Source organism: Polypterus senegalus, chromosome 6 (genome assembly GCF_016835505.1).
Source record: "Polypterus senegalus isolate Bchr_013 chromosome 6, ASM1683550v1, whole genome shotgun sequence".
NCBI lineage: Eukaryota > Metazoa > Chordata > Cladistia > Polypteriformes > Polypteridae > Polypterus > Polypterus senegalus.
Window position 1 is genome coordinate 88,378,377 of NC_053159.1, and position 72,089 is coordinate 88,450,465.

Sequence of the window (72,089 nt, forward strand, 5' to 3'; positions counted from 1 at the left end):
TTTCTCTTAAGTAAATTGTTAAGTTTAAAATGTCGATCGCGGTTATTTCTGTTGATTAATTCATGCTTTCATTCATTACAGCTAATACTGTTATCAAGTGGTCGCTATTTTTGCCTGTTGTATACAATCTATCTAGCGTCTTTATCTCCACTCTCACTGCACGCTTGTCTGTCTCTCTACTACGCAGTGCTCTGTCTGTGTGTTATGGATCTTAAATATAACAGTTATAAGGACAAAAGGAAAAAAAAGTAACACTTTCTCTCTAGCGGGGAATCGAACTTGAGTCTTGGTAAGCATGCTGCACTCTGAGAGGAAAATCTCAGCACTACGCCACAGAAGCTGTTGTGAGGTTTCTCAACCTTTTGTAAAAGTGTTTATTTGATCTTTGGAAATCAGGCTTCACGCATTCTATAGTTTATGCCTACTTTTAGTAACTTTTATTACTAAAATATGACAAAGGTTCTGTTTTAACAATGTGTTTACACAGATTACTGTAGAAACGGAATACACGTGAAATTCATGTGTTCCAAATAATGATCTATCATTTCCACTCTAAAACTCCAGCAGTTGAGTCACTCCCAAATAATCAAAAAAGGCATGAGCTGGGAGAACTTAGTGAACGTTCTGTGACGGTGGGGGATGGAATACCCGGCTGCTTGCTGCTCATCTTAATCTGCACATTTAGAAGACAAAGGACGCTGGCGGAGAAAAGTGAACGGTTTTAAGGTGGGTCGGATCTACGAGTTTTTTCGTAGACTCTGGTAATTCTAGTGTTAAAGAAATCATCAACAGATGAACAATTGGGATAAGACTGTTTTGAATTTTGGAATCCTAGTGTAAAAGATTAAAAAGATTAAGTGTAAAAGATTAGTGCGATTAAACATTACAAACAATTTTACACTAAAATACTCTCATTGGTTACAAATAGGTAAATAAAAAAAATCTCCCTTCTCTCTGGAAGGATTGACATATCTTATCAGTAGTCTTGTTGCTTATTTTTTCTTATTATTTATTCATACACATGAACTTGTGCCAAATCTCTCCTCTCTATATTTCAGATAAAGTTGCTTTTGGTTTATGTGGCTTCCAATTTTCAGTAAAATACTTCATTTTTATCACAAGGTTGAAAGTTTTGTGTGTGTATCATAGGATAGAAGTCATACAGTATACAGTATATGTTAATCCAGCATTTGTGCCTTTAAAGCAATACAGTATAAAGCAGATTTGCAGCTATCTATTAATTATTGAGTATTTCAAGGTGTTATTACTCCCAGCCTCTGGACAAGTGATTTGCTTGCAAGGTCAAATTTCATAGCTGAATCCAGACAACTAATTTATAAGACTATTAATTAACTGTGTGTTTATCTCTGCATTATTTTTTTGCAAATAATGACTTAAATGAAAAAGTAATTTTATCTTCCTCTACATTATTGCTTTAGCAAATGTAAAAAACATCTTTTGAAGTTGTCTTAAAGCTTTTCACATTATAGCAGCCATAACACAGTTTAATGTTCCGATGCCTCATCTTACTAAATGGACGAGGCCAGGCTTTCATTTCAGCTGAGAGCTCACAAGGGCTTAACTCTGGGGAAATGCCGCTAACTGATGTTTTTACAAAAGCTGTGCTCTGGGAACTAAATGGTTTTTCCATACTGCCCTTTCTGCTCATAGCTCAAGATCCCAGTTATGCCTCAAGTTAAGAGCAGGTCCCTGTAGTTATTTTGCACTTGAAAATGTTCTAATGTAGAGATTTTTTTTTTACTTCACCAATCCAGTCAATAATGGCATCTTATAGTTACCAGGATCTCACATGATTTTTTTTAATTACTAAGTGTATATAGTGGGTGTTTGTCAATGTTGACAAAAGAAAATACACTCACTGGCCATTTTATTAGGTACACAATGCTAGTACCGGGCTGGAGCCCCTTTTACCTTCAGAACTGCCCTAATTCATTGTGGTCTAGATTCGACAAGGTGCTGGAAACATTCCTGAGGGATTTTAGTTAATATTGACATAATAGCATCACGCAGTTGCTACAGATTTGTAGGCTGCCCATCCATGATGCAACTCTCCTGTTCCACCACATCCCAAAAGAACTCTCTTGGATTGAGATCTGGTGACTCTGGAGGCCACTTGAGTGCAGTGAACTCATTGTCATGTTCAGGAAACCAGTTTGAGATGATTTGAGCTTTGTGGCATGACACATTATCCTGATAGAAGTAGCTACCAGAAGATGGATACACTGCAGTCATAAAGGAATAGACATGGTGAGCAACAAGACTCAGGATGTGACATTTAAATAATTCTCAGTTGGTACTAAGGGGCCAAAAGTGTGTCAAGCAAATATCCCTAACACCCTTAAACCACCACCACTTGTCTGAACCATTGATGGGTCTATGCTTTCATGTTGTTGACCCAAATTTTGACCCTACAATCTGAATGTCTCAGCAGAAATCAAGGCTCATCAGACCAGGCAATATTTTTCCAATCTTCTGTTGTCCAATTTTGGTGAGCCCATGTGAATTTTAGCCTCAGTTGCCTGTTTTTAACTGACAGGAGTGGCACCTGCTGTGGTCTCCTGCTGCTGTAGCCCATCTTCTCCAAGGTACGACTTGGCTCTTCTGCATACCTCAGTTGTAACGAGTTTTATCACCTTGAACCAGTCTGCCCATTCTTCCCTAACCTCTGGCATCAACAAGGCATTGTCACCTATAGAACTGCCACTCACTGGATATTTTCCCTTTTTTGGACCATTCTCTGTAAACTCTAGCGATGGTTGTAAGTGAAAATCACAGCAGATCAGCAGTTCTGAAATACTTACACCAGCCCAAAGTCACTTAAATCAACTTTTTTTCACATTCTGATGCTCGGTTTGAACTTCAACAGGTCATCTTCACATTGTCTACATGCCCAAATGCATTGAGTTGCTGCCTTGTGACTGGCTGATTAGACATTTGCGTTAACAGGCAGCTGAACAGGTGTACCTAATAAAGTGATCGGTGAGTGTATTTTCCCAGTTTAACTTTCTTTTTATCTTTTAGTAATAAAATAATTTAATAATACAGTACAAAACATTTTTTTCTAATGAATGTTGTAACTTTATGTAATGCTTACATGGCCTCTTAAAGTTTGATTGATTTTTTTAACACTTTAGAAATCTAATATAAATGCTTAGCAGTTAAAGTATATTTTGAAACCATACTATATAAACATGCTATAATTCCCATAGTTCCAGTTTTACACGCAAAATAGATAAATAACATTCTTAAAAACACTAGCAAATGCTAACTAGATTAACCTTTCTCAGTGTTTTGAGTGGTATGAATGTGGTGTGCTTCACCAAGTGTTAGGAAAACGGGATTCATGTAATCAAGGAAATCTTTCAAAGAATCTCAGCACAGCTTGTTGTACAGAAAATACAGGTTTTATCTGTCAATTGATGTCTTTTCATTATAACTCAACACCTGTCATGTGTATTGAAGGTACTATTATAATGCCAAAAAATACTAAACTCCATTTGCATTCCCATTCTACGCAACATAAGTCAAATGCAATAGTTCCCTTTGGCACAGCCCTGCAAAAAAAAATACAGTGCATGGAAACTGCCTCTGAGCAGACTGACTTCAACAGACACCATACTACAAAGCACAGAATTCATTATACATGCAATTTTGTTCCTTTTTTTTTAACAGACTGCATTACACAGATGCTTTTAGGCATCCGTCCTTCATCAGTGTGTCACAAACTGATTTTTCTTATATTACTTGATTTAGAATTCTAATCTAAGGCAATCAAGCAGATGATAAATGTGAATTGTTAAATAGAGGCAGCTGAATTGTAAATTGGTTTGACTGCCTACGTGCTATTTGCATTTGTGGCTTTTGGTTTTAAAGTGTGATCTTACTTAAGGGCGTACAGGGATTTTATTTTATGTTAATAGTTCCTTTTTACTGTAGCTCTTATCTTGACAGGCTAAGATATAATCACAGGGAATAATAAACACTATAATAACATACTTTAAACAAACTTACTGCAGGATGTGAAATCCTTTATTGAAAAACAAATTCTGCTGGCAAATATGACTTTTTCTGATGAATTTCATTGTCTAGGACCACAACTATAATTTGTGTAATAACAAAGAAGAAAGAAATTTATAAGTTATTGATTAAAACACTCAATGCTAGAGTCTAAAATGTTAAGAGCTAGACATTGCACAATTCCATGAAGATAGTCATGTTCACTTTAATAGGTATTCTAAAGTACTCAGAAGTAGTATCATTCAGCTTTAAATCTTTTGGGACTCATTTAATCTTCTTATGGCTTATGAAAAACGCTGAACATCTTTTAATAGGGAATTTTAGATACTGCCAATCTGTACCAAATACAGTACATTGTATGCTGCAAGCCTGATATATGTTACACTTGCTGATTACATACAGTATTTTTTGTGGTAGAGATCTATTCATAAATAAATCTTGATTGACCAAAAATTAGGCAGTTAGCATTTTTCAAGGAGCACATGTTATATCAGTTGCATTGCAAGGATTGTTATACAAACAAACACAGAAGCAAACTGAAACTGTGCAGAATACACAGCACCAGTGTGCCCATGTCAAGGTTTAGCTGACCAGCCACAACTTTGATGTGTGCTGACGACTTATCACTAATCATAAAAAGCTAATTCTACGATTGCTGAGTCTCTGCATAACATGTTAATGATTCTGATATATTATTTGAACAGCTGGTCAAATGGGAGCTGTAATTTGAAGCAAGGAGATCAAACAATGGCAAGAAGGTATATTTCTATATTTATATCATCAAAATAAGCAAGCTATAGGTCTAATACAAAGGCAGGCAAAATCACAAAGAGAATAAAAATACCATACAAAAATTCTGAAATACAGAATCTTAGCAAAAATCTGTTTTATAAAGAGACAGGTCTTTAGTTCAACTTAAAAGGAAAGTGGGTTAAATAATAGCGAATACAATGTGGAGCCATTGCCATTACTTTGAAAGTATATATGTGAGGATGAGAAGGAGGAGGATGGCAGAATGTGCTGATAGCACATTGCTGCACCCACCACATGACAAACCACCTGGATTGGTCCCCGAGTGCAGCAGGTGACACCTCAACACCACGCTGGAACACTGTGTCTTTTACAGAAGCTAGAGTGCCAATCCTGCCACCAACTCCAAACTTTTCCTTGTAAGTTGGTGGACTTTCTTGCAGGGCTGGATGCAAACTAATGTCATATCCAGGATTAAGTAATTGCAGGTTAAGGCCCTTGCTGATTCAAACCTTCCAAATTGCCCACATAGATCCCTAGCCTCAAAGCCACCACTCCACCCTACATTTTAGATAGATTTGTAAATGATGAAAAGATAAATAAGATTGTCAAGAGACACTATTAGCTTTTAGAGGTGACAAGAGCTAAAAATGATTTGGAAGGCAGGTTGAAACCTGCAGATACCTTCATAAATGCATAGTAGCTGTATACACTGGTGAAAGTTATTAAATATAAATGATTTCTTCAGTATAAAACCAAGTTGACTTTCCACTATATAGAATGTCTAAATGGCATAATTTATAACATGATGGCACATATCATGGAAACATTACAGAATATATTATTAACATGTCTGACAAGGTTAGCTAGAAAGGCCTCAATTGGTAACTAGGTGGGAGAAAAATAGTGGAAATGAACCGTATTGACAGTGAACAAACAGCAAAGGCTCAGTGATAATGTTCTACAATAAATCAGGAAAAGAAAGGCTGCATGTAATATTTAACTGAGAATTTCTACCATTCTAGATACATTTAGACAGCGAGGACGGGATATTAAACTATTGTGACAATGGGGCTAGGAAGAGAATTATAGAACTGACAGAGTTCATGAAAATGACAGTATCAACTTTGAATGCAGCATCACAAGCAAGAACAGCAATAAAACAAGAACCAGGAGAACACAGGGTTTGTGATTTCACAGAGAATATGGGGATAGTTAGATGAATACAGATGAAAAAAGTATGGTTAGTGATTGAAAGATGTCTGTACCTAAGTATCTAAACTGATTGGATGTAGGTATTTTAGCAGGAATGCTATGATGCTACATTTATGGTTTAGATAGAATAAAAATGACTATTCCCATTAATCTTATACCAAGACTTTTTTTTCAAACTTGTGAAACAATCATAGGACGTGTGAGATGTCTGCCGAAGCACTGCTCAAATTTTATATTACATCCTAACACAGCTAAAATATAGCTAATTTCTTGAGACAGTGGAAGAGATAGTGGATATTTTGAAGAGATTCCCTTGTAATAGGGAAAGGATATGACATACAGTGCTGTTAAATTTATTTGCCCTTTCCTGACCTCCTCTATTATTGCACTGAATGCTGTCAGATCTTCGCCGAAAATTTAATATTAGGTAAAGGGCACCTGAGTGAACAAATAAAACTTTTTTTAACTTATTTCATTTATTCAATGAAGTTTTCCTGCAACATTGGTGCTGTGACAGAAAGTAATTGCAGCCAATAAAATCAACTCAGCCCTTCTCACAACACACTTCACTTTCAGAATCAAGATAGGAACAAAAGACTTAACAAGCACAAAATTCCACAATCAAAGGAAGAACAAATATGTTGATGTCTATCAGCCTTAGAAGGGCTACAACACCATTTCTATTCCCCCTGGACTCCAAATCACAGTGAAAGTCATAACTCCAAGTAGAAAATATTTGGAATACTACAGCAATTACTGGCTCAATTACCAAAATTACTTCATGGGTACAGCAATAAAATCATCCAGAAGGTCACAAAAATCCTAAAAAAAGAACTACAAGCTTTTTTTTCTCCTCAAAAAAGATCAGGATTTATGACTACACAGTCAGAAAAACACTGGGCATAAATGAGATTCATTGGAAGCAGCGAGCTGGACACCATTGCTAACCCGGACAAACTTTATTGCTCATCTTTCAATTGCCTGACCCGAATAAACTCTAATCCTTTTAGAAGAACATTCTATGGAGAGAAAAGTGGAACTTTTTGGAAGGCACCTGTCCTATGTCTGATATTAAGTACACACAGCTATCTAAAGTAAAGTGAAACAAAATTCATGAGGAGAATGTCCTGTCATCTAACTGAGCTGAAGCTGAAGATTATGTGGTTGATGCAGTAAGTAAACAATTCAAAATACAAAAGCAAGTGGACATAAAATGGCTGAAAAGAAGCAAAATTAAAGCTTTTAACTTAACTTAATCAAAGTCTAGTCAAAGTGCCAGACTCTGAAATGAGCAGTTCATGCCTTAAAACCTGTCAGTCGTTCGTAATTAAATACGTTCTGCAAAGTGAAGCGGGTAAAAATTTCTCCAGAGTAATGTGGAAAATTCTAAATTTATTTGGAAATGAGTACAGAATTCATTGCATTTTAGTAAAGATGTTTTGAATATCAATTTACAAAGGGACATTTAGGCACAATATAAATTAGTCATGTTACTTTTATGATCCGATAGGGACTTTAAAGTTAATTTAGAATTAGAAACAAAAAAATAAGGACTGGATAATACAGAGGTTTCCTAGACTGCAATGTTTGTTGCGAGAAAAAAAATAGTATTTGTTTGTGGATGGGTTAATGGCATGATACCAGTTGATTTAATTCAAATCACGAAGAAAATGCTTCACATTGGGAACATGAACAGTCACATTTACTGGGTGGGAGGAGGAGTGAGCAGTCAAGGTTAGGATCTATAATAAAATTAACTTCCATGCCTAAGCAAATCACATAATTGCAAAACTGCACAAAACCTTCTCTTAGGTTATTGAGGAAATGAAGGGTCAAGCAGAGTTAGAAAATACATTAACACAAATGTGGTCCTCCTATCGTATAGCTCAGTGAAGCGGCCCTTATCAACATCACTCAAAGCGATAATATTAATTGGCAAATTGCAATGTCATAAAAATCACCATAGGTTTTTTTGTCATAGTGGAAGAACTCACCACAGTATGATAATGTTAATTAGTAAGCATAATAATATCTTACACCCTAAGATGTGTGTCAGTGGTAATCACACGTTCAAGTAGGGGTGTACAGTGACACCAAGAACTTAAACTATTCATGTTCTAAGAAGTAATGGTGAGATTAACCGCTTACAGAATTAAAAAATCATAAAGAATAAAAAATAAACAGCTGATCAGCACCAGCACATGTGTACTAAAAGTTTAAGATGCAGCCCACCCAACCTGACAAAACAATCCCTTGCACACAATAAACCTGAACATACACACAAAAAACCCCCACATAAACAGCAATACAATTATTTCTACTTATTTAAAAGCAAGATTTAAAGCAAAGACTCTTTCATTATCAACAAACAAAGTAAATTTGTCATGTCACGCATACTCATCTTTGGATCTCCTCAAAGGCTCCATTAAGGTATGAAATGACCTGCTGTATAATAAGAGGGCACGGCCACTAACCCTATCCTCTCCTTTTCTCCCCACAGTGCTGACAATCTGCCTAGTTAGGCAGATCTGTTTCCTTCTGTTCCCATGAGGATAAAGCCATCGGACTCTCAGAAGGAGGCATCATTCACAAGAGGAGTGTACCACTAGTTGGACCTCAAAATGACAGGCTTTATTTTATTTATGCCGAAAAATAGGGCAGAATGACATCTGGGTGGATTGCAACTCTTGACACAATGACCAATTCCATTATTTTGCTCCATGGGGAAATCAAACAGTTGAATTAAGGAGACACCCTCACTCCACCGACAGAAGGAGAAACTGGGAGCCACCATCTCTACTGTCACCTGGGTCATTGACCCTAAACAGGGCCTAACCATGCTGATTGCCAACGATATTATGACTGACTCAGGACTTGTAGTCTGCGAGCGTCCGTACCATCTCCCAGAAGCGAAGAAGACAGAGGTAGAGTTGGAAATGCATCAGATGTTGGATCTGGGAGTAATTGCAGCAGGCACAGGCCTTTGTCCAGTCCAATTGTACTACTCTTGACACCTGATGGAAGTTGATGGTTTTGTAAAGACTTTTGCCAGCTCAGCCAAGTCTACCAATTCAATGCTTATCCCATGGCCTGAGCAGACAACCTCCTGAAGTGTCTCGGTACCTATCCACCCTCAACATGAGGAAGGGGTATTGGCAGTTTGTCTCTCTCATTCTTTCCTAGGGCACAAAGAGGAAACGGAAACAGTAGCAGAAAATGGCCAACAGTGAGATGACTCACATTGCCGTCGCTGTAGAACTCCTGGCTCTCGACAAACAGATCCAGAAACTCCTGTCCAGACGAAGTTACCTTAGGAATTTGAAGGCTCAACTGCTTAAAACACCACCTTCGCCATCTGAAATCGATGTTACACGCCAGATTTCAGTAACATCAACTCCACATTGTGCCCTCACCACCAAGAATAAGTAAGGTTCACCTCTGCGCTTCATTGGAGCGACAACGCCACCAATGAAGACCTCGCCGTATTTCAGCAATGCAGGTGGGGGTTCAAGGCTAGGACACCTCCATCAGCATAGGTGAGCATCTCGACCCAGAACCGGTTCGACCCTCTCCGCGTCCCCAGTTTGCCATGAAGCCCAGGTGATGTAATCGTAATGGGTGATTCGATTGTAAGAAATCTCAATATCACATGCCCTAATCGGAAATCTTTTGTTTCTTGTTTTCCCGGTGCTTGTGTCCGAGATGTGATGAGACGTGCGCCGACATTCTACAAGAAGCACAAGAACAGAGCTCTGGGTTCCATTATTTTTCACGCCGGCGTAAACAACGTGAGGCACCGACAGTCGTAAATTCTCAAGGCAGACTTCACAGCACTAATTAAAGACACGAAGGAGAGAACCCCGTCGGCAAAGATCTTCATCTTGGGTCCACTACCTCTCGTTAGACGATCAAACAAATTCTACAGTCGTCTGCTGGGATTAAACAACTGGCTGAGAGGCTTCTGCGAGAATCAACACATCGGGTTCATCAACACCTGGGACCTCTTCTGGGTAAGGCCACGTTTCTTCAAGCGGGATGGCCTGCATCCAAACAGATTCGGCGCCCAGGTCCTCTCCGAAAACATCGCTAAGGTAATTCATATCTCTTGACTGTCTATTTCTACTCTAAACCCCTTCCATAATGCTAATGCTTTGTAAGGACATGATAATTGCTTAACAAAGTCTTCCGTGAAAGTGCACAACATTAATACTCTAATAACCAATCTTAATGCACATAAAAAATCTAAGCAGTGTGGTATAAACACTAATAATTTAATTACAATTACTACTTTAGATGAATAACGTATTAAAACTATAAAAACAGATTATAGATTAAATAAAAAATACACACAGAGTGGCAACTTTGTTCCAAACACCAATAACACACATAGAATTCATTCAGTTCTGCTCCTCCAAAACATTAAATATGGCACTATTAAATGCTAGAGCAGGGGTCTGCAACCTTTAAGACATAAAGAGCCACTTGGACCCGTTTTCGAAAAAGAAAAAAACTTGGAGCCTCAAAACCATTATGCAACGCGTACATGCATGTATTATTTAATCGAGCGTTTATTTACATTTAAACTTCTACTTTTATTCATATTTAAAATGCGAAAAAACTTGGCGAAATCACAATAAACAACCACGCACCAACTCTGCAACTTGTTTACAAGTTAGTATGGCAAGTTACATATCAAAATGCTCGGCAGCTCATTGGCTGTAAGTTTTGAGTGTCAGTCACAGTGTCCAATCAAACTGGTAGATTCTACCAGAGTTCAGCGCTATACGTCACTCTCAAAGCTTTCTGTGACACTGGTTGGCTATACGAGGTGCCAGTCAACCCCAGACCCGTCGTAATTGGCCAACTTAGGTGTCTTTCGGAAGCTAACACTTCCGTGTTTCATGCGGTAGCATGGTTATCGCCGACAGAAACAAATTACGTCTAATATGAGCAATATAAGTGAAAAAAAATTACGTAGGTGGTCTCAAGTTATGAAACGTTTTCTGGAGTTTTTGTCCCTTTGAGAATATATCGTGCGTTTTGGACCTAAATCGTTTTACTGGATTATATTCGCTGGAGCCTTACGGACACAATGGGATCAATACTGCTCGGAAATATTGATGTTTGACTTGCAGGGGGTCTTCAAAGGTAGGCACAGTCAACTCTTAAAAGTATGTACTTCTCTGTAAAAAGGCTTTAGTGTCAGTGCTGTGGTTGTTGTGTGTCAAAATAGTTTATATCATCGGAAAGACGAGACTTTGAAGTTTCATTTGATGGGTAGGGTGTCGAGATGCATGGCAGACGGGCATGCACACATTACTGTAACGTTTTAAAACGCTGTTATGTCCGGGACTGCTTGCGTGTGCGTTAAGAGAAAAGAAAAGAGGGAAAAAAAAGTGTGACTTACCTCCTGAGAGCGAATCACGCGCCTTCCTTCAGTCCGGTCCTCCTCTTTATGGCAGGCTCGGCAGCGCAGCGGCAGTCTGGCGGCGCGATGACGCCTGCACCGGTCTGGCGGCCTCTCTGATAGGCTGCCAGCCAGCGGCAACACACCGTCATCCTCGCGGTGAGCAGCCTGACAGGTAAGGCGGCGCCTCCCATTCTTCAGGAGCGCGCCGCAGCCACTGAAAGACTCCGGCCCACGTGACACACTACCGGAGCCGCGGCAGAGCCGCGGCAAAGGTGAAAAAGAGCCGCGGGTTGCCGACCCCCGTGCTAGAGCATTAACTAACAAGACATTTTTTATCAACGATCTTATTAGTGATAGAAAAATTGATTTTATTGCACGAAGTGAAATGTGGCTTAGCTCAGACGGCACGGCTGTTTTAATCGAATCTGCGCACTCCGAATTAGTTTTACTCATGCGAATCGCCAAGGAAAAAAAGGAGGCGGCTTGGCCAACATCTACTCATGCCTGATAAAGTGTAAAGATGTCAGTTTTGGTAAATTCCTTTGAGTATCTCGCCATTATTATTCATGGAGATTCTCACTTTCTAGTATTATCCGTGTATAGACCTCCTAAATTTAACGCATCTTTCTTTGAGGAATTCTCAGACTTGATGTCAATTTTAATTACGAACTATGACACACTCTTAATAGTCGGTGACTTTAACTTTCATATCGATAATCAGTGTGACCAAAAAGTAAAAGAATTCATGAACCTCCTGCACTCTTTTGATTTAAGGCAGCTCGTTACTCAGCCTACATATAAAGCAGGTCATACGTCAGACTTAGTAATTACCAAAGGACTAAAAGTTGATGTAAAGCAGGTCATTGATAATGGTCTATCAGACCATTTTCTTTTACTATTTAATATATAAATAATGATAGAAAACATTAATGAGAAGCATATTGTTAAAAAACGTTTCTTTGATTCATCAGCAGCCTTAAAACTTACAAACATTCTAAGCAATCAGTCCGTTTATAGTGCTAACTATAATAGCGAGGATAATGTAAATAGTAAGGTGGAAAAATGTAATACTAAGGTAAGAGCTGCTGTTGACATAGTTGCACCTGAAAAGACAGTTAAAAATTTTTCTAGCATTGTTATACCATGGAAGACCCAAAGAGTGTCTGATTTAAAGTGAACATGCCGGAGAGCTGAATGTAAATGGAGAAAACTAACTATCCACTGTGAAATATTGAAGGTTAAAATAACAGAATACAATAACACAACCCGTCTTAAGAGGCGCTGCTATTTCTCTAAGATTATAAATAACAATGTTAGTAATCCCAGAATCTTATTCTCTACAATTGATCGTTTGCTAAACCCAGGTAACACAAAGGAATGCCTCCAAAATACCTCCAGTGAAACCTGTGAGGGTATTGCTGTATTCTTCAATCAAAAAATTAATGATATTAGAAATAATATAGTATATCTCCCCAACACTGCAGATCCTTCCTGAGCCCCAGTACTCCATTATAAACAATTTAAATTCTTTTACCAGGATAGATTTACTTGATTTACATAAAATAATTTCTCAACTGAGACCCTCCACCTGCGTACTTGACCCCATACCAACAAGTTTTTTCAAATAAGTATCAAGTGTGTTAATTGATAATATTCTTGACATTGTAAACTCCTCATTAGATATGGGGGTCTTCCCAGACTTTCTTAAGACTGCTGTAGTTAAACCCCTCTGCTCTTGAAAATTTTAGACCCATTTCTAACCTGCCTTTCTTAAGTAAAACTTTAGAGAAGGCAGTCATTATGCAGTTAAATAACCATCTCAATAAACATGCTATTCTTGATAAATTTCAGTCAGGTTTTAGAACAAATCACAGCACAGAAACTGCACTCGTTAAAGTAGTAAATGACTTGCAGGTAAATGCTAACAGAGGCCATTTATCTGTTCTCATCCTCTTAGATCTGAGTGCCGCATTTGACACCATTGATCACAACATTCTTAGAAATCGCCTTAGTCAATGGGTGGGCCTCTCTGGCAGTGTCTTAAATTGGTTTGAATCCTACCTGGCATGTAGACAATTCTTTGTTAGTTGTGGTAATTATACTTCAAAGACACATGGTATTTTATATGGTGTTCCACAAGGCTCTATCCTGGGTCTGCTGCTCTTTTCAATCTACATGCTTCCGTTAGGTCAGATTATCTCGAGGCACAATGTGAGTTACCACAGTTATTCTGATGACACCCAGCTGTATTTATGAATAGCACCTGATGACCCAGACGCTTTTAATTCACTAACACAATGTCTTACTCGTGTTTCTGGATGAATCGTAATTTTCTCAAGCTAAATAAAGAGAAAACAGAAATTTTAGTGATTGGCAATAATGGAGACAATGAGATTATTAGAAATAAACTTGATGCATTAGGATTTAAAGTCAAGACGGAGGTAACTTAGGGGTAACTGTTGACAGTAACCTAAATTTTAAATCGCATAATGATCAGACCACTAGGACAGCATTCGTTCACTTAAGAAACATAGCGAAAGTTAGACCTCTTATATCATTGAAAGATGCTGAGAAATTAGTTCACGCTTTTGTTTTCAGTCATCTAGATTACTGTAACGCACTTCTCTCAGGACTACCAAAAAAGACACAAATCATTTGCAATTAGTGCAGAATGCGACTGCTAGAATCCTAACTAGGAAGAGAAAATCCGAGCACATTTCTCCAGTTTTGATGTCACTACACTGGTTACCTGTGTCATAAAGAATTGACTTTAAAATACTGCTTATGGTTTACAAAGCCTTAAATAATCTTGCTCCATCTTATATATCAGAATATCTGACACCTTATATTCCAAATCGTAACCTTAGATCCTCAAATGAGTGTCTGCTTAGAATTCCAAGAGCAAAACTAAAAAGAAGTGGTGATGTGGCCTTCTGCTGTTATGCACCTAAAATCTGGAATAGGCTGCCAACAGGAATTCGCCAGGCTAATACAGTGGAGCACTTTAAAAAACTGCTGAAAACACATTACTTTAACATGGCTTTCTGATAACTTCACCTTCATTTAATCCTGATACTCTGTATATTCAATTCATTATAATAACTATTCATGGAAACTCTAAAATCCGTACTGACCCCTACTCTCTCTTCTGTTTCTTTTCCCGGTTTCTGTGGTTGCGATATGCAACCTAACCACCTAATCAAAGCACCATGATGTCCTACATTGATGGATTAAAAGCCAGAAGTCTACATGACCATCATCATCAATCCCTTCCAAGAGTACCCTAAATACAAACAGGACTGATCATTTATGTTAGGTAGAATGCCCAAAGGGGACTGGGTGGTCCTGTGGCCTGGAACCCCTGCAGAATTTATTTTTTCTCTCCAGCCGTCTGGAGTTTTTTTTTTGTTTTTTCTGTCCTCCCTGGCCATCGGACCTTACTCTTATTCTATGTTAATTAGTGTTGTCTTATTCTAATTCTTACTTTATCTTTTATTTCTCTTTTCTTTATCATGCAAAGCACTTTGAGCTACGTTATTTGTATGAAAATATGCTATATAAATAAATGTTTTTGTTGTTGTTGTATCCTCTGGAAGTACAGTGTCTTACCCTTCAGCTTCATGGGGCCCTAACAATTTTCCAACTTCTGCTGGACATACTGCTATGGCCCCATAATTCTTATAGTGTTGCCTACCTAGATGATGTACTCATCTATTCCAGCATCTTGTCTGACCATCTGCAACATGTTTCAAATACGACTGGCCCCGGCTGAAAATGAAGTAGGGGTGTGATTTTAGAAGTGCAAAGGTCACAGGTGTTCTCGTCTCAGAAAAAAATATATTTGAAGTAAATGGTGTGTCATATTCCATCAAAAGGACTGCCATTAAAAGAGCTGATAATGAAAAGACATGAGAAAATCCCAGTTTTTGGTACTCTAAATGCCCCAATCCGCCTCACACCACCAGCAGATGCACAGATGAGGCTGCACAACATCCTCTTTCTAACTGCACATCTAAATGAAATATCAAAAGAAATTTACCATTATCTGTCCAATTGGAAATGCAAACATGCAATGACAAAACACACTCAACATTTCAACAAGTTGTATATCCATGGACCACAACAATACTCATCTAAATTCTATTGGTTGTAGTTATGTCATATAGTTATACAATAGTTAAAATGACTGAAAGCTTTCGTAACAAACAGATGCACTTTTCAATGTATGGAGCCCAGTAGCCGTAGTGGTCTAAGTGCATGTGTGTCTGTCTGTCTGTTTTCACTGTCACCGTGCTCATTACAATGTACAAGTTAATCTTTAAGTTACCTTGTGCTGCTGAGCTCCTGAATGGATAACAGCAATTATAGCTTTTTATTTTTTTTCAGTGTCAAATCTTTTGTTCAGTATCTTTTGCTGTCTCCCTAATACACCAGTGGCGGTTTAAAACACACGGACAGGAGGAATTCTGGGCAGGTGTTTTAGGAATAAGCTCTGTGGATGTAGCCCTTGCAGTGTAGGATTTTGCCATTGTTTACTACACACTTTTTTTACATTTGAGAATCATGTATGGCCCCACACCATAATTTGTTTATACAGGTAGTCCACAGGCTATGGACAACCGACCTACGACTTACGAAAGGGGCTGCAGCTGCGACGCATGCGCCTCAGTAACTGCCGCTCCGTCATATTCGGCCTGGGGATGCTGCAAGCGGTGGCGAGACGAAGGCTGGAGGGGGGCGGTTTTGCTGCCCGTGCTGTGTAGTGTCCCTTGGGCGGCTCCCGGCGGCAAGCGGTTTCACTGCCTCCCCACCACACACGGCTGTCCCGTTTGTTCTCGGTGGGCAGCTGGTAATGCTGCAAGCATTGGATGGATGGAGGCTGGAGGGGGGGTGATTTCACTGCTCGTGCAGTGTAGTGTCCCTCGGGCAGCTCCCAGCAGCAAGCGGTTTCACTGCCTGCCCACCACACACGGTTGCCCCGTGCATTCTCGGTGGGCGGCTGGTAATGCTGCAAGTGGTTACCCGGTTGTGGCTGAATGGAGGCCATTGAGGGTGAACGGGGCGGCAAGGGGTAGCATTGTAGTGTGCATCGGATGGCTGCCTGTTGAATGGAGGCGATTCACTACCCACCTTTGGCCACACTGTGTTCGTTCTCGGTGGATGGACTCTGCAGGCAGCATACTTAGTGGAGGTGACTGTGAGGTGGGCTGGTGATGAACCGCCCATCGATGCCCCCATTCATTCTCAATAGCAAGCCTGCTTCTACTGTTACATACATGGCAGGAAGTTGTCTCTTGTCAGTACATCAGACGTGTTGATGACTGGTGCCTTCCTGCTGTGATAGCGTGTACAGCGCTGTACAGAAGATCTTAATCTTTTGTCTTTACCCTTCAACAATGTCTCTGAAACACAAATCTGTTGCAAGGGCTGGTGATACAGTAAAGAAGAGAAAAACCATCACCATTGAAAATAAAGTAGCAATAATAAACAGGTCAGAGAGAGGTGAAACTCCATCATTCATTAGCAGAGCACTTGGTTACAGTTGGTCAACAATAGCATTTATTAAATTTATGTACCTGTTCCGACTTACGTACAAATTTAGGTTAAGTACAAACCTACAGTCCCTATCTCGTACGTAACCCGGGGACTGCCTGTATACTTTTTTTTTTAGATGTGATTTTATTTTACTGCTGTGAGTTTCTCTCTTCTCACTGATGTTCTTGCAAAGCTTTCAAATGATTGGTGTTTGGTGAGAAACTTCAAAGGCACGTGGAACAATTTTGTTTTGCTTTAGTGTAATTGCTTTTTAATACTGAACATGAAATTGATATTTAAGTGTAGATTTTGATCAATAATCAATCTTCTGTCAAGTGAAAAAAGTAATAACACATTTTTAATATTAATTGGAGATGCAATAAATATGTGTGTTGTGAACAATCTCAAATGTGTCTAATCATGGACAGACAATGATCTTCAAACATTATAAAGTAGGTGAGGCATAACATTTTGTACTTGAATTGGATATGTAATCTGGCACAAAGTACTTCTGCTATGATTATGCTAACATAAATACAATTACGATAGGGATATGAAAAATCTACTCTACATTGTTAAATGGAAATCTTGCATCCCTGTTACAAGTTAGTGGAGATCTACGAGAGATACACCACTGTTAATTTAATTTTTACCATATAAATATTATGTAAATATTTGCTGTTTGATACTAAAAATTACACTGTTACTTTTATAAACCAAAAATATGGAAAGTGATATTTGATAGGCCTTTCTTATTTATTGATGAGAAACATGCAAGATTGAACACTAACAGGTTTGTGATATAATACCCTTAGATGTCTGCCACTGAGTAAGTCAACGTGTGTCTACCTGTTGCTGATATGCACTGTAGGTGCTGAGAGATGTGGATAAGCCCTTGAACCCCAATCATTATGGGGACCAGGTTTGTAATTATTTCCCATGAATGGGTCATAAGCTCACACTGATTAAGTCCCTGCCCTTTGTATGCACCGCATGTCTCTACTACCAATTGGTTGGCTTAGTGAGGTTCTCCGATCAGCCCAGCTGTGCAGCCTTGGGTGGAATGCTTAAAAGATCAAACTTGACTACAGAGGGAGTAAAAGTCGTAACAAGGATTCTGGAAGTCAAACAGTGGGAACATAATTACCAAGCCTCAAGGGTCAGAAACAGCAGACCAGTGTATCTGCTCAACTTCGTCTCCCTCCCCAAATCCAATTTTTCCCATAGGATAAATGCTTCAGTATCCATGTTTTCTATATCCGTGGGGTTTTTCAGAAGCATAATCCCTACTGATAACAAGATTTGACTGTAACTCATTTAATAGCACTAGGTATATTATACATGATTACCGGACTGCAGTTGGGATATTTATTATTTATTTAATTGCATTGCTTTCAATATAAAGTATATAAACAGCAAAATTATGTAAGGTAAAATCAAAAATTCTCAAAATATGCCAGGTTTGACACGTGATTAATCACATCTCACCTATACCTTAGAAATAAAATACATGAAATATAAAATAACACCATATTAGATACCATTTCACCATTTACAAGCTTGTATTGATTATACTGTTGCAAATGTAAATTTTATGCAGCAGCGTACTGTCAGTTAGATGGTTTGAAATACTGTGACATGACTTACAGCTACAAATTCTGCACACCTTTTTTATTTTGAAGGTCTGCTTTCTGGTGTCCATGTGGCACAGCATTTGAAAAAGAAATGCCAAACCTGACCGCTGAGCATGTTATCATAGTGATATCTCATCTTTCCATAATCAAATTCATCTCCAGATTTTCCATTGCAGGGTGAGGCCTTTGTTGCTGAAGCAGCCCCTGCATCAAAGCACATTAGATGCTGTCTCACAGGTATTTGATTTAATCCAGAAAAAGGGAATTAAATAAATTTCATTTTGAGAGTGGTCTTCACAGAGCCCAATATTTCAGTTGATTGCACCTGTTCTATTGAAAATCCTTTCCTCTGCAATTGAGTACCTGTTGACACTGCACTTTTAAAACATATTCCAGAAACACGACTATTGCCATAACCTTCTCACTGTGTCTTATTTAGTGCAGAATTTTTAACAGGGCTTTCTGTACCTCTCTTTCTCACAAAACTGTTTCTACATAACTATTTGATCTTATTTTAATTGATTATTTTTTAGTGTAATTTCATTTAAAGTTTAGCAGATTTATTTTTCTAGTTGTATATTCAAAAATAGATTTCCTAGAGTTAGTTCAGACATTCCTTAAGTTTACTTACTTTGCAAATGTCAATGATTGTATTACCTGCATCTATGCCACACTGATATACAGCATGATTATACTGTAATGCATATGTAAAACCTATCAAGTTCTTAGTAAAACGAATTTGCATTGCAGAAAAAAACAACCTTTTCACTCTAATTAGAAGCAGAAATTAAAATATTAAGGGTCACTTTCAATTTTCAAATCTATCCTAGTGATGTAATTAATTCAGAATAAAAGCTATCATTAGGATTTTCTGTGCAGATATTCAAAATCTAGGATTTCATTTTTTCCGTCCCTTTCTTGCTTATTGAGTTTTTATTCAAGCGCAAGAGCAATACCCGGAGCAATAATTCACCATCATTTCTGCTCCAGTGATTTTTTTTTTTATTGCTTTCATTCTGCAAATAGTTGACCTTCTATCAAGCTCTCTTTTCAAGAAGCACTATGGTCTGAAAAATCTGGTAAACGAAGGCAAATTCATAATAGAACAGCAAAAAGGGGAACCGATTACATGCTGAGGGAGTAAACCTTTCTGAAATGTGCTGTGACACTTGAAGGCCAGAAAGTGCTCTTCAGCTTGGATCAATCAGATCTTGGCCTCTCATTAATGTCTATACTGGAACACCGACTATGCATGCGAATTCAACTAACATTGTATTTTACTTTTTAAAGCATTTATTTTACTGCTTTTAAGGAACAGAGTATGGGAAATAAATCTGGTATAATGCATGGCTAGTTCCATTGACTGCAAAGTGCTGACTATGAAATGCACTCCTTCTGTGATACAAGCAATTTATGACAAAGGTGTCAAGCATCTATCATACATTGTGGCATACCTTATCACTACCAGTGTCAACACGCTGGTAAATTATCTGGGAGCTAAATAATATACACAACAATGTGGCATAAACATACATAACATGTATTCAAACTCTAAAATGGCCTTCATTGTCTGTCACCAATAGGGTATTTCAACATATAGCATAATGAGAGGAGAAATCAGTTTTTAATTGTAATGTACTGTATATAATTTTTACATGAAAGATGTATCTTTTGTGCAATAGCCTAACATGATCTGAATTGCTATCACAGTCCCCTAAATCCAAAGTATGCCAAGAAAAACAAAAAAATAGAAACACTAAAGGATTTAAATGATACTTTGCAATGATATTGGTGCACCTGAGGCTCTACACACAATATTGGGGCATACTGCCTCCTAGTCACTAGTGCTGAAAAATCTGCCAGTGTATAAATCACCCTGGGCATCCTCCTGCCCTGCAATACAAATGCACTGTTGCAGTTGCTTTGCCTGCCAGTCTTCCTTTTATACTTAACACTGGAATCCCTGAAGATTACGAAAAAACTTGTAATCCCGGCCCACCTTAAATCCCTTCGCACCTCTCCATCAGCGTCTTTTGTTTTGCAAATGTGTCCATCAGCACAAGCAGCCTGCTATCTCATCCCCCCACTGACGGAGCTCAACTCGGGCAAAACGTTCTCCCAGCTGAAGTCTGTTTATCTGGGTGTGAGGTACCTTGAATTGTATGGAGTAAATAATATATCGTTATTTGGAACACATGCATTTAATGTGTGTTCCATGTCTACAACGATCTGTGTAAACGTAGGATGACAGGAAATGCGAGGCAACAAATGCTGAACACATACCTAAAACAGAAACTTTTTTCATGTTATAGAACTAATGACAACATTTTGACAAGTGTTTAATGTGTGAAGACTGAAGTCCAAATATCAAATCAACACTTTCACAAAAAGTACAAGTCTAACTAAACAAGTATGCTTTTATTCAAGAATTTAACTGAAGAAAAAGAAATCAGGTTAGGGTACAACGATGAGACGACTGTTTTGGTGGTGCAGCGGTAAGAACTGCTGACTCATAATCAAGAGGTCGCGGGTTTGATTCTGGGCGCTTACTAGATTTCCTGTTTTGAGTAGTGAGCTGCTCTTATTGTTATTATAAAATAAAAACATACAGTACATTTGATTTGAATCTGTAACAGCCAGTGTAAATATATGGTACTTGTAAAGGTTAGTATTTTGCTTTCGTTTTCAGTTTCATTCTCTCAGTCACATTCACGTTTACCCCGGTCTGACACTTTTGCTTTCAAATAAAGACATGCTATAAGCAAATGTGTTAGATGGATGTTAAAACACACAAAATCACAACATTACAACTAGGTCATGCTGCTAACTATGGACATACTGGTCTATCATGTAACCATAAAGAGACAATGGATGCACAGAAAAATGCAAATAATAAAGAAAAAATATATATTAATATTGTGGTGTATCTACTGAGGCACTGGTACTTAAACTTCGATGCAGTTGGGACCCCTTGGATCCTTCAAATTTATGGTCACACCTCCATGAAATATTATGTTTAGTTTATTCAGCTCAGAAGTTTTTCTTCTACAGTCCATCCACATCCAAAATGAGGACAGTGTCTAGAGATACATGAAGTTAATTATATTAAGTTATTTAAGTTATTATTTATTACATATTTCTATAATTTAATATAATGCTTACTATTGTATTGACTTTCATTGATATTTATAAAGTTGTGCATTATTGTTTATTGTCCTTTTATATTCTACCGAATGCACATCTTGGAGTTTAACAACTAAGTATTTTGTTACATTTTACACTGTGTTTATAATTGTATGTGAAAAATAAAATTTGATTTGATTGGATATAGTTTGATTTGATTTCAATACCTTGCCACCTAATCTTTGAGTTATACTGCTATCACTCACCTCCAATAATAACAACATAGCTGTGTAGCTCATATGCCACCAAGTATAAAAAAAATAGAAAAAGGGAGATGATAAGAAATCATCATGTCAGTAACGTTCATCCCCCACCTTGAAGAAGTTCCTATTCCTATTATCCTTGCAGGGAAGACATTTCAAGCCAATCACGTATCATCCCACCAAGTTTTTGATGTCATTAAAATAGAATATTTATTAGTTATTATGGAATGAAGGTCTATAATTTATTTTGGTTGCTAATTAGATGTATGCTTTTAATTATCTCCAGAACAATGCCTTGCACTCCCATAACAGTTGTTTAGAAGACCCAGAATGTGTTCACCTCAGGTTAAGACACACTGAGGAAAGGATGCATAGACATTACACCAAGGAGATGTAATAATAGCTCTCCTAGATGCACTTATTTTAAGCTTTTATAACCTAGAGCTTAAGGTATGTATAGCAAATATTGCTTGTATAGCAAATAAACAGAGAGAGAGAGAGATTTCTTTTTGTGTCACTCCTCATTTTTACTTCACACTCTAAGCTCCCACCTCCTATCTGATTGATAGAAACATATTCTGATGTTTCCTGAGTTTGTAATCTCCTCCCTAGTGGGCTTCTCTGTGATTCCAGAGGCTTTAGGTGGAACCAAGTGGGACAAAATGTGACAACTGGCAGAATTGTTAATATTGTATCAGAATTAAAACAAAAATTTGCCAACAAGTTTGTTTTTTCATATGGTACTAGAGGTATGATAAGGCAAGTTAATCAGGACATTGAAAAAAGATGAACACAATATATACAAAATATGACATGTCAAATATAAATTAATATGTAGCCATTGAAAAATTCAAAAAAGGAAACTTTTACCTTAGAAAGCATTGCTGCTATTAGATTAAAAAATGCAAATACAAATAAATAAGTACACACAAAGTACTGCTAACATCAATGAATATAAATTACTATTGGTTTAATTCTGAACTCTGTAATTAGTATGAATTTGAATACATAAGTAAAGTTCAGAAACTTAAAAACACTGTCATACTGAGGTAAGTTATTTTGTAAAGTACTTGTATTACCACTTCCACTCTATTATGAACAAATCCTCATATTTAATTTCTACAACTTAAAATTTTGTACATCTTTCTACACAGTTGTCATTCCATGGAAGTTAATTGTGAATTTCCCCTTGGGATTAATAAAGTATCTATCTATCTATCTATCTATCTATCTATCTATCTATCTATCTATCTATCTATCTATCTATCTATCTATCTATCTATCTATCTATATGATTTAGTGGCAACACTAATTCCCAATTATTTTGTCACTTAGTATGTATCTGTTAAAGGTATTCATATGTATTGTGTTACTATTACACTGCCCCGTTAATGTATTTTGTTACTATCATTTCTTGAAGAAGCAACTTCTTTTCTTGATCTCCACTATTTGCTGATTCCTCCCAGTACATATTAGATTAGATAAACTTTATTAATCCCATTCAGTTGCATACAGCAGAAAAAAGTTAAAAAAACAAGGGTATATATTCACGGGACAAATAACACAGCCAATCTATCAATCAATTGATAAATAAATAAATAAAAATCAACTTAACAAGTACATTGGGAAGAAGCATTGAACTTCCTGTTAGCAGTGGGCAGAAAGACCCCCAGTGGTGGTTCTTAGCATAATATATATAGTTAATTAAAGTACTCTGTTACTAAAATAGCCATATGTACACTTGCTTTATGACATTGCTGTAAAGTTGTCTTCTGACACTTTTGTCTTTGGGGAGTCTATAGCCTACTCTCTCAGGGCTCTCTTCTCTCAGCTAACTATTCAAACTCAAGTATCTTTACTAGGAGTGGCTCTGCTCTCATTTCAAAGTATCCCGTACATAATCCATCACTTATTAAATCAACTTGGGCTCTATTTTTCTATACTATGTACACCACTTAATACTACAGGGTGGCCCCTGTAAAAGTAGCCCCATGCATGGTAAGGAGCCCCATTCTTGTTTCAGCATCAGGGGCCTCATGTATAAACGGTGCGTACGCACAGAAATGTTGCGTAAGAACATTTCCACGTTCAAATCGCGATGTATAAAACCTACACTTGGCGTAAAGCCACGCACTTTTCCACGGTATCTCATACCCTGTCGTATGCAAGTTCTCCACTCGGTTTTGCAGACTGGCGGCACCCTGTGTCAAAGCAGTGCTACCCTTTATTTCTTAGAACCACATTCCTGATGCGGCTTTATAAATACACTGAAACTAACCTCATATTGTTTATTAGTGTAACGCATCTGATTGTAATTAACTTGTAACAATATAATGGCCCAGGGAATAGCCATATTATTCCAAATACCATAACTGCTTTAGCATTGTTACTCTTACAGCACCTTCTTCTTCTTTTTCTTCTTTCAGCTGTTCCCTTTAAGGGTTGCCACAGTGGAAAATCTTTTTCCATATTACTCTCACTGCACCACTCGGAATATTTATATCACTGTATCTGAGTGGGAAATCACAGCAGCAGCTGATCGGAAAGAGAATTATCGGTATAAAGCATCAAGCACACACTGTCTCAGCCACAGCAAAACGTTTCAAAGCCTTTCCTGTACGGACCTCGCGGTTCAGAAACTTTCATCCCAAGAACTATAAATGCACTCAATCAATTGCTCCTTGTAAAACTGTTTGTACTTATAAGTACAATTACCCCACTGTAAACTTGCACTACAGTTATAATATTGCACAACCTGCGCCACTTTATAAAGCGTATTTACATATGATGACAATATCATTTTTAAGATGAAATGCAGCAAAATATGTTGATTATATTATACAGATAAAACTTTAATTTCATTTAAATAATCTGTATTGTTAATAATTAAACATGGTGCCACAGCGCTAGCAAGTTCACATATTGTTCCTGCCTTGTGCTGTATATTTACTGAGGCTAGCGCAACACTGGAAGGACAGACGGATAGAATAATTAAACATGTTCTATGAAGATATTTCAATGTTCCTTAAAAGTTTTGAAGAATCGTCGTTGTAAGCTTACAGATGGCTTAACGTCTATTACAGAGCTGATTGTGTGGTGATTGGGTATTTGGGGAAAGAAAAGTAAGGACAGGAATTGGAGGTTAGTATGTTTGAAAGATACAGTACTGCTACAATAAATTATTTCATCAAAGGTCACACATGGCGCAGCAGCTCCTTGTGTGAGACAAGAACAATCACTGCGCCATCGTGTTCCCATGTTTAATAACATGCTTTCATTCCAATCATCATGAAAATGATATCACATATACATCTTGGTATTTTAATTATTCAGAGAGCTGTAATATCACAAATGTAATTGATTCTGTGTTCTGTCAGAGAAAGAGAAAAAACAGAAGCACATAGTGATTCACACACATAGAGCACATTGAAGATCAAATACAAAATAAAGCATTTAATATGCTACTTTAGTTACAATGGGATTTGAGAAACTAGTAAATTAAATGATTTTAAAATGAAGTTTATGATGTTCTACTTTAATGACAAAATAAACTACATGATTAAAGTGGAAATTTCAAGATTAAAGTTGACATTTCGTGCTTTTTTCCCACTGTGTGCCTATTTTAATAAGCTCAGACGTTGGGCTACAACTCACCTTTTCACAATGACTTTGATATGACTTCTTTTTTATTTTGGCATGGTGTGACTTTGTGAACTTGAGCTTTCGAGTTTCTCTGACACGCTATGTCACTCGATCAACTTCCTTTTGTTGATTATACCACTGTTTAAATCAACAAATAGTATGTTTTTCCTTTGCCTCCACTTGGTATTAACTGAAATTCTTATATTTTCCCCCGTGCTTCTCCCATTGTCTTTTCACAGAACGCTGAGCTTAAGGGCTATTTTGATTTGCATAGTCAAAGAGGTGTAATTCTGGGAGGAATTGGGGCGGGACAGCAGGCTCGTGCATTACTTTTCACACTGACCGGGATTTATGGAGCGGGAGAACGTGGAAGTTGTAGTATGCACAGATTCCTGCATCTGGATTTTTCTCTGCGTAAGCACATTTCAGCTTTTGTCCTTACGTCATGTTATAATGCGAATACTACACACGGCATTATGCATGAGGCCCCAAGTGAAGCTAAGGCACGTTTTGTTTGTTTTTTTGGTTCTGTAACCTGTATGCATGCTGGAGAGAAGACAAGCATTGCGAAAATGTATTTTGATTGTGGAGCTGTTTGTAAAGGCTCCATCAAGCTGATTTATAAGGAATTTGTAAAACAATATCCCATTACAAGTGGTCCTGCAACATGCTCAGATCAGAAAATGATAAAATACGGTACACTACTATCCCATACACAAGATCCTAATCCAGTTGACCACTGTTGTAACATTCTGAAGCCATGACTTAGGCAGCATTTTTACCACCAGGAAACATCTAATAATAATAATAATAATACATTTTATTTATACTGCATGTAGGTGCCTTTCTAAACATTCAAGGACACCGAACAATAGATAAAATACAGATTATAAGCAAAAGTAAAATACAAAAATTAAAGTCAGACAGAGCAATTGTAATCAAAGAGAAAAAGCAGTCTTAAACAAATGAGTTTTAAGTTTAGATTTGAAAAGTGAAAATGATTCAATATTTCTAAGCTCAGATGGTAGTGAGTTCCAAAGCTGGGGAGCAGAGCAACTGAATGCTCTGCTCTCCACAGCGGGAAGACAGACGAAGGTGACAGACAAGTGGATGGAGGAAGAGGATCTAAGGGTGCTGGAGGGAATGGCAACATGAAGGAGGTCAGGCAGATATGGAGGGGCAAGGTTGTGGATAGCCTTAAAAGTTAGGAGAATTTTGAATTGAATTCAGAACTGAACTGGAAGCCAATGAAGCTACTGCAAAACTGGAGTGATATGGTGAATAGAGGGGGTTCTAGTAATGATGCGGGCAGCTGAATTCTGGACCAGTTGAAGCTTATAAAGAGATTTGTGAGAAAGACCAAAGAAAAGGGAATTGCAATAATCCAGATGAGAAGTGACAAGGCTATGAACAAGGATAGCAGTGGTGTGGGGAGTGAGGGAGTGGCGTATACGATTAATGTTACGCAAGTGGAAATATGCAGACCGGGAGATAATAATAATAATGATGCAGTACATCCTCCAGTACAGTTCCACACACTTGTAGGACTTATCCTAAAGTATACTGAAGCAGTTCTGACACAACATTGTACATTACCAAATTAATGCAATGTATTTTGTTTTTAATTTCAGGTTAACTTACTTGCAGAATGTGTTTTATTATAGAAATATCTCTCTTACAACTGAAAAGATAGTAATGTGAGCACCGTTAGTCTGAACAACTCATAATTTTAAAAATTAATTTTTTATCATTGTAGAACACCCCTTTTAATTTCTTAAACACCTTGCATATTCTTTAACTCAAGCCTTTGTATTGAAAAGCATTGCATTGTAACAATCTAATCTTCTTTGCTATAAAACTGGGTAGTCTTTGTTGGCAGCTGTGTCGCTAGAACATAGACAAAGCTAATGACAAGAAATAAATGAGCAGGTAAACTGGATTTACAGAAGACAGAACTCGAGAATAAATGAACCACTGGAGAGTCATTATATATCCAGTCTCATTTATGATCACAGGATTGTTAGAGCTGTCCTTTTTGAAATAACAGAGAGAAATAAATCATAAGTATTACAGTCAGAAGACATATAGGATCTTCAGCCTAATAAATAAAATGAGCTGTACTTTGAATTGTCAGTATATTGAACTGAAATGGAGTGCTTCATAGGAATGAGACACTGTACTGAGAAAGTACTTGATGATTATAAGGAGGATTTATATTAAGTGTACAGTAAAATAGATATTCAAAATTTTCTTACTAGTTTTTTTTCATTAAATTCTTTTCACCATTTTTCAGAAGCCTTATGTGAGGAGCGCTAACCAAGTGAGTATAATACCAAGGCGTAAAGAAAATAGACCCAAAACACTTGCCTTTCAGATGTGTGTCTGTTGAAATAATGAATAATATAAGGGCTTGATGTGGGCTAATGCACATAAGTCAGGGAAATAACAAGGGTGTACAAGTAATAAAAAGTCTTGGAAGGATGTGGAATGCATTGGGTAACATCCTCAGAGGGGTTGACACTCAAATAACTGTCTATAAACTTTTTGTGCAGTGGTTTGAGCTGCAGTTCAATGGAATGGTTGAGTGTCAGATCCACCCCACATGCTGAAACCATTAAGCATACATGGGCTAAAATCAAATCAGGGGGATCCCCCCACTCGATGAAACAATCTAATGTCCATATGCCAATAATAGTGGAAAATACCACATTGAATTAAACAACCAGGAATCCACACGCATGTTTAAAGTATAATCAACTCTCTGTTAAACAAGCTCTATTGATCAAGTCGCAACAGGAACCTATGGGTGACTTAATCTGGCCTTACTTACCTCACCCTAGTGACACCACTACCAAGAATTTAGTTCACAGTTTAACCTAACTGAAATTGAATACTCAAACATAAACCAATTTAAAATACAGTGATCCCTCGCTATATCGCGCTTCGACTTTCGCGGATTTTAAATGTAAGCATATCTAAATATATATCACGGATTTTTCGCTGGTTCGCAGATTTCTCCGGACAATGGGTCTTTTAATTTAAAGTACATGCTTCCTCAGTTTGTTTGCCCAGTTGATTTCATACAAGGGACGCTATTGGCGGATGGCTTAGAAGCTACCCAATCAGAGCATGTATTACATATTAACTAAAACTCCTCAATGATATACGATGTGCTTCCCTGAGCGGATTGTTTGCTTTTCTCGGTCTTTCTCTGACATTCTCTGCACCTGACGGAGGGGTTGTGAGCAGAGGGGCTGTTTGCCTAGAAGATATGAACGCTCCTCTAGGAAATGCGCTTTATCGCGGTGGCCCAAAAGCACGTATTGATTTTTTGATTGTTTGCTTTAATCTCGTGCGCTCTCTCTCTGACGTTCTCTGCTCCTGACGGAGGGGGTGTGAGCAGAGGGGCTGTTTGCTTAGAAGATACGGAGGCTACTCTAAAAAATGCTGAAAGACTACCTTCACATTGCTCCCTTCTTTGCGGATGCTTTATCGCGGTGCTCATACTTAAAATCCCAACAGCACGTATTGATTTTTTGATTGTTTGTTTTTCTGTCATGCTCTCTCTATCTCTCTGACATTCTCTGCTCCTGACGGCGCTCGTTTGAAGAGAACATAGGTTTGCAGTCTTTTAATTGTGAGAAAGAACTGTCATCTCTGTCTTGTCATGGAGCACAGTTTAAACATTTGACTAAAGGGTGTTATTTCATGTCTAGAGGGCTCTAATAATGTTAACAGTGTGGGAGAGTTTATAAGGGCTTAAAATATATAAAAATAACCATACAAACATATGGTTTCTACTTCGCGGATTTTCATCTGGGTTCTGGAACGCAACCCCCGCGATCGAGGAAGGATTACTGTATTAGAAATGTTAATCAATCTGTCCATTTTTTTAAATTTGTCCATCCTTTTACTATATGTTGTAATTCAGGATGTCAATGAGCCTATCCTGGTAGCAACATAAACTCCTTCATACATATTATTACCTATATATGTAAGTATCAACATTCAAACAAATTATTAGATATTTAACACACAATAAATTAACAACATTAATATCATTAATGAAAAATAGATACATAAGTCCATAAGGAGTCAGAGAAAGGTAAAAAAAGGAAAATGTGTGAAGAGCATGCAACTGCTACATTGCTGACATCAGAAGGATATTTCCGGGGTTCTTTTATTCCATTACATTTTTCATTTTAAATTTATTGCAGCAATTCTTCATCTGAGCCATCTTATTATGTTATTGCAATATCAAACTGTGGCAGCCAGGCCTGTCCTGGAAGTGCAGGACTAAAAAGTAAGGGCCAAGCCAAAATGTTCCTGGGCACACTTATTCAAGACGTCAAGTTGTAATTTTTTGTTGTCAGACTTTTTTAACATGTTTATTTACATTTAATAATTTGTACCTCATACCCTGAATTGGAATAAAGGGTTTCAGTGAATAAATGAATAGGCATTCCGCCAGATTTATTTTTAAAACGTTCAGAAATATACATTACACTGTACACATTTGTTTATTTATATTGACATATATATTTTGTTTTAAGAAATGTAATGGAAATGTGGTGTTTAGCAATAATTAAAAGTTCTGAGGTTATATGAGGTTACAAGCAATTTTATAGGTCAAATTGCCAAAAAATAAAGTTTTTGAGTACTCACATAGTGAAAAAATTGTAATAGGCATAAAAAAGTATTAATTAGCCTTATCCAGCTAGCAATCTTCCATCCTAACCTCTGCAATTCGTCCTGGCATGCTATAAATCAACTTCTGAGCCAAATCCTGACTCATGACAGCCCATTCTTGCATAATCAATGCTTGGAGTTTCTCAGAATTTGTGGGTTTTTCTTTGTCCACCCGTCTCTTGAGGATTGACCACAAGTTCTCAATGGGATTAAGGACTGGGGAGTTTCCTGGCCATGGCCCCAAAATTTTAATGTTTTGTTCCCCAAGCCATTTAGTTATCACTTTTGCCTTATGGCACGGTGCTTTATCATGCTGGAAAAGGCATTGTTCGTCTCCAAACTGTTTTTGAATGGTTGGGAGAAGTTGATTGACAGCCTGCCAGGGTGAACTGCTGAGGTCTAAAAAAGAAGGTCCAACACTGCAAATATTGACTCATTGCATAAACTTAATGTAATTGTCAATAAAACCTTTTGAAATGCTTGCAATTGTACTTCAGTAGCCTATACCACAGAAACATGTGACAAAAAGATCTAAAAACACTGAAGTAGCAAACTTTGTGAAAACCAATACTTGTGTCATAATCAAAACTTTTGGCCAAGACTGTAGTAGCAAAATCCCTCAGCATCCCTGGATCTATGGACAATGTGTGAGTCAAAGCGAATGCTAAAAGCCATTCAAGGAAAGAGATTAGAATCAGATCTTAAGGTTGTATCTCTTTGTCCACTAGAAGTCATGTGACAAGATCTGGATGAACAATTTGAAAGAGTAAGAATCAAAAACGTATGTTGTTTTATCAGAGTTATTTCAGTGCATAGGAAAGAACCAGAATACATATATTCCAAAATACTTGGCTTTTTCTAATATAACAAGTAAAATGAGTGTCATAGTGATGCAGGAATCTATTTATTTGTTTGTTTCTATTTGTTCTGCTATTTGCCTTCAATGTCTCAAAGACATCCTGGAAAAGTTAATTAGTGATTGCGAAATGGATCCTGTGTGAGTGTAGGTGTGTGAGTGTGTCTGTGTGAGTAGACTTTACAAATGAATGGCTGCTGATTCTAAGTAGGTTACTGGCTTACACCTGATACTACAGAGATGGACTTTAGTCTTCCTGTGAACATAAATTCAATTAAGTGGGTTTAGAAATGTTATGTCAAGAAGAAGAAAAGCAAGCTATCAACAAGATTGACTATAATATAGGCAAATAATGGTTAAATTCTAAGTTATGAAATATCAGATGGGTTTACAAAGCCTTAAAAGTGTAACAATAGCAATAGAATTGACAGGTTTGAGTGAAAGAAAAGACAGGAAAAATTGGAAAAGATAAAAGACTGTCTGTTACCAATAAGTACAGTTACAAAATCACAGTGTGATGATCTCTAAATAGCATTGCTGCTGTGCTGCCATTAATGGACTGCAGTGTGTCAGTTTAGAGGCTGACAGCTTTACAGGGTTATCTATAATGATAAAATTACAACCTCTATTTTTATTCAGGAAATATGGAAGATATTATCTATAATTCTTTGAAAAGTATTAAGGTTCAAAAGAGAGTGGTTTCAAAAATGAAATACAGCAAATTAATTGATTGCACTGTATACACTGTAACAGGCTTCTTAGAGAGTTCCTTTTCATTAAAAGAATATTCTGGTATTAAAAAAATGCTTTAATAATTTGGGGACAAAATGAATAACAACAGCCTAAAGTTTCTTAGAAAAACATTTCCAGAGTGGTACATTGCTTGTGAAACTGTAAGCTATTGTACTTATTGAAACTCTTAGTAACTATTAATGTGCCAGCTTATTTGTTTTCAAAAAAATCAAGCAATAAATTCAATCAGATGCTACAGTAATAAACCTTCAAGCTGAATAAACTGTATATTTTTGTAAGGTTCTGAGTTGAATAACAAAATGTTTAACCCTAATAATTTGATATACGAATGTATAATTCTCAGTGGCTTGTGAGTAAATTTAATGTGCAGCTATAATTTTTTCACAGATATATTGCATTGAAGGTTGTCTTAAATTAATTATTTATATAATAAATTATTCATAGTGATTACTTGGTCGAGAGAATTTGTGAGTTTAATGAAATGCCTTTTACTTTCCTACACAATGCATAAAACCTCATTTGCATTTAAAATAAAATAAAAAAATGAAAGGCCAAACTCAAAGGAGCAATATGTCTAATTGAAGCTTTATAGGTAAAGGATGGCTGAGAAAGCAATCAGATGTTGACCTTATTCTGTGGGTTTGGAAACTTCATCCTGTGTGAGCTTTTAGAGTGCCTGGGAAGTGGAGAGAAGTCGCCATTGATACTTGTTAATTAATCTGTGACAGGCTTTTGGATTTGCTTGCCTTTGACAAGACTCTCAGAAATTTTCAGCCTCTCCTGTATTCTGTACTTCACAGAAGCAGATTGAAGTTTGCATGCTGACTGCTTTGAAAAAATGCAAATGGTTTTACAAAAAGCACCGCATACCCAAAATAAACACAACAAGGCACTATTCCAGGGCAACCTTTTTCTCCACTGTTTTTCTATGAATGCATTAACCTACTACCTCGAAAATGAACAATGTGCTGCTCTGATTAATTTTTTTTTTTAGTTTTGAGCTTAAAGAAAATAAACAGATAAAAAAAACTGGTCTTAAATAATATCCAGTGACTTGAATACACAAATATGCCATTCTGCTACCTGCTTGGGTGCAAACAAGCTTTTCATTCATTTCCCTGATAATTTTCATTTTAAGGACAATGATTTCACATTTCAGTAAACAGTAGTGTAAATTAATGTACCTTATATTTTGAATGAATAAGCCAAATACAAAAAAAATCTGTATACTTTGGTATGGATTTTGGCAAATAAGTTAAGATAAACCCAGCTCCAAATAAAAAATGGAGTAAAATGTGACCTATTGGAATTTTTAAGATCATAGCAAGCGAATGGCTAAAAAATAAGTTATATAAGCAATTATGAATGTGTATTCCAAATATCAATAATCTATTAATAACTGTAATTCATACTAAGAACAATGGATAAATATCTTACCAAACAGTGTAGTGGACACTGTCATCAACCGAGTGAACACAATTCACACAAAAGAAATCTTGGGGCACCAACCGTCTCACCCCTTTTAGTAATTGCAGAGAACCAATATAAACAGGTGCTTGATGGATTGAATAATTACAAATAAACAACTGCAGATTAACTAAAGCAGGACAAGGTGTGGTTCAAAGCTATGTAGAGCAGTTGATATTCGAGTAGGAGCTCTGTCCTGCAGTCTGCTCTCTACCGAAAGAAACCTCTGCTGGGAGCTCCTCGGCTTTACAGCGGCTAGACAGGAAGGGGTAGAGTCAGTCATTAGGAGGTTTCCTAGGGCTGTGGGAGAAAGAAGAGATGATATCGTCAGTGACAGTGCCACCATGTGTCCCACAGTAGTAGTGCTTACCATTGATCAGCCCAGAAAGCAATCCTCAGGTGCCCATGCATGACACAACTTTACAACAACAACATGTATTTATATAGCACATTTTCATACAAAAAATGTAGCTCAAAGTGGTTTACATAATGAAGAATAGAAAAATAAAAGACACAGTAAGAAAATAAAATAAGTCAACATTAATTAACATAGAATAAGAGTAAGGTCCGATGGCCAGGGTGGACAGAAAAAACAAAAAAAAACTCCAGACGGCTGGAGAAAAAAATAAAATCTGCAGGGATTCCAGACCATGAAACCACCCAGTCCCCTCTGGGAATTCTACCTAACATAAATGAAACAGTCCTCTTTGTATTTAGGGTTCTTACGAAAGAACTTGATGATAATGGTCACGTAGACTTCTGGCTTTTAGTCCATCAATGTTGGAGCATCATGACAAAGACACCAGAAAAAGAAACAGAAGAAAGAGAAGGGGTCAGTACGGATTTTAGAGCCACCATAAATAGTTATTATGATGAATTGAACATACAGATTATCAGGATTAAGTTAAAGTGAAGTTATGAGAAGGGTATGTTAAAGTAATGTGTTTTCAGCAATGTTTTAAAGTGCTCTACTGTATTAGCCTGGCGAATTCTTATTGGCAGGCTATTCCAGATTTTAGGTGCATAACAGCAGAAGGCCGCCTCACCATTTCTTTTAACTTTAACTTTTGGAATTGTAAGGAGACACTCATTTGAGGATCTAAGGTTACGATTTGGAATATAGGGTGTTAGACTTACTTTAGGGACCTTTAAAGCCTCTGCATTTGGCTGAATATCCTATTCTCATTAAAACTTTTAAGTTATTAAGAGTTCCTTAAAATATTCAATTGATAAATAAACCATAAAATTCTTGCCTGTACTCCACTCAGTCATTTTGTCACTCTGTACTCAGTCATTTATTGAAAGATAACATTTAGTCCGCATCTTGGAATAACCTTTTCTTTCAAGTTGGAGTTAAAATTTTAAAGCAGTACTATTGCATTTCTCTTACTGTAGGTCTAGTGTTCTGCCATGCTTAAAACAGACAGGTCCAATTTATGTAACTGCTGTAATTTCAAAGAACAGGAGTCCAAAAAAAACATTAGCATGAAAGATGCAAAAGAAGCCTCAATGTCAAAACCCATAAAAGTCCTATCTCCCTATATGGAAATTACTCTTATGGGAGAGATCTTTTTGCGTTACAAATCTTGGTCTTATGATTTTCTATATAAAATGTTTACAGCTTAGTTTTTTTTTTTTTGTTTTTCATTCTCATTTAAGAGTTTTAAGATTTGACAACAGATTGACTTTGACATTTGCATAATTGACTTTGCACAACTTGTGACAACACTTCTACACATGAAACCGATTAAACAAAATCTCCTTCAGTAGTTGAATACTTGGACACCATAACTGGTGTGTCACTATCTTAAATACTGCCAAAACAATGGCATCATCTAATGTAACTTCTGCCAGTCACGAGATGGCAAATTGTTGCTACCATGAAAACAAAACATCTAAAATGATGATAAAATTGTCTGTGAAAAACAAAATGATGTTATGAAAATAAATAAAAGTGGCAATAAAATAATAGTAGCAAGTCCAAAATGGTTAAGGATGCAGAATAATCTCACATGGTTCAAAACTCTAAATTCACAACATATAATTTAATTTATGAGTAAAATATGGATTACAGGTTCATATGCAACAATTAAGTTGTGTAACCAGTGTCAGGGATGCCAGGGGCAACGACCAGGCCGGGACACCTTGAGGGACCGGAAGAGGGTCTATGCCCGCCCTGGATCACGTGGGGGCCGCGGGTAGAGGGCATGGAAGCCCAACCCTGTAGGGACCCGTGGTCACCGCCAGGGGGTGCCCCAATGCCTTGGGGACCCTGGACCTCAGCACTTCCACCACACCAGGAAGTGCTGGGGAGAAGAGGAGCAGGGACTCCCGGAGAGCTTCCGGGAGAACAGCCAGCACTTCCGCCACACTGGGGCGTGTCCAGGGAGGAGTGCAGGGAAACACCTGGAGCCCATCCGGGATGAAATAAAAGAGGCCGTCTCCCTTCATTCGAGGCCGGAGTCGGGTGGAAGCAGGACAAGGCAAGAGAGAGACAGTGGAGGCGGCCCGAAGAGAAGGCGTTGAGTGGCCAGGACTTTGTGGGCGTTTGTGTGTGCGCTTGAAACTTGTATATAGTATTTGTAAATAAACATGTGGTGGTGATTTACAACATGTCTGCCTGTCTGTGTCCGGGCCACGTCCACATCAGGTATTCTATAAGAAGCCACATTTCCAGCAGTGAGGAACATATATTAATCAAAGGGATCAGGAAGAAATAACACTGGTTTTTAAGCTAACTGCCAAAGTGATACGAGAGATAAACAGGGCTACAAATAGATTGCATCTGGGACAATTTACAGAAAAACTGATGCTTCACTGTAGTGTACCAAATCAGCCCATTTCTCCCAGTTGGAAATGGTTGAGCACTTGGTGCATATCTTATCTCTTCTATCCAGCAGGGGGCGATAGCTCCCTGGTTGGAATCATTTCTTTTGTAATTGCGGCATGTTACATAACATGAAATTCTATAAATATAATATAAAAAAGGCGATACTCCTCCCTGATACGGCGGTAAAAAATCACATAGGAGAAATAACAGCTTTCTTAAATGACGGTTTACACGGCATAACAGATGAGGAAGCCATGACAAGCCCTAGTATAGAGTCTGCCATTTTTGTCACTGCGTTGGAAGGATTTTCCGGATCGGATAACAGTATCTCCTATCTGTCCGTCGACTTCAAAGGTGTGCCGAGCAACGTTCCAAAGCTTTATACTCTTTCTCCATGTGCAGGCCCCAACTTAGGTAAATCATGCCATTCCAAACAAGGAAAAGAAGCTCCAATGTCATGCTGACTCTGACACACAGAAATAGTATTTCACAGTTGTCCCTTTCTTGTCTTCTAATGTTTTCCTAGCAGTTCTAAATGATGAGTTAGCTGTACATGTGAGTGGATTTACAAAATATTTTTTGTACAGAGCACAGTGATATATTAAACTTATGTACTTGTTACATCTCTCCAGATATTTTTATTGATGTCTGGGAAATCAAAAAGAAGAATTTGTTTTTTAGTGCATCTCTCTGTCACAATATCTGAATCAAGTACACAATTTTTACATTCAGTGCAAGTCAGGATGAGACGTAAAGATTCACATTTAGACGTAAGAACATGGAAAGCAAGTTTCTTCATAGCTGTAAGCAAGGTTTGCTGATAACAGTCTTTGAGTCAGAGATTACTGTTTAGCACATAGATTTTAATTATTTAAATTGGATCCAACATTTAAAGCAAAAATAATTGAGACTTGGGGTACAATGTGTTAGATGCCAGAAACCACCATCTTAATTTCATCTTTATATAGTTAATTTAACTAATATACAATGTAAGAGAAAGATTACACTTCAAAAAAGATTTGGAGTAAATTATTTGGTACCCTATTTAATTTAGTGACTGAAAAACAAACAAACAAAATAAACACACAATTATAGAGACATCTTCACAGACGCAAGCTCATAAAAGAATTGATTCAATATGGCTGATCTTCTGGTTTAATGTCTTTCCAAAAGGAAAAGAATTTTCAGGTGGAATGACATCGGATGTGATGTCAGTGGTGTTACAGCCATCAAATTCCTGGTCTGCAGAGGGAGAGAGCGAAAAGGTATTAGGACACAGCTCCAACCCATGGAGCGGTGGGGAATTACAATCATTATAGCCCTTAAACTGTATATAACAACACACAACAAATTTTTGGAGCTTTGCAATTATTCAAAATAATCCATTGTGGTGATCAAGTATGATTTATGAAGCTTTTTTTTCAAATAAATAAAAAGTTATTGGTGTTTTCTAAGTGATCAAACTGAATTCAGCTAAAAAATACTGAAAATCTCTGAAAAAACTGAAAAAAAATGTTTTGGATTGGTTGTTTCCTTCTGCTTTCATGAGAAGTTAAAGGATAAGTTTGTTATTTTTCAATTCAAAATTATTTCTCCACCACTATGGCATATAATAATTTGGCTCATAAAATTGTATTCTAAAGTGAAGTGTATTTTATATATTTTATTTATTTATTTTATATATTTGTTTGTTCTTACAACTTCTTATAATGGGGCTTAACACTAGAATTACCAGAGCCTACGAAAAAACTCGTAGATCCGTCCCACCTTAAATCGCTTCTCACCTCTCCGTCAGTGTCTTTTGTCCTTTAAATGTTTTGATAAGCAGCAAGCAGTCTGCTATCACATCACTCACCGGTGCACAGTTTTCTCAGCTCAAGTCTGTTTACCTGCATGTCAGTTGCTTGGAGTTGTATAGAGTGAGAAGTCAAGCAAAATCATACCTTTTATAAATACTATATTGTTATTTGGAACACATGCATTTCATGTGTGTTCCCTGTCTACAACGATCTATGTCAGGGGTACCAACACTTTTTCGGCTTGCGAGCTACTTTTAAAATGACCAGGTCAAAATTATCTACCTACATTAAAAATTACATATATATATATACTAGCAAAATACCTGCGCTTCGCAGCGGAGAAGTAGTGTGTTAAAGAAGTAATGGAAAAGAAAAGGAAACATCTTGAAAATAACGTAACATGATCGTCAATGTAATTGTTTTGTCACTGTTGATGTGTTGCTGTCATATATATATATATATATATATACACATACATACATACACACACATTATATATACAGATATATTTATCTATATCTATATCTCTCTCTATATATATATATATATATATATGTACAGTATATACACATACACACACACATTATATCTATATCTATATATATAGCAAAATACCAGCTTATGGCGAAGTACTGCCTTAAAAGTTTTATTAAGAAGAAAATTAAACCTTTTTAAATTGAGGGAAATATACCAATAATTATTTGTTAAGGATCACTTTGTATACCACATTGTGAGTTTGGCCCTCTGGTTGTAATATGACCAAGCTGTGCGCTGAGCTTACTCATAAGCATGCAAGTACAGTTGGCCATGTGAATAGTAATCTTGTTTCAAATCTCACAGCTTGGATTGCTGCTGTCATAATCGGTTTGAGTTTCATGGTTTGTTTCAATTATGACAGTATTTGTAGGAATTGTGTTGAAGTGACATTCGGCATCTGTCAAGCGTTGTAAGTATGCAACCAGTTTCATCGATAACTTCACATCCAGCTTTTGAGAGTTTAAACATTCATAAACATCAAAGTGTCCACTACTGAAATCGTCACCTGTGAATCTAAGATGTTTAAGAGGCATTGGCGGTTGTCCAAAGGTGTAAACTATTTGGCCATTTTGGTACACTTGAAAGCAACAACCGAACAATTCAGCGGCACCCATCAACTCACATGCAGATACATAGGTAAAGGGCTTAAGCATTTCACTCTTATACTGCTCCTGTGTAGTATAATTATCTCCTGTACTGTCATCAGTCCACACCTTGAACCTGTCCCAGTCATTCAATACATAAGACACAATGTTTCTCCACATATCAAGAGTGAGCCTGATATGGCAGTGCAATATGTAACAAAGAGAATGGAAAAGATAGGTGCCATCTCCGGGCATGGAAACCACTCGGTAAGTGACAGTTCTTTGATCGATGGTGATCACCTAGATAGACATGTTAATGCAGGTACGGTTGGAATGATAAAGGAAATGGGTACCTGAACAATGTAAAGTAAGTCTAAAATACCTCCACAATAACTATAATCGTAATAAATGAACAATAAAACAGTGGAGAAGTCGTGAATTAAATAAAAAGGCTGTAGTTATCAGCAGGGAGACGTGAATCCCGTGGCGAAGCAAGGAAGGGAATGTAGAGACTGGAGCGACGGACGGCCTTATATAGGCAGGCAGCCAGCCAACAACGTGGGAGGCGTTGGGATGGGGGACCCAATGCCGCCTCACACGGTGACTGAGCTGCAGGCTATGGACGTATATATGCGTAAGTAGGATTCAGTTAGTGTTGGGAACCCGCGTAACAAATTTCTTGAAGATGGGCCCATAAGTAACAAAGACTGTTGAAAAGTTCAATATGGCGGCCAACAGTGGCATCATACCACCGAAATAAGTACCAAATTTCAGCCTTCTACCTACATGGGAAGTTGGAAAATTAGTGACGTTGGAAAGTTCAATATGGCGGCCGACAGTGGCATCATACCATCGAAATAAGTACGTACATCAGTTTCGGTTAGCGCAGGGAAGCCGCCTACCAAATTTCGTGAAGATGGGGTCATAAATAAGAAAGTTCAACATGGCGGACGTTGTCGACCGTTATCGACCGTTATGTGTAGAATTTCGAAATGAAACCTGCTTAACTTTTATAAGTAAGCTGTAAGGAATAAGCCTGCCAAATTTCAGCCTTCTATCTACACGGGAAGTTGGAGAATTAGTGATGAGTCAGTAAGTCAGTGAGTGAGTGAGTCAGTGAAGGCTTTGCCTTTTATTAGTATAGATATACAGAATGTATATATACAGTAGAGTCTCGCTTATCCAACCTTCGCTTACCCAACATTATGAATTATCTGACGTCCCACCGCAAAAAAAAACGCATCCACCGGCAACAAGAACTGCAAGTTGCGAGCATGAGCATATTCTATTTTTTGTTGCTAAATTCATTTTTTCAGTTAAATTTTTATGTTGTTTTGTTGTAAAACATGATTACAATGGACTATGTAGCCTGCCCTCTCTGGCGTGTGTGCATGCGTGTCTCTCTCGTGCGTGCTTGTGTGTGTCTCTCTTGCGTGCTTGTGTGTGCGTGCGTGCGTATGTCTCTCTCACGCGTGCATGTGCGTGCATGTGTCTCTCTCGCGGGAACGTGTGTGTACGTACATGTCTCTCTCGCACGTGTGTGTTCGCGCATCTCTCTCTCACACTTCTCTTTTTCTCTCACTTCTCTTTTTCTCTTGTGTGTGTCTCTCTTTCTCCTGCGTGTGTGTGTGCGTATGTCTCTCTTGCGCGTGCGTGTGTCTGTCTGTGTATCTCTCACGCTGCACAGGGAATGCACAGGGAGAGACTGAACACGTGCGGAAATCATCGGTGCGCACAAACCGAAAGGGAAACTGCTTGTTCCTATACCGAGTGTGTGGTAGTGAAAGAGGCTAAAGTTTGGCGAACTTTTTGGTCATAACGCGATTTGTACAGGCCAATGTATTAGGTTCGTAATGTGTAAAATTATAACAGTTTGACGTTTAATAGGCTTTTTCTTAACACCTCCCATTATCCGACATTTTTGCTTATCCGACGTTCTGCCGGCCGGATAAGTAAGACTCTACTATATATATACTGTACAGTGTATATCTATAATAATAAAAGGCAAAGCCCTCACTCACTCACTCACTCACTCACTCACTCACTCACTCACTGACTCATCACTAATTCTCCAACTTCCCATGTAGGTAGAAAGCTGAAATTTGGCAGGGTTATTCCTTACAGCTTACTTACAAAAGTTAAGCAGTTTCATTTCGAAATTCTACGCGTAACGGTCATAACGGTCTATAACGTTCGACGACGTCCGCCATGTTGAACTTTCTTATTTATGGCCCCATCTTCATGAAATTTGGTAGGCGTCTTCCCTGCGCTAACCAAAACTGATGTACTTACTTATTTCGATGGTATGACGCCACTGTCGGCCGCCATATTGAACTTTCCAACGTCACCAATTTTCAAACTTCCCGTGTAGGTAGAAGGCTGACCCCATCTTCACGGAATTTGGTAGGTGGCTTCCCTGCTCTAACCAAAACCGATGTATGTACTTATTTCGGTGGTATGATGCCACTGTCGGCCACCATATTGAATTTTCCAAACGTCACTAATTCTCCAACTTCCCGTGTAGGTAGAAGGCTGAAATTTGGCAGGCCCATTCCTTACTGCTTACTTACAAAAGTTAAGCAGGTTTCATTTTGAAATTCTATGTGTAACGGTCATAACGGTTAACAACGTCCGCCATATTGAACTTTCTTATTCATGGCCCCATCTTCACGAAATTTGGTAGGCGGCTTCCCTGCGCTAACCGAAACCAATGTACATACTTATTTCGGTGGTATGATGCCACTGTCAGCCACCATATTAAACTTTCCAACGTCACTAATTCTCCAACTTCCCGTGTAGGTAGAAGGCTGAAATTTGGTACTTATTTCGGTGATATGATGCCACTGTCGGCTGCCATATTGAACTTTTAACGGAAACCGATGTCCGTACTTATTTCGTTAGTATGACACCACTGTCGGCCGCCATATTGAACTTTCCAACGTCACTAATTCTCCAACATTTCCGTGTAGGTAGAAGGCTGAAATTTGGCAGGCTCATTCCTTACAGCTTACTTGCAACAGTTAAGCAGGTTTCATTTCGAAATTCTACGTGTAACGGTCATAACGGTCAACAACCTCCGCCATGTTGAACTTTCTTATTTACGGCCCCATCTTCACGAAATTTGGTAGGTGGCTTCTCTGAGCTAACCGAAACAAATGCACATACTTATTTCGGTGGTATGATGCCACTGTCAGCCGAGATATTGAACTTTCCAACATCACTAATTCTCCAACTTCACATGTAGGTAGAAGGCTGAAATTTGGCAGGCTCATTCCTTACAGCTTACTTACAAAAGTTAAGCAGGTTTTATTTTTCAAAATTCTATGCGTAATGGTCATAACGGTCAACAACGTCTGCCATGTTGAACTTTCTTATTTATGGCCCCATCTTCTCGAAATTTGGTAGGCGGCTTCCCTGCACTAACCGAAACCAATGTACGTACTTATTTCGGTGGTATGATGCCACTGTCGGCCGCCATATTGAACTTTTCAACAGTCTTTGTTACTTATGGGCCCATCTTCAAGTTATTTGGTACACGGGTTCCCAACGCTAACTGAATCCTACTTACGTACATATATACGTCCATAGCCTGCACCTCGGTCACCGCGTGAGGTGGCGTTGTGTCCCCCATCCCAATGCCTCCCACGTTGTTGGCTGGCTACCTGCCTATATAAGACTGTCCGTCGCTCTGGTCTCTACATTCCCTTCCTTGCTTCGCCACGGGATTCACATCTCCCTACTGATAACTACAGCCCTAATTTGTTTAATCCACGGCTTCTCCATTGTTTTATTGTTTGTTTATTCCAATTATAGGTATTGTATAGGTATTTTACAATTACTTTACATTGCTCAGGTACCCATTTCCTTTATCATTCCAACCCCCATTACCATGTCTATCGAGATGATCACCATCGATCAAAGAACTGTCACTTACCGAGTGGTTTCCATGCCCGGAGATACCACCTACCTTTTCCATTCTCTTTGTTACATATTGCACGGCCATATCAGGCTCACTCTTGATATCCGGAGGAAGATTCTGTCTTATGTATTGAATGACTGGGACAGGTTCAAGGTGTGGACTGATTACGGTACAGGAGAAAATTATACTACACAGGAGCACTAGAAGAGTGAAATGCTTAAGCCCTTCACCTATGATTCTGCATGTGAGTTGATGGCTGCCGCTGAATTGTTCGGTTGTCGCTTTCAAGTGTACCAAAATGGCCAAATAGTTTACACCTTTCGACAACCGCCAATGCCTCTTAAACATCTTAGATTCACAGGTGACGATTTCAGTAGTGGACACTTCGATGTTTATGAATGTTTAAACTCTCAAAAGCTGGATGTGATTTTATCAATAAAACCGGTTGTGTGCTTACAACGCTTGACAGATGCCAAATGTCACTTCAACACAACAAATCCTGCAAATACTGTCGTAATTGAAACAAACCATGAAACTGAAATCGATTATGACAGCAGCAATCCAAGATGTGACATTTGAGACAAGATTACTGTTCACATGGCCAACTGTAAGTTACATGCTCAAGAGTAAGCTCAGCGCACAGCTTGGTCATGTTACAACCGGAGGGCCGAACTGACAACATTGTATACAAAGAGATCCTTAACAAATAATTATTGGCATATTTTCCCTCAGTTTAAAAAGGTTTAATTTTCTTCTTAATAAAAATTTTAATGCAGTACTTCGCCGCTGCGAAGCGCGGGTATTTTGCTAGTCTATATTAATAAAAGGCAAAGCCATCACTGACTCACTCACTCACTGACTCACTCATCACTAATTCTCCAACTTCCCGTGTAGGTAGAAGGCTGAAATTTCGCAGGCTTATTCCTTACAGCTTACTTACAAAAGTTAAGCAGGTTTCATTTCGAAATTCTACGTGTAATGGTCATAACGGTCGACAGCGTACGCCTTGTTGAACTTTCTAATTTATGGCCCCATCTTCACGAAATTTGGTAGACGGCTTCCCTGCGCTAATCGAAACCAGTGTACGTACTTATTTCGGTGGTATGACACCACTGTCGGCCGCCATATTAAACTTTCCAACGGTCTTTGTTACTTATGGGCCTATCTTCAAGAAATTTGGTACACGGGTTCCTAACACTAACTGAGTCCTACTTAAGTACATATATACGTCCATAGCCTGCAGCTCGGTCACCATGTGAGGTGGCATTGGGTCCCCCATCCCAAGGTCTCCCACGTTGTTTGCTGCCAACCTATATAAGGCCGTCCGTCACTCCGGTCTCTATAATCCCTTCCTTGCTTCGCAACGGGATTCACGTCTCCCTGCTGATAACTGCAGCCTTTTTATTTAATCCACGGCTTCTCTGCTGTTTTATTGTTTGTTTATTACGATTATAGTTATTGTATAGGTATTTTAGACTTACTTTACATTGTTTAGGTACTCATTTCCTTTATCGTTCCAGCCATACCCCCATTAACATGTCTATCGAGGTGATCACCATCGATCAAAGAACTGTCATTTACCGAGTGGTTTCCATGCCCGGAGATGGCACCTGTCTTTTCCATTCTCTGTGTTACATATTGCACGGCCATATCAGGCTCACTTTTGATATCCGGAGGAACATTGTGTCTTATGTATTGAATGACTGGGACAGGTTCAACGTGTGGACTGATGACGGTACAGGAGATAATTATACTACACGCATGCATGCACTTTTAAATTTCATCGGTACATGCATATACCAGACTTCTCACTATAAAAGACCTATGTGTAGCAAACACTGCAATGCAACAACAATGTTGTGGTAATGACACAGATGAAGAGACACAACATCAATATGAAGTAATCGCTGTGGCTTAACAATGTGAAACACCTCTGCAATGGAAGGCAAGGCTTGAAGTTTATCTGGAGGTATTTTCTCGAGTCAAAGATTAATAGCACTCATATGCCAGTGATATACCTAAAATATGGTATCACCAGTGTCTTCTTATGAAAGCCAGTGGGGCAGCAAGCACAAGGTGAGACCACATCCTCTGCACTGGGTAATTATTAAGAGTTAGCTGACGCCTCTCCAAGATACAGCAAAACTGCTAGAGAGTCTCCGGGTTCTTTTTTGTCCTAGAGTCCACACACAGCTAGTATATCAAGATCGTGAAAAATATCTTTGACTTGAAAAATAGCAAATTTATCCTTTAATCATCTTTCATGTTAGCTACTTAAAAACACTGCTAATGCTTATTATATGTAGTAGTAGTAGTAGTAGCAGCAGTAATAGTAACAATGGCAGAGTAATAATGTACAGAGTAAGTACTACTAGTAGTAGTACTTAATAGTAATAGTGTACAGAGTAAAATTCTGACTTGCATGTCCGACAAACAACATGTCACAACTGTTTGCAATTGTCAAAACATCATATACACTAAAAATATTAATTTACAAGATTCCCTTTTATGCTATGTTAATCGGTATTGACCCACTTTGTAAGATGTGAGCAATGAAAATTTCTAATAACAACTTTTTTCACTGGTGAATATGAAACAACATACATGCTAGATGGGTTACCCAACTCCACCTTGAAAATTTTTAAGATACTGATGATGCACCTGTCCTTGTACTTTAAAATTTGTCATGAAATTGACTTCAGTTATCCTTCTTACACCAAATAATGTCATTTGAAATGCACTATTATATTTTCTTATTACACTGAGAAAATGTCTGGGTATAAACATAATACCAAAATAGACCCTGATAAGTCTTGAAAAGCTTATAATTTGATTTTTCCACTTTTGCATCACATTTCAGGTGGCTCATCAGTTCATTTCAAAGCACAAAAATATGAACATTTAACATTCATTGACCCTATCAGATTTTCTCTATTAGTTTCATAATCAACGTGTGAATTATAATTAAACCCATCATTGCAATTTTTCAGCTAAGGAAAATATCTTCTTTTATTTGTATGTCAAAAAGAAGTTTCTTCATTTCAAAATGTTTTGAGTTATATTTGTTAACAACAGCCCTGTGGATTTTCTGGATGTTTATGCATGTATTCACAAAATTGCAGCTCTGTTCACTTTCAGAGTTTTTTGTGTATATGTAGCAACCGCCGTTCTGTTCACTTTAGGATTTTTTGTGTATATGTAGCAACTGTAAGACTATTCATTTTGGGATTATTCTGTATATATGAAGCAACCACAAGTCTGTTCACCGGGAATTTTTCGTGGATATGTAACAGTTTTTTTCAATTATCACTCAACAAATCTGTCGCCATTTGTGTTATATGAGAAAACTTTGTATCACTCCCACTGTCTCACTGCAAATTGGACAAATTGATGCTGAATTTTGAAACCTAAATTATCTGTATTGTATTCATACAATCATATACAATAAAATAAACAATTTCCATCTGCCTTTAAGTATATTATACAGTGTAGAATTGTTATCAATCAAAAGGGATTCCATTTTAATTGATCAAAACCAATATAAAACTTAAAACAGACATTGTGCCTGGAAATAAGTTTCTTTACAGAACCTTCCTCCCTCCTTCCACTTCCACTGTGTGCATAGCTCATGTTGGTGCTCCCTTTTTCTTCTTTACGACACCTCCTTTTCTTCACCCATTAGTCCACCCTATAGCTAAATGGTGCTGTTCGTCCACACCAATCATTGGTTGGAGACCTTCATTTGTATACAGTGGCACACCTTAAACAGGTCACGGTGTGGCAGCTACCTGTTCTGTTTTGGCTCCTGTCAACACTGCACGTCACAATAGCATAGAGTGCTCAATGCAGTATTATTATAGGCAAATATGGACAAATAAAAACACACAGGTCAGCTAATCATTTTTCTATAATGTCACCTTCAATATATTTTTAAGAATTTGGGGTGTTTCACTTTTTTTTTTATTGTAGGAGGGTTTTTACCCCTAAATATTGATATATCAAAATGTCCTTTCTTGGCAGATACCTACTGACCTAGATGTACCATCCTGCCAAATTTCAGCTTTTTAACTAAAGGGGAAATTGTGGTTTTGTTGATGAGTGAATGAGTCAGTCAGTCAAATTTGCATTTTATATATATTGTCACACACGCGCACTTAGGGACAGCCAAAGGGTTCAAGCGAGCAAGAGATAGGGTATTGGAACAGAGTATTATTGCCTTTTCTCATCTTCCAACAGACCAACGGAAGATTAATAAAACATTCTTCAGCCCCACATAATAGCACCACTTCTGCCTCCCTGTGATGACATGAATTCCGGTTCCTTTTCCCAAAGACGTCACTTCTGGCCCCATTCTGATGACTTCACTTCCAGTTCCGTGTTGATGACTTAAACTTCCATCCCATACTACTGATGTCACTGCCTGCCAGATCATTTCTGCTTTCTCCTCAGTATCTCATTTCCTGCCACCATTCCATAAAAGACCCGTGAAGAGATTGCTTGTTATAAAATGTGTTTTTTTTCAAATTTGTGACCGTTGAATCAGTCTTTTATGATCACTCAGTCCACCGACATTATGTGTGGAATTCGTTCAACTCTTTATTTTTATGTTTCTCTGTTTTATTTCTTCACAATATAAATAATATAATATAATCATAATATTATAATAATATAATCAGTTCTGCAATATTTCCATAAGTGCTATATATTTAAGCTACAATAAAGCAAATACTGACTCTTTTACTTCAGTAAATTGTGCGGGTACATATAAATATAAATTAACAACAAAAATAAATCAGTATAGTTGTTGTGAATTTTTAACATCAAATACTTTAAAATGGACTTTTTAATAAAAACAAATGGGTCAATACACAAAGAAATATAGCTTCATTAAAGGATTGTGTCAATCAGAAATCAGGGGACTGGAAAAAGGTGGAAATTTATCAAAAAATAAATGAAGCATAAAACACCAATAACTTTGTTCATGCAATAAATGACAGGTACCCTTTTTCTAATATAAAGTTTTAGAAAACTCTGCAATAATTGATTAAATAAAGAAGGAGAAAATACCTTTTCACAGCACCGTATTTAATTGAGTTGCAGCATTTTTAAGAATTGACTATTGTTGCATGCGGCTGGGGGTGGAGCCCAGATCACGAGGGGGCGACCACCCTGGTTGTGTTTGGGGCCACGGGTAGAGGGCTTGGAAGCCCAACCCTGTAGGGGCCCATGGCCACCGCCAGGCGGCGCCTCGGTGCCTGAAGAACCCTGGACCTCAGCACTTCCGCCACACCAGGAAGTGCTGGGGGGAAGAAGACTGGGGACACCCGAAGGACTTCTGGGTGCACAGCCGGCACTTCCGCCACACGGGGGTGTATCCGCAGGGGATTGCCGGGAAAGCAGCTGGAGCCCATCTGGGTTGCTATTTAAGGGGCCGCCTCCCTTCCGTCATCAGCAAGAGTCGGGTGGAAGAGGACGGAGCTCGAGAGTGGAGTGGAGGCGGCCAGGACGAAAGGCATTTGGTGACTGTGAGGCCTGGATTTTGGGGGATCGGTGCTGGAGGCACTGGGACGTGCACTGATAAAACTGTAAATATTATCATTGTCAATAAACGTGTGTTGGGTGAACAACGATGTCCGTCCTTCTGTGTCCAGGTCTATTTCCACACTATGTAGAGCTCTTTTCTGTGTTTCATATGATTAACTCGTCACAATTTTTAAAACTGAATCTTGGCTAAAGTTCATGGAATAAAATGACTTTTAATTAATGATACTGCTTGAAGCAAAAATATAAATACCTTAATGAAGATAAACACCAGTTTCAAACGCAAACTGTTTGAAATTTGCAATAATTAAAACATGCTTAAGGTGCTAAGTGTATCCGGAGTTTTAAAGGTTCACATATGTTTACTCGAGATTCTGGCAGTCTCCAAAAGAGGAAAAAACTTCCCACCTTGCGACAATTTCAAGTTATTTTTTTAGGATTGCTGCACTACATGTTTAGTATGTTTGTGTTTTAAAGGTGATATATACTATAATAAAAAATCCACACAAGTTTACTAATCAAAGTAAAGAAGCGTTCTATCCATAGTTATTTTCTTGTCAGGTGCCTAATAAACCTATTTATTTTGCATTCTTGACCTTCCAGTCTTGATTTCCCATTGTGCTACTGCTAAGCTAATCATATATCTGGATACATCAGTAAAATATATGATAAAATATATGCTTTGTGCTATACCTTATGGATGGCTACTTGCTTAGCTGAGGCTGTCCTGTGGCTTTGGAGTGAGTATGCAGTACATCTCACATGAGGATCTGGTCAGCATGACCACAAGGTCAACGACTTCAGTTTAGGAGAACATATGGAGAGAAAACACAACTGGACTCTGGTATAAAAACCTCTGCCCATTTTAAAGCTTCACCTTGACCTTCAACTCCTTTCTGTCATTCTAATTGTGTTTTCATCTGCTATTTAAACTGTTAAGGTCAATTCATTTTTTTGAAATTATACATTACCATACAGTTAAAAATATGTTGATGTTAGTGCAGATAAATAGGGCAAAAATGCAATATGTAATAATAACAAATGAAAGTAATGGCAATATATATCAATAACTAAGAACCAATATCAGTAAAAACATAAATCAAATTAAAAGAGGCGCAGTATTTCCCTAGATAGAATGAATGGAACAGTAAATGAGTTACAGTAAATTGGAGGAACAAACTAGCTGGTAGATAATGAAAATCTCGGTCACAGCTCAAATTGATGTACACAACTGTTGGTAAATGTTTTTTTTTTTTTGGACATCTAATTATTTGAGCATAAACAACTACTTGTTCAACCTACATTATTGAATCAGTTTTCAATTGAGTGCTTTAGCAATATGTTAACCATGGCTATGTCAGCTTCAGCAGTATTGTGGTCATTTCAGTCTGTTCTGCCAACTCATTATTGTTTTTAAAATTTCAGGGGAAAACCAAAAACACAATCGGAGATAAAACAGTAAATATCTGAAACTGTCAAACAAAATCACAACATAGAGCAAAACACAATAGGTCTGTAAGCCAAGTATGGTCAAATCCTGAATATTTTTCTTAAAAGATTTAGCTTAAGTATATTTATTCCTTTATTTCTTTTAAATAAATAAAACTATTCCTTGCAACAGATTTCTTAAAGGAATGCTCCACCCAAAAATATTTTTTATATATTACATGCCTTATGTACTTTGTATTGATGGTCAAGAAAAAATTTTAACCCCATCTTTTCATGCAGAAAGTAGTTTCAGATAGGATAGATGTTTATGGTGATCAACACTAGGCAACAGCAAACAATATCAAAAACCTCCAATGAAAAAGCTTGCTTTACGTGTGTTGCATAATCAGACTATCAAGTATTCTTGTCATATGCTCATAACGTTCCAAACACATGTATTTTTACTCTAATTTTGTGAAATAAAACACTTTTGGAAAAGCTGTAATGAATGAAAATTGAACAACACCGCAAAACACTTAAATTGATGGCCCACCTCTTCCATTTGTCATAAGTTCAAGCCCAACCAAGGAAAACATTACCAAGAAGAGAATATGTCTCTTACTTTTACACATCCAAGACAATTCAACAAGCAGGTTTTCAATTCACCCGTGTATTATCATCGATTGTTGCTAAATCCATAGGTGCTCTACTTGTGGTTTTGAATATAAACTAAATGAAGGGAGGTGGGTCTACAAATGTTCATTCATGTTTGAGTGCTTTCTATTTTCGTTCTTGACAGAATTTCCAGAAATGGTTTAGTTAATAATATTTTATTAAAAATACATTTGTTTGAGCAAGTGAATATGTGATTATGTGACACTAGTTATGTAAGATTTCTTTTCATGAATGTTTTTGGTAGTGATTGGTTTTGTCTAACATTGAACACCATGGACACCTATTCTATCAGAAATGTTTTTTATCTAAATCTTGCATGAAAACATGTGATAGACATTTTTCCTAGGCATCACCACAACTACATGGGGTAAGAAACATATAAAATATATCATTTTTGGGAGGAGTGTTCTTTAAATAAGGTCAACCATGACATAACACATGTTGTGTGTGGCTCAAGTCCCGAGCATCACACATCATTATAACAATCAATACAAAATTCTTCAGAGAGCCTCAGGTGGTATGTGTGGCAGTTTCACATTCTCCTGATGTTTTTGTGGGTTTTACGTTACACATGATGTACATGTTTGGCAATTCTAACCTTGCTCAGCATTGATCTCTGCACATGTGTCCCATCCTGGACCGGTTTGTGCATGTGCTTGGCACTTTCAGGACACAAACTGGCCCCCAAGACACTAAATAGGAATGTGTGGGCGCTTGTTACATGACATTAAACTGTCTGATGTATATTAAAATAAATAAATATAAATAAATAAATAAATATTTATGATTTATTTCCCTAATCGCACAGTGATATTTAAACAATAAAACAAAAAGGAATAAACGCCAATTGTTCTGCTTTATATAAATGTCTGCCAGTCATAATGACACAACAGTCACTTTTCACATACAGCAGCAGATGTTATATATGCTGTTGGGCATCTTTTTCATTAAAAACATGTAATAAATGATTGATTATAAAACCCATGAAAGTGTAAAATGCATTAGAATGTGTTTTTGCCATCTTAATACATCCTCTGTACTATTTTGTTTTACTCTCTGGTTTAAAATAATGAAGCAATAATTTATTTAGGTCTCCATTTTAGACTTTACCCACTGTCTTGGGCTAGATGTTTTTTTATTTATGATTATACTTTATTAGTGAGCTGAACACTCGAAGAATTATTTTATAAGCTTCTTAATGTTAAAAATTCATTCCCATCCATAAAGTATGCAAGTGTATTAAATGTTAGTTTATAAATCAGTAAGTAAGGGTTACAACAAAAAGATCAATGTTAATACTTAATAGACATGTTTTAAAGAAAATAAGGAATATATTCAAGAATGCAATCAATGTTGGAAAAAGACTGAAAATCTATTTTTTGTAAGCAAAGTTCTAAATGATCACAGCATGTGAATGCCACATAAATCAGTAGCTGTTATTTAATTTTATTTAAGAAAATGAAAGTATCTGCAACATAACAGGTGAATCATCAATGCATTCAACCCTGAAATCACTGCACATTTTACTACATAGACAGTAAAACAATAGTTCTTTGAACTCTTTTAGAATGTATTAGCCTGGACTTCATTTTTGCACATTTTGAAGTTAGTCACCCTCTAGGATTGTGGCCTTGGTATGGTAGAGAAGCTTGCAAATCTGCAGAGAAATTGTTGTTGGGAGAATGTGGTCCTGGAAGAGGTAGTCTTTGGCTTATTTATCTAAATTATTATTATTTTACATTTGGCTGAGGCTTGTATCCAAAGTGACTTACAGGGTTAGCATGAACTGTTTATAAGATATTTTTGGTTTTTGACCTTTTTTGAGCTCAGGTAGATTAACTAAGTAACTCAGGGTCACACAGCGAGTCACAGGTGGGAATTCATTGTTGTTTCAGGCAAAGAATAATCCAAAAACCCACTCCCTTGAGGGCTCAAACAATGAGAGCGTCATCCTGAACTCAGACCCGAAATTGAAGCTACTGAGTGCCCATGTGACCCACCTGGCCCATTCAGAAGTCATAGGGTGCTGCCATGCTAACTCCCAACCTACACAGCAAAGTATATCTGTAAAGTGCAATGACAACTGGGATGCAAACATTTACCAGACAAATTCAGACATGCTAGGCCTTGGTAATTGAAACTGGCTTATCGGATGTGAAATGTAGCTTATCTGAAGGTTCAAGAAGTCCTTTGTCAGCAATATAATGAATGCACATTTATGAAACTTTAAGGAACATTATTATAATATTGTTTGACTGTTATATATAAAATGAAATTTTGCAAAATTATAGAATATTAGCTATGTTACTTGTTAAAGGCAGGTGACTGAATAAATATAAAAATATTTGATATCTTCTGCCCTACATGTACCTTCAGTATCCTTGTGTGTCTCAACTTCTCTTGACTGGCGCTTCCTTTTTCGAGTGCATTCCTGTAAATTCTGCTTCTGAAACTCTTTAATTTTGAGATGCTTTACTCTGCTTTTGTCAGCAATTTCACTACCACCAGTGGTAGACGGACCTACATTACCCATTGTAAAAACATCATTCGTATTCGTGAAAATACTTACTGTGTTTGAAGGTGACTCTCAGTGTGCCTCCTACGCCTTTACTCCTCCGTGCGTTTCTCACACTCAGGCTTCCTCACCAAAGTCAAGCTGACGAACCACACTAAAGCCAAACTGACCAATCAAATTGCTTCAAATAATATTAAAATAAATAGGAAAAACATAAACATGTTCACTGTTACAGGATGGCATGGTGGTGACGAGACATGGTTCGCATCCTTGGACTCAATTCTGTGACTGGTTGTTGTCTGGGTTCTGTTTGTGTTTGTGTGGAGTTTTTTTGTTTTTTATTACTTAGGACAGCAAAGTGCACATTAACACTACTGTCAGTTCTAAAGTACATTTCTGTGACTGTGGATGTTTACAATAGAGTGCTCAGCAGTGGACAGCCCAGTGTTAGTTCCTGTCTTGTACCTGTGACCCTGAACTGAAGTAGGCAAGTTGTAGAATCTTGTTGTTTGTATGCTAGGGCACATATCAAAGGCTCAGAATATATAACCTTCATAGACTGTAAACCTACTGTGAGACATCAGTGCTTATAGGAATACTGACAGAAACATCTAAAAGAGGATTATAAACACTGTTTAATAAGAAGGGTACGCATATCAAAGTGCCTCGATATATAAATCAAATATATGGTATAGTAATTAAATCGAACTCCAGCTGTCTGTTTTTTAGATGTCAACTAATCTGCACTAGGTGGTGAATAAGCTGGAAGGTCATGAAGGAAGAGATCCAGCAGTCTTGATATTACATCAGAGATGTACAGTATACATTCAAAATATGACTTCATCTAGGGTGTGCTGTCTACTGTCCTGTTTCTGTTTTTTTATGGACAGAGTATCAAGACTCAGACAGTTATCTGAGGAAAGTAGCTCTGCTTTTAGCAGATGATGTGCTGTTGGTTCCATTTGATGATTCTTCCACAGCAGGCAGAAGATGTTCATGGTGTGCCAGGAAAATAATTGGCTCCATCAATTCTGAGAAGATAAATCTTCAAAACCACATGCAGGTTAGGGGGTACCAACCATCCCACGTGTATATGTTCAAATACCTGAAGGTTTTGACCACTGGAAGAAAATTTAGAAGCACACAACAAGTTTTCTTTCTTTTTAGTTAGTATGGTGTGTTTAGACCAGAATAAGTGTGTGTTAATTATGTACTTATTTAACAAGCTTCTGTAAAAACCAATTTTCACCCTGGGGTCAGATCAAGTTCTATCTATCTATCTATCTATCTATCTATCTATCTATCTATCTATCTATCTATCTATCTATCTATCTATCAAGGGGAGGATGAGGAATCAGTAACAGTTTAAAATTTTGTTTCAGTGCATCATATTTATTTTTCTCTGTTAAATAACATGTTTCTTTGAAATGAAATCAAATCTTGCTTTAATTCATTACTTGGTTTATTTTCTTTCTAAATGTACTCTTATCTCTATTGATCAAATGCGTACTACTTCCATACACATCCAGAATTACCAAGTATTAGCTATTTGAGACTTAAAGAATATAAGTGGGTTTTTATGCAATTTATTATTGAAGACTATGTGCTGTTTGCATTAAACTGTCTTTATAATCTGTCTGGGGAAAGCATTCATCCATCCCAATAGTAATTTAGAGCAGAATGTATTTGCAATAAAATATTATTACTGTCCTATGAATTCTTACCACCATTTGCTTTCAGGTTTACACAGAGCTTCTGTCACACCCAAGATATAATTTGGAAATCAATTTTCATATTCTTCTGCTTGCTGTTTTTGCTATGCCTCATTGCAAGTAGGGGATTTTCATTCATTTTTATGTTTTTCTTTATGTTTAGTTTTTTTGAAATAATGATCAATTCTTTTATGCCTTGAGCATTTTGAAAGTTAATGATGTCCTTGTATTATGATTTCCTTATGCTGCTGCCACAAGAAAGTAGTAGGAACAATTCACTGTTAACATAACAGCCTGGCTCTGGACAGTCTCTATATTAAACTAATGTGTGTTCACAAAGAAAATGTGATGTATGTAATGTATTATTAGAATCAACTTAATTATCAATTACAGTAAAATTAGCCATTGCGGTTTTATTTTAGTAAAGATAATTTCCTAAATCCACTTATTCAAATATGTGTGTGCAGGAAGTCTGAAACTATACTGGCAGTACAAGACAGGAACCTACTCTTGAAGGGATGCCAGTCTAACACAGGGTACATTCATACACATTTTAGTTTTATAAAGCCAATCAGCATAGCCTAAATGTCTTTAGAATGAACTGAAACTGCAGTGTACATGTACAAACCAGTTGAGCACAGGATGAATCTGCGCTGGCTGAGTCAAGATTTAAATCCAGACCACTGAAGCAGAGCGGCAGCAACTCTAACCACGGCACCACCGTGATATTCTCGTAATGTTAATGAAATATTTAAATATGAAAAATAGTAACATGAATCCCAGATGCAATAAGGTATATAGGCGTACAGATAGACAAGCCATCAAAACAGAGCAGAGACAAAACAGAGTCAATACAGAACAAAATTGCAACATTGTTATCTTAGTGACACTTTTTTATACTTTTGTTTTTTGTTATCTAGGCTTTTCACTTCATCATATTATGCACAAAGTCTTGAGTATAAAGCTGTTTTTGGTTATTTTTATGTAGGAAAATAAAAATGCTTTCTGCCAATGTTTTGAAGATTTATCAGTTTAGTACATATATGTTAAGTACTGTATACTGTAAAGTGGTACGTGCTACCTCAGATGACCTATAAATCAATTTTAATTTCTTACTGTCAAGGAATTTGCCACTGGCTTCTCAAGTGATATTGGTGTTCACTAGGTCTTTGCCTTCTTTATAACCTTCCTTAGAAAGTAGCAGGCTGCCTCGTTTGAGCTTGACTGAAATGCGTCCCACTCCACATCATCAAGCGAGTCTTATAGCATGGCTTCTAATTGTCACTGGAAACTCTTTCATGATGTGTTGTTTATATATGGGGAGACAGATGGCAGCATGGTCCTTCATGCCAAAAGCTGGTTGTGAAGGTGATTTGTAGCTTTGAACTTAGTGTAACAATGGTCCTGCGTGTTTCCCCCTCTGGTTAGACATGTGACATACTGGCAAAAGTTCGGCATGACACATCTGATGTTAGCTTTGTTAAAGTCCACCTCTACAATAAACACTGGGTCTGGGTATTTGATTAGATTTTCACTAAGCACATTGTGGAGTTTAGACAAAGCCTTGTCTGTTTTAACCTGAGGGTTTATATAGACAGTGATGATGATAATAGCAGAAAACTCACATGGCAAGTAATGAAAGTGGAAGATGAGCATCAGATGTTCCAGATTAGCCGAGCAGGAGTGTGAAAAAGTCAAGATGTTTATTATAAATCAGACACCTACACCTTTTACTATTCCTTGATTCAGCTGTTCTGGCCTTTCGAAAAACAAAGAAATATTCAGATGGGGTTACTATTTGGTCCAGTATTGCAGGTGAAAGACACGCTTCAGTCAAAAAAAGAACATTGCAGTCACTGTCCTGTTTGAATTAATCCTGTCTCAGAGATCATTCATGTTGTTTTTGAGTGACTGGGCATTTGCTAGCAGGATACTAGGCAGAGGAGGATAGTGTGGTCTATCTGTGTGTCTTTTCCACACACTGGCTCTTTTGCAGCAGTGTTTCTTTCTTTATCAGCACAGTTTAGCTCCTGTAGTGCCTATGCTGTTGGATCTTACTGAGAATGTCTCCTGGACGCGACAGGTCAATAGGTAGATTGCCTCGAAATAGTTGAGTAAACTGGTTCCATATGTTCAAAAGTGTACCCCTGCCATAAACAAAGCTCTCTGTGCAAACAATGTGACGAAAAATAACCAAAAAGTTAAGCAAACACACAACCTTAACGGAGCAACCAGGACGTCAGCCAAACCTAATGGCACAATCTCAAAGTTAACCTTATCAGTATGGAGGCGGCAGTCTGCTCCATCTTAAATAATATCAGTGATAGAAAGAGGCGGTGGAAAATGGTTTATTAGCTCTGCTGGAGTCTATGGGCAACACTTTCTTCTTATCGAAGCTTGACATTAAAATATAATTGGTACAGATTGTGTGATATGGAAGAACAGCATGTTTCATAAAAGTGCATTGTGTTAAAGGCATTAAGAAATTATCACAAATTTATAAGCCTGCTTTTTTGTTTAAGAACGCTTAACGAGTAAAGTCAAACATAACATCCAGTTGAGCTATTTGGCTGATGTTTTCATGTTTTTGTTCATCCGATTTGCAACTTCTGATTACATTCTTATGTAAAACAATGTGTCATAGTTTCCAATGTGAACTTCCTGTTCACTCACCATACATCCTTTATATGGTTGTGAAATTATCTAAGATGCACATTTAAAATACCAGATATTTACCCACAGCTATCTAGCATTAGGACTTGGCTCTGTATATATGTTACATTCATATATGTTTATCAGTGTAATAATTATGTTTTGTTCTGGAATAGATAACAAAATTATCATAATAAAGGAGCCCAAAATGGTATTTTTATACTGATTTACTAGAGTAAATAAACTCCCGGAGCTGTCAACTGAGTCCCCTGTCAGAAGTAGCTTCATCTCCCACATCCGGCAGAACTTCAACCACGTCCCGAGGGAGGTGGGGGACATTGAGCCCGAATGGACCATGTTCCGTGCCTCTATTGTTGAGGTGGCTGACCGGAGCTGTGGCCGCAAGGTGGTCGGTGCCTGTCATGGCTGCAATCCCCGAACCCGTTGGTGGACACCGGCGGTGAGGGATGCCGTCAAGCTGAAGAAGGAGTACTATAGGACTTTTTTGTCCTGTGGGTCTCTGGAGGCAGCTGATAGGTACCGGCAGGTCTCTTTTTGCTGAGGCAAAAACTCGGGCGTGGGAGGAGTTTGGAGAGGCCATGGAGAATGACTTTCGGACGGCTTCGAGGAGATTTTGGTCCACTGTCCGGCGTCTCAGGAGGGGGAAGCAGTGCAGTGTCAACACCGTATATGGTGGGGATGGTGCGCTGCTGACCTTGACTCAGGACGTTGTGGGTCGGTGGGGGGAGTACTTCGAAGACCTCCTCAATCCCACTAACATGCCTTCCAATGAGGAAGCAGAGCCTGGGGACTCTGAGGTGGGCTCTCCCATCTCTGGGACTGAAGTCACCGAGGTGGTCAAAAAACTCCTTGCTGGCAGGGCCCCGGGGGTGGATGAGATACGCCCGGAGTTCCTTAAGGCTCTGGATGTTGTAGGACTGTCTTGGTTGACACGTCTCTGCAACATCGCATGGACATCGGGAACAGTGCCTCTGGATTGGCAGACCGGGGTGGTGGTCCCCCTCTTTAAAAAGGGGGACCGGAAGGGTGTGTTCCAACTACAGAGGGATCACACTCCTCAGCCTCCCTGGAAAAGACTATTCGGGCGTTCTGGAGAGGAGGGTCCGTCGGATAGTTGAACCTCGGATTCAGGAGGAACAGTGTGGTTTTCGTCCTGGTCGCGGAACAGTGGACCAGCTCTTCACCCTTAGCAGAGTCCTGGAGGGTGCATGGGAGTTTGCCCAACCAGTCTACATGTGTTTTGCGGACTTGGAAAAGGTGTTCGACCGTGTCCCTCGGGGAATCCTGTGGGGGGGGGTGCTCCGGGAGTATGGGGTACCGGACCCCCTGATATGGGCTGTTCGGTCCCCGTACAACCGGTGTCAGAGCCTGGTCCGCATTGCCGGCAGTAAGTCGAGCCCGTTTCCAGTGAGAGTTGGACTCCGCCAGGGCTGCCCTTTGTCACCGATTCTGTTCATAACTTTTATGGACAGAATTTCTAGGTGCAGCCAGGGTGTTGAAGGGGTCCGGTTTGGTGGACTCTTCAGCTCTCTTTGGATTGGTTCGCAGCTGAGTGTGAAGCGTCTGGGATGAGAATCAGCACCTCCAAATCCGAGACCATGGTCCTCAGCTGGAAAAGGGTGGAGTGCCCTCTCAGGGTTGGGGGAGAGATCCTGCCCCAAGTGGAGGAGTTCAAGTATCTCGGGGTCTTATTCACGAGTGAGGGAAGAATGGAGCGTGAGATTGACAGGCGGATCGCTGCGGCATCCGCAGTGATGCGGGCTCTGCATCGGTCTGTCGTGGTGAAAAAGGAGGTGAGCCGTAAGGCAAAGCTCTCAATTTACCAGTCGTTCTACGCTCCTACCCTCACCTATGGTCATGAGCTATGGGTAGTGACCGAAAGAACGAGATCGCGAATACAAGCGGCTGAAATGAGTTTCCTCCGCAGGGTGTCTGGGCTTTTCCTTAAAGATAGGGTGAAAAGCTCAGTCATCCGGGAGGGGCTCAGAGTAGAGCCACTGCTCCTCCGCATCGAGAGGAGTCAGTTGAGGTGGCTCGGGCATCTGATCAGGATGCCTCCTGGACGCCTCCCTGGTGAGGTGTTCCGGGCACGTCCCCGGGGAAGACCCAGGACACGCTGGAGGGACTATGTCTCCCGGCTGGCCTGGGAACGCCTTGGGCTTCTCCCGGAAGAGCTGGAAGAAATGGCTGGGGAGAGGGAAGTCTGGGCCTCTCTGCTTAAGCTGCTGCCCCCGCACCTAGACACACGCTCAGTCTCATGCATAATTATTTATTGAATGCTAAACACTTCTGGAAAGACACGGTTGTCTAAAACGGGTTGGTGTGAGAATACAGCAGTAAGTGAATGAAAAGATGAAACTCTGGAGAGAGCAATATACAACACAATTGTGAACCCGCGGCATAACAAACGCCACATAATTATTTATTGATGGTTGAACACTTCTGAAAAGACACAGTTGTCTAAAAAGGGAGGGTTTGAGGAAACAACAGAAAGTGAATGAAAAGATGGAACTCTGGAGAGAGCAACATATAATTGTCCGTGAATGAATAAGACGCATGTTTGTCGCGGATGCGAATTGCTGTATGTAGCGTGTAAAACAGTATGCTATGGTGCACGAGGTTGTGCGTCGTAACCGAAAAGTCGGTTTTTAAAGACTGCTTACTTCATTGTGTTTTAACCTCAGTTGTAAAGGATTGTTTTAAGTATTCCATGGGATACCCCTCGCAAACCGTTTCACACGCTGCATATGGCGACGCACCTCCGCGAGAAACATGCCTCTATGAACAGTCAAGGTGGCTCAGAAGTACATGAGGCCTCCACAACAGACGAATATAAATGACGCTGCTCTTTCTGTGTCGCGTCCGAATTCGTGGGCGTGGCTCTGCGAGTTGTTGTCGTATCCAATGGTCTTGAGTTGTTGTTGGCTCCTCCATGCGTGCGCCATAGGTGTCTTACTTGTCGGCAGCTTAGTGAATCCACGTCCCTTCCGGCGTGTTTTCCATGGGTGTCTTGCCTTAGTGAATTATATATATAGATATTACAAAATGGGTGAATGAACAAGAATATTTACCTCACCAGTTATGACTTTAGAGGGCCCTTTTCATACATTTTGTGAACACTAACTTATGCACAAGTGCAGTAAAATCCAGCTAGTACAGCCTTCCACTTTTAATTTACATTATTGTCATATCATTAAAGCATTCCTATTGATGTTCTAAGTTTATTTTTAATTTTCACAAATTTAGAAATGAACTGTTCCCCAAGTAATGTCAGACACATTCAAAATACAGAACCAGTATTGGGGGAAGTTCTTTTTCTCTCAACTAACGTAAAAGATTAATTGGAGATGGGAGGTGGATTTGTTTGCAAGAAAAGTTACAAACAAAATCAGTTTATCTAGAAAATTATTTTCTAGATCAGAGTATACTACTCATATATTGCAAAAAGAGACTTGCTTCACATATCTCATCAGTATAGAAGGATCATCCCCTATGGGTGAGGAAACCAATGTGGTTATAGAGCTCTAAAAAGGCTATGTATCTCTGCTGCAATGCTATGACCAATCTATTAGTTAAAACATAGGATACTTCCATGTGAAACTTCTCTACCTAATGTAATAATATGGCCTTGTGAATTGATCTAGAATCTCTCTTTGTTAACCCAGTTTATAGATATGTACGCTGGTGAAACTTACATTTTCCTGGCTTTCAATTCATACTCTTCAGTGTACAAGTGATGCCTAAATATTGAGAGTGATAAATAGAAATATGCCTTTTCCCTACTTCACTTATCTACTGTATGTCTTAATATGCACTGTGAGAAAAGGATTAATCTTGCTGAGCAATTCTAAAACGCCCAGTTGGAGAACTAAAGACTTATCTACTTAGAATGCAAGGCAATGTTCTTACAAAAACTGTATGGCTAGAACAACTTGTCTCAACACTTCTCACCAATAAGTTCCTTCTTCTTCATTTTGTGCTGTGCCTGTTCTATGCAGCTGTGTACAAGCAAACCTTCAAACCTTGTCAGTATGCTTGACTTGTTTTATGCTCCTTTACCTGACAAGTGGCATGTAATCTAAAAATACTGTACGACACAAGGTTGTGTTCCCTCCCCAAATAATTTCCATTAAAAGAAATAAACATTTCCAGTAGATGGGGAATAATTTAGCCACTTTCTAGCAACCTTCTTCCCATTTTCAAAATTTTACTTAAGCACATTTGTTGGGTTTTGTACACTCTTTCTGATGTTATAAAAAGTCCATCTTTATTTTGGTGCATCATTGACACTTTAATACCCTTGTTCACCCACTATGAACATAAGTCATCCATCATAGGTCTCCAGCATCAAACAATTGTAGACATTTTGTTCTCAAATGTTAATTTGTTGACTTCCTAATTTATTTCAGGTAAAACAGCATTATCATTGTTGGCAGGTGGTTTCATTTCTGATCCCTGCTGTTGTATGGATATGGTGTGGAAAGAATCAGACTCACTGGACACTGACAAGGTTAACATGCTGGCAAACTTGCTGTCAGATTTACTTGTGACAAAGCTTATTAACTTTCTATTTTTTTTTTCAACAATTCATCTTGTTCTTGTTAGCTTGCTCTTATGTGACCCACTTTCAAACTTCTATGTCAACACTGTAAGGCCTACATTAATGCTCAGATAGGCTAAGGTTCACTAACTAACAGTGCATAGCACCATATTCACAGGGTTAGAGGACTATTGGAAAAAGAAAAAAAGATGTTTTTGATCAACCAGAACCTCTTCTACTGACACTTTTACTTTTATTGTTATATTTGAAAAAGTTACATTACAGTAATAATATTACTTTTGCCCTGGTCTGCAGACCCTGGAGCCCATTGCATTAACATGGTCTATGACAAACAATCTCTAAAACCCCAACTGGCTATCATCCCAGGATTGTCCTTTACTGGAAGAATAAGGAGAGAGACACATAACTCCCCTTCTTTGATTAAAACAAGTCAATGCATTAAAAAAAAATAAATAAATAAAACTAACATTTACAAATCCAGTGCTCCCAGACTTTCTCCATATAAGTAGACACTGCCTTTGCCATTAAATGTGACAATACAGAAAAGCTTGCCTTGAAAGTATGCAGAGAATCATTAGCTCTTCCTAGAACAAAAGGCAGAGATAGCCATTCACAAAGTTAACTTACATACATGCATCTGCTTCTCTGTGTAGTGTTTTTAAAACACCCAAATGCAAAGAAGTAGTCACCTTCAAAACAGCACATTTCTCACCACCCAAACCACTCTTCCATTTAGAGGGAAGCTGCCATGAGAGCCTCATTTAACAGTTATTGATTTCAGCTGTGCTTCATTCCACACTTTCATTATCTAAATAAAAAACAGTCAGACCAATCTTACTTATTTACTGCTTCCAAGGGCTATAAATACATAACATTCTCAGACCCACCTAATCTTAATAAACGGAGCAAATAATATGATATGCTTCATGGATGTTAAATTATTCACTTTAATTTCTTATTTGCCACATAAATAGCCACCATCTTGCACTCTTTAAAGACACTCTAGAGACATCATAAGACAATAGTATCAAACCAACCTAATTTGATTCTGGGTTTCAAGGATCTGGAGACTGTCCTGGCAGCATTATGAATTAGGCAGGAAACAGCCCTGGCCAGAGGCATGAAGAGAATGTGCATAGGAAAAGTTCCCTGAGGCAGCAGCACTGTCCACTTTGCCACTGTGCAGCCCCCAAGGCAAGCACGATTTGAATTGATCATTGCTTTTAATCAGTTTAGCTTTTATTATGTACCTTTCTTAATGACATTGCTAATGCTAATCTAGCAGAATTCTGTCATTTAAATAGCAAATTACATGCTTTAGAACTCCAGTAGAAATTAAGGAGAACTGAATTAAAGATGGAATCTAGGAGGCACTTCTTCACAAAAAGCTCCATATAAATCTGGATCAAACTATATTTGAATTATAACTGAAGCGCATACCTTGACAACCTTAAAATACTATTTTCGTAACATGTTGAAAAAATGTTAAGATTATCAAACTAAATGATCTCGATGTGCTGAATGATCTACTCTTTTATAATTTTCAAATTACTTATGTTCCTATGCAAGCTTTTTTGAAAATAGATTCTTCTTACCAAAGTGGACAAGTTGTACCCACAACAAAATTCACATTCAAGACAGGTGCTGACAGCAGTTTACAAAGTTTCTGCTGTCAAATGAACTGTGTTGAATGAAGTTAATGGTTTCTTTAATAATGTCACACATATGACTCATTTAGTACTGTTGACAAAACATTTTCCTCTGTTTTAACTTATTACAGTCAAATAAATGTAAGAATTAATTCTAGAAAGAAAAAGAAAAATTTTTGGAGTAAAAAAATTGTGCTACCAATTTAGAATATAAGAAGTACATCTGTTGGTATTGCTCATTTTTAACCCACACATACAATTTTAATTCTTTGATGTTAGTTAATACTATATGCATACCATATGCCTGTGACACCACTAATACACTTCAGTTTATGCATATTTAAAGTAGCAAGGTTTATATATATTATGACATCTTATAATTAATATTTAGATTTTTTAGAATGTTTAGGAGAGGCTTTGGGTTGCTTATGACTGCACAGAGTGAATTTCAGAGATGCCCTGCCATTGACTCCCATCCCTACTTCAATTGAAATCACCAGTTTAGTGGAGCATGACTGGCATCAAGACGAAACCAAACTGGTAATCCCAGATGTTTTGTAGGTTCTTCCAGCATCTGCAAAAGAGCAATGGAGATGCATGTTTCAAGTCACACAGCACTCAGCTCTTTAAAATGTCTAGGAACACTCAGCTTCTGTAATCGGCTTTACAGTTAAAACTCCGCTCTTAATTGAGAGGTGACACAGTGACTAGGGATTTTGGGCAGTGTGACATCATCTAATTAATGTTTAAAATGTGTTCTATTTACTGTGTTTAGGAGAGGCTCTGGTTTACTTGTGACTACATAGAGAGACAGAAGGTGCGTGCACAGGAGGGGAGGAGACAGGAAGAAAGCAGGTGTGTGTGCACGTGTGTATGAATGGGCAGACAGAGAAAGGTAGCTGTGAGAGTTAACAGAGAAAGTAATTAAAATGAGCACTGTATGTAAAGGGGTAGAGACAGCGTAGTGACATTTTTGTTGTTTTAGTGGTGGGCCTAGCGATCCTAAAAAGTGGGCTGGGTAAGTTTTTTTGTTGTTCTGTTCAGTTATTGTTTTTCAATAAACTCAGCCTCTTTGGAGCACCACATTTCAAGCATCTCTTAGTCGTTACTATATATATTTATAATATACTAGCTGTGTAAGCCCATGCTGTAAAAAGCCAGGGGTCCAAGAAACTATTGAAATCATCAGAAATAAAGTTGAAATGTAGAGATGTCAGGTAATTGAAAGGAAATACTCTGGGCGTCTGTCTCCTAGGTTTCGTTGTGCTGACGTGCTTGCATTGCTTGTGTATTAGTGGCAGGAGGAAAAGTAAAGGGGATACCGTTTTGCCGATGTGCTCGTCTCGTTTGCGTAAGAGTTTCTCTCTTTTATCTGTGGTTTTACTTTGGCAACAGAGTCACTATCTTCTTCCGACTCATTAACTTGAGGCCGCCTTGCCAGCTCTTTGAGCTTCATGCTGTAGCAGCCTCGCACTTCCTGGACATACAAACAGACACACACTTCCACGTGTAGACATTTAGTTTTCTATTTTCTCGGTGGTGGAGCCCTTACCCTGAATCCACCTCTCACTTCCAGGCCGGACAGACACACACACTTCCACACATAGATGTTTATATATGATATATTACATTCGTAGTTTTGAATTACAATCTGATTGTTTAGGTGGTTACAAACCAGGTAACGCTTCTGGTTGGTTGGCAAGTCTGCAAACATCTGCCACAACCTCTGAGTTATGAGAAGCAGTTCATAGATATGTGGTACAGTATCTACCAAATAATACAAAGAATACACAATATGTGTCTCGCTCTTATTGGGACTCGTCAGTTGTATGCACCTTTGCACCCAAGGGTGAAAACAAAACAAATCAAAACAGAACTAACTCAAAGATGGCCAAAATGTTGGTCATATAGCTTTCAGGCAGGGAGCAGCGAGTCCAGGAGGGAAGACAACAGAAGTGAAATTAGAGGTGGAATGACTGTCAGTCTTCTGTCATATAGAGGGAGGAAGAGAAAAGGTATTAGCAAACATTACCAACCCCTGGTTCAGTAGGTAACTACCATGACCAGAGCCCTTGTGCATGACACATGCAAAGAAATGTAATGGGCAATAAAAACAAAACATTTATTAAGAACACTCATGTATTGTACAGTAGTGAAGTGATGAAATGACACATTTCAGGTCACCATATAATCTGATATTCATTAGTCCAAAGCTTCAGAGCGAGTTATCAGTTATTGTTGTAAGACAGTACACAATATTTGATACATATTGTAAATTACTGTGGATTTTAACATGCATTGCTTATGGTGTTTTTTAGTCTGAGTTATTTTACCCAGAAATTTAGATTCAAAGCCAGCAGCAAGTTATGTGTTATAAAGAAGGATCTCTTAAACAATGGCCTTGAATAGACAATACCAGAAATCTACAGTATAGTCTGACATGCTTAGTGGTCATAATCGGCACTACATTATCATCCACTGAGACTCAACAGCTATAGTTAGAATACCAAAAACTCTAAAAGTGCTGCAGAAATATTAGTAAAAAGGAGGTGTCATCAAGAGAGTAACAAATATTTTATTTCTGTATATTCTAATTGTCACGCATGCGCGTTGGAGGACTTCTTCACAGGCTCAGTCACGCATACGCGTCAGAGGACTTCTTCACAGGCTCAGTCGACGTACAGTATGTAAAAACCCACCAGGTCGAGAAGGGGCACTATTGCTAACACTCTCTGCCCCTTCTGATTCAGCAGCCATAAAAACCTAGATGTCCCAGAAGGAAGCGTCATTACTGGCTTGAACGCCTCACCGAATGGAGCTCTTCTAGCAATCCAACTTTGCCTATCCAGCTCAACAGCCTTTCTTTTATTGCCTTGAATCACTCACATAACAGGAATTATGGTGAAAAATCCTTTCTTTTGTTTTTGTTTTGTTCATTCTGCAGACAATAAACACGATGACCCAGTTGACGCCCCATATTTTCAAGAGTAGTGGAACGGTTATTCCTGTACCTGGCCTCACTATTTAAGTTTTTGTATTAGTTAAATATAAAACTATTAATCCAACAATGTTGTTTTCTCCACTCATTAGCACTGACAGTATTTTAATTACAAGTATTTATTTTAAATTGTTCATTTAATGATTGTTTCATGCAATGTGTTATAAAGGTTGCAGCTTTTGCCAAGGAATAAGCTTTATTTGCAGAGATTACATTGTTTGGATGAAGATGGAATTTCCTGCCCTAACTAACCCTGCACTCCCACCATTCATCACAGGGTACCAGTCACTCTGGGTCTAGCTGCTGAACAATTTCTGGTAGTGATGATCATAGAATCTCTCAAATGCAAATCTCATTAAATGTTTTCAATTGAATTTTTCAATTTTGGATCTTCAGACACTGGCTCTACATTCTCTAAAAATGCCATCAATGGTAGGGATACACGTACATATGCAATTTGTTTTACTCTAGACAGTTGGTTTAGTCTGCCACACATTTTCTTTGGGTTCACTGCTGGAATAAAAAAATCAGTTTAAAATATAAAAGAAATGTACAATAGGCCTAACTTATGGTAATATATCTTCTTACTGGATTGTATTAGCATTGGACATACAGGCTATTTTCTGTGACAACTGATATATGTATTTTTAGGCAGAAGCTGGGCTACAAACTGCAGTGTTCTGATGGTGCACAATGTTGGTTCCAGTCCTTCCTCTCACTCACTGTGTCCCTGAGGAACTCACTTAAATTTTCTGTGTTTTTCAAAAAAATATGTTTGTTAATGTAAATTACTTTGGGGGCATGAAAGATACTAAATGCAATAAATTCCCTTAATCTTTAACAATTTAAGCTTATTTGAAATATACAAACATGAAATTGTATCCTTGTATTCCATAAAATCATATCCACGAGTAAAACCACTTTGCATATTTCAGTCACTCACAGAATCTGTTGTGATATAGATCCCCCTTGGCTGATTTTAATTCACAGTGGCGTTATGCTCTTGATGTCTTATTAAGGCTTATTCCTAACTGGAACGTTGTCAACACCTCATAATGCTCCTCTGGATATATAAAGAGGTATCCTGGGTGAGAGTTTGTATATGAGAAGGAAAAATAGTTTCTTTCAATTCTGGTTTAGACAGCTGTCTTTCCCATTTTAATAAAAATGAAACATTCACATGAATAAGTAGAATGTAGTTTTGGGCGGCAGCTAATAAGAAGTTCTATATTTAGCAAGGTAGATGGTTTCACTTTATTTTGATGGGATATCATATCTGTAATATTATCATTCAATATGCTTACTATATTTATTATAGCATAATGCTGTAATTGTATTTTAGTAGAAACAAACAGAGAAACAGATCTGCTTAGGTTGTGTATGCCTGTTGCAAGGTAGATTTGAATAATCAGTGTATTGGTGCAGAGTACACACAAAAGCAATATTTAACAAGGCTCTTAACTTAGTGTTAAAGTGTTTTGCTTAATTAATAAAGGATTTAGCAAGAATTTGATTCGGGGTTTGTGTTTTGGATGGTAATGCAGCTGGGACACCAATCAGAGTTAATACTCTGCAAAGTTTAAAGCACATTTAATTAATAACAAGTTAGAAAATGTATGCATGGCCTAAAATTCAGGTACGTTTAGCTACTAACTTAAATGATGTGAAAGAAACAGTTTTTCACATTTTTTAATTACTTAATTCAAGAATGAGTTAACACATTTTTTTTTTCAAAAATAACAGCAATAATGGCATGGAATTACACACGTTAGTAGTCCATTAAAGGCATGCTTTTTAACAGTACTTTACAATGTCATGTACTGTAGTTAAAATTGTAGCTTAAGTGGGCTTGTGGTGGCTCAGTAGCTTTCATACATAGCAGATTCCAAAATAGCATTGATTGATGTGTTTTATTGGTGAAGCATCCGTAGCTAACTGTGTTCAATTTTCTTAAAGATAACATTTTTGAAAGTATGCCATATTGAGAGTACTGAGTAATTACAAAAAGGAAAATAACTATTAATACAAAATAACCAATACTAGCATAAAATAAATATCAATATTACCATATGAAAGGAGAAAAGCAGCTGGGATAAGTTCCCAATCTAGCTATTCATATTAGTTAAAACCCAGTAATTCATTACAATTATATAAATAACTAAGAACTTGGAAAGGAACTGATTTATTATATAACAGGAATACTAAGTGAGACAATTATCTTAAAGATTTTGATTCCAGTCTGGAGAGGAAGAATCTTTTCAGGCACCATAAGTAATGGTCAGTCTGTTGTACATTATACCACTAGGCTATGTTCAGTGTACCAGACTGAAGTGACTCAGTGATCCAATTTTTTGTCTTAATGTGACAGAAATCTGATGTTTTCAGGGTTGTGTGTACACAAAAATCCGATCTTTTCAAATTAGATTTTAGTCACTTTCTATGTGGGCATAGATCGGATACGTATCCGATTTGTGGCATTGCAACATGTATGGGAACAGTCAGATCAGAAGTCATGTGTCTTTTTGTCTACACTCAGCACTGGAAGCACAGCAAAACATCACAAGATTGCTACAGCTGTGACAAAAATCACGATTCCACCATTGCTGACTGCTTTCTCTTACCCACACATCAGTTGATGCAGCAGTGCCAGCAACTGTAGAAGAAACAGCAAAAACTAGGCATCTAGCTTTTTTTTGCCTTCTCGATCTAATCACGAAAAGCCGACAAACTGTCTGCCATCCTCTGAAGCAAACTGCAATGCATACTTTACCTACCAGCATGTTCATTTTGTCAGTTTTAATACCTTGGTGTTTTGGCTCTGGTTATCATTTTTAATTACTTTTTCTAGTTATTTTGACTCCAGCTTTAATCTTGACAACAATTTAGTCTTCTCTTTATGTGTTCTGGCTTGTTATACTTCAAACAGTTGCCTTGTCTCATGGTATTTAGTACATCCAGCTCATTAGGTGGCAACGTGGTCCACAAGTGGAAGGAAAGAAAATATGTTGCCTGTGATGATCTGCCATGTTAAAGATACACAGACAGTAGTGGCTACAATGGTGAGTCCAGGTTTGCCATAGCCAAAGGCAAAATATGAAGTGAACGTTCCCCTCATGACCTGTACATTAAAATGCTTTAACTGAAGAAAGAAGAAAGAAAACAGAAGAAATTGCTAAAAAGCATGGAAAACCCTGTGGTGTGAATCACATTTAAACTTACACTAGCACTAATATCTTCTTATGTTAGATTAATATTTATTATTTTTATACCCAAGTTCAAATGTCATCCTGGATGCTGTCCATGTGGAGACTGTACATTCTGGGCTGTGTATGTTTCTTCAGTACCCCTGTTCACTCTAACATCCTAAACAGATACACGTGAGAAAAGGTGCTAAGGTTTAGACAACTGCTGAAATCAGAGCTTGTTTCTGTTATATACTGCTGCTATGGTCTTAACATCTTATAGGCTAGTATCTTATTCATATTCATTATTTTTCTGATATTTTTACCTACTGTATTCAGGGTTAGCACAGAATCCTGTGATATGGAACAAAACAGTTAAATTGTAAATGTGAAACAGAATGGATTGGTATAAGTGAACAAACAGGAAGCAAAACTTTTGTTTCTAAACCAATGGAGTAATTAATTCTAAAATGTCTGAAAACATAGTAATTTGCTTGTATTCATCAGCATTTACTTCTATTTGTTGTGCATGCATCCAAATAAAATAGAAAATGGAGCAGCATGCTGTTATTGGGGTTAGCACTGCAGAGCAATGGCTCAGTGTGCTGTTTGTACTTTCTCTCATTGTGTTCATGTGGTTTACTCAAGTTTTTTTCCTGTATCTCAAAGATGTACTAGTATGGTTATTTAACAGCAACAAATTAGCCAGATATGAGTGAGTATATGTTGGTGATGTGTCCCAGGGATTGATTAGTGCTATCTTGTCCTGTCTTGCCACCTGCGTCATGCACAATTCTAAAATTTGAAGCTCAGAAAATGGCCAATAAGAACAAAATTCAATGTAGGAAATCAACTTACAGTTAATCAAATTGTGAATATATCATATGTTAAATTATTGGATTAATAACAATTCCTTTTTAGTTTTATTTTAATTTTACTAATTTATTAACCAAATTGCAATGTATTAGACATTGAAAAAACAAGAATTCTTCCTTATTTTGTGTTTCACATCAAGTTAAATTAAATCAATATCAACACCCTTCCTCTGTCTAATTCGAAAAGCAACTCTGCGTGAACAAATACACAGTAGTCTGTCATCTATGTTGAAACATCACACAGCTTAACAGGTTCCTGTCTTGTTTATTTTATGTGACATTAATGAGGTTTTCACAGATAGTTTATAATTTAAGTAAAATAAAACACTACTTACCATTCTTAGAATGATTATAAATCCAAATCTATTTTTATTTTTTAAAATGATGACAACAAAAAAATCACATCAGAAATAGAAGAATATAACACAATATTAATTCTAAAAAGAATGTAGGTCATTTCTTGATCCTTGTTGCATGAAGACAATCATTTCTCAATACATTGCCCAAAGATTTATCTCCAGCTCTTGGACTGAAACACTTCTGTGATCTCAAAAGAACAAAACAGCTGAATGCTGAAGCCATTTGTAGACCTCTCACTGTTGCCCCTATGCAAAGAGAACTTGCTAATTCCACTCATATTGCATGGGAAGGGGGACAGTGATATCTACAAGTAAATATCCTAAAGACTGGTTTCTACCCAAAAAAATGCCCTGCATTAGAAAATATTTAACCATTCAAAATACAAAAAAACCCACTTTCTAATGAATATAAAAAAATAAATGAACCCAAAACTTCAGCACATCCACATTGTCATGTAAAATAACTTCATCAATAAACAAACAAAAATACAAACTTGTTATTCATTATTCAGTAGGCATTCCATTCTTAAATCCAAACACAAACAGCAATGTGTGTGTGTGTGTGTGTGTGTGTATATATATATATTTATATATATATATATATATATTTATATCTATACTAATAAAAGACAAAGCCCTCACTGACTCACTCACTGACTGACTGACTGACTGACTGACTCATCACTAATTCTCCAACTTCCCGTGTGGGTGGAAGGCTGAAATTTGGCAGGCTCATTCCTTACAGCTTCCTTACAAAAGTTGGGCAGGTTTCATTTCGAAATTCTACGCGTAATGGTCATAACTGGAAGGTATTTTTCTCCATTTACTGTAATGGAGTTCAGCTAGAAAGCCGTGGGGGGCGGAGTTTCGTGTGACA